The 72089-nt window shown below is 47.0% G+C and overlaps 1 protein-coding gene across 1 annotated transcript; it reads left to right on the top strand.

Annotated features, from left to right (window-relative positions):
- Positions 1-25115: 25115 nt before the first annotated feature.
- Positions 25116-26186, top strand: LOC144798091 (leukotriene B4 receptor 1-like). Its single transcript, XM_078668858.1, has one exon. It carries the CDS (start codon positions 25116-25118, stop codon positions 26184-26186), a length of 1071 nt encoding a protein of 356 aa, XP_078524984.1.
- Positions 26187-72089: the final 45903 nt, after the last annotated feature.

The raw sequence follows: 72089 nt of genomic DNA, 5'->3' as shown, positions 1-72089 counted from the left end.
TGCAGCTCCGGTGCGGAGGATGGAGCGGGACCAAGCACGCAGCCAGGGCCATCTGGCTCACAGGGACTCCCGGGACCGACCAACGTCGCATGTGTGACTCCAGCGACACCTGTCTCTGTGATCTGCACAGTCCTCACCACCACCAGTACCACCAGTACCACCAGTACCACCAGTACCACCACTACCACCACTACCACCAGCACCACGACTCCTGCCGGTGCCACCCAGCATAACCCAGCGCACGACGCTGGTCCATCGGCCTCACACACAAGCAGGGTGAGTGGGCCACAAACACAGGCAACGGGACATCAGCCAATCAGGCGAGCCACACACCGCCGTGCAGAGGAAGGACAGCTACCCCATCCAGTGGCACAGTCCCTACAAGCCCTTGCCAGATGCCAGGCGTCATACGACCGGTCCCAGGCAAACGCTGATCGTGCACACCAGGACTCAGTGGACAACACCAACATCCAGCGCGAAATCTGTGGCATCCTTGGCCAGATGTTGCAGATCATGGGCCAGCAGGCAACGATGTGGAGGGAATGGGTTGGCCGGAACAACCCCCCCCCCTCCACCAAGTGTCGTAGTGCCAACGCCACCGTCACCTCCGCCTCCACCGCCACCTCCGCCTCCCCCGCCACCGTCACCTCCGCCTCCACCGCCGCCACCACCACCTGTGCCTCTGGCGACGGATGTGGCCCATCAACAACCTGCCCTCCCAGCTGACTCTGTTCCACCTCAGAGACGGAGGGGCCGGCCGAGGCAGGAAGTGGCTGAGAGCAGTGTTGGAGCGCCATCCACACGCTCCAAGAGGGGACGACCATGACAATGTCACTGCCTGTGCCAGACATTCACCCAGCTAAGTATCCTGTCCCACAGACAATCATTCCCACTGGTCTGCTGGACTACCCTGACACCCCCCAATGTGGTGTCAGCACGGACATTTCATCTGCCATTACCTTCAACTCCAACTCCCTCCACCCCACTTACTTGTAAATATTCACCAGCACAGAAGCACAACCTGTAAATAAATTGCACTTACTCACACAATGATGTTTTGCCTCCATGTTTATTCACATGATTGCCTTCAGAAACAGACGTAAACAGGTTCAGGGATCATAGTCGTACATGATTATGGCGCTGCGGGAGTGACCTAGAGAAAATCAGAGACAGCAAACACACGCCAGGAAACAGATTCACACACATCACAACACAATGCACAGCAACATTACACAAACGACAACCATCACAAAAGCATGGGATGAGAGCACACACATCATGGAGACTTGTATGTCCAAAGACATGAAGACACACATATGCAACCATCACAAACAACACCCAGCTGATGAACCCCACATCCACACAACACCAGCAAACATACATGAGGCATTGTCAACCGCCACTAGAGGTAGTTACTCACATTCAAGGGAAGTAGCGATCTATGAGCTGGCGCCTCTGGTCCACACCTTCCTCCTCACCACTATCCTCATCAGTCGACATGGGTGGGATGGGAGGCCGAGGAACTTCTTCGTCTTCAGGGTCCAACAGCAGTTCAATGTCATTGCGTACTGCCAGGTTGTGGAGCATGCAGCAGGCAATCACGATCCTGCATACTTTTCCTGGTGAGTAAGGCAGGGCCCCTCCGGTCTTATCGAGGCACCAAAACCTAGACTTTAGCAGTCCAAAGGTACGTTCGATGACTCTCCGTGTCCTTCCATGTGCTTCATTGTACCGCATTTCACCCGCTGTTCTAGGATTACGTAGGGGACTGAGGAGCCAGGGCCGGTTTGGGTAAGCTGAGTCGCCTATGTAGGGGGATGACAGACACAAACATCACAACAAGATATGGTGGGTACCCCATGCAACACAGAGATCACAAGAGTCCCCACTGCACACTCACCAACAAGCCACGCTTGACCGGGTCGCAGATTTGCCATGAGTCGTGGGACAATGCTGCTCCGCATGATGTGGGCGTCATGTGCGGAGCCAGGAAATCTTGCACACACATGGGAGATGATGTTGTTTGCCAGGCACACCACCTGCACGTTCAGTGAATGGAAGTGTTTGCGATTCCTGAACACTTCTTCCCGTGCCCGTGGTGGAATGATAGCGATGTGTGTGCCATCAATTGAGCCCACAACGTGAGGTATGTGGCCCAGTGCATAGAAATCAGCTTTGACAGCTGCCAACTCTTCCGGCCGTGCGAAATGTATGTAGTCATTCTTGTACAGCATCATAGCTGTTAAGACATCCCGAAGAACCGTGCTGAACATGGCCTGTGACATCCCCCCGGCATGTCCAACTGTGTACTGAAATGTGCCAGTAGCAAAGAAATGTAGTACCGCCATGACCTTTGCAGTGGGTGTAATCGACCCAGGATACGTCCTACATGGCTGCAGATGAGGAGACAATTGAGCCACAAGCTCCAGCAACCGACGTCGATCCAGCCGGAATTTCCGAATCACCTCCTCGTCAACCATATCCTCCAGCACAGTGTATGGCCGATGCACATTTGGAGCCCTCCTGTGTGAGAGAGAGATGTAACTTAGGTCAACTTACAAACGACGCATACGTGTACAACTCCATCACATGTGAACCTTACTGACAAAACTTCAGTCTTCACCCTAATGTTTAGTAGCCACATCACAGACACACATGCAACTGCATGCACACAAACGATAATTATACACACGCCATGTCATCAAGCACAAATGCCAACACCAATAATGATGTGCATACGGTAATTACATGCATGGTGACACAACGTCCAAAACACATACACGGAATGCATGTGTACCACCACCACTGTAGTCACCTCGCCAGAACAAGACACTGACAACAGATGCATAATTTGGCCATACAGCCGTGATGTACTGTGTAGTTGTGAAGATGTAAGAACGTCTGTAGGGTCACACCCGACGTCAACACGTACAAATGCACATCTGTTGCCCATTGTGTGCCGACCGATGGGCATTGTATGGACACACATGCTATATTGTGTGACATATGACCTTTCCCTATCACGCTCACATCCCTCATGACGCAACTGCACACAACACATCACGGTGCAGCGTCTGACAAGATAACATAATTGGCGCCGCCATGGCGGTGCTCAACTTCCGCTACTTCCCAAAGGCCATACGCGGCCAGCGTCCCTCTTCCCATTGGCTGCATGTGCAGGGACCGTCACGGGCACACATCGGCAACCGCACGTGCAAGCCTCAGGCACGGATGCTTCAGTTGCAACAATGTTCTATCACTGGCGCCTCCATGGCGGTGCACGTACTCAGCGGGGGAGGTGCAGGCCTATACACCCTGTAGATGTACTCAATGGACATGCCAGTTCATGACCCCCCTTACAGTCACCTTGCATCATCCACCGTACACCGGCCGGAGCGGCCGGGCCTAGGACGGCCGTGCCCGGCCATGTACACAACCGCCGTGCCCGGCCATGAACACAACCGCCGTGCCCGGCCATGTACACAACTGCCGTGCCCGGCCATGTACACAACCGCCGTGCCCGGCCATGAACACAACCGCCGTGCCCGGCCATGTACACAACCGCCGTGCCCGGCCATGTACACAACCGCCGTGGCCGGACATGTACACAACCGCCGTGCCCGGCCATGAACACAACCGCCGTGCCCGGCCATGAACACAACCGCCGTGCCAGGCCATATACACAACCGCCGGGCCTGGCACGGCGGTTGTGTACATGGCCTGGCACGGCGGTTGTGTACATGGCCGGCCACGGCGGTTGTGTACATGGCCGGGCACGGCGGTTGTGTTCATGGCCGGGCACGGCGGTTGTGTACATGGCCGGGCACGGCCGTCCTAGGCCCGGCCGCTCCGGCCGGTGTACGGTGGATGATGCAAGGTGACTGTAAGGGGGGTCATGAACTGGCATGTCCATTGAGTACATCTACAGGGTGTATAGGTCTGCACCTCCCCCGCTGAGTACGTGCACCGCCATGGAGGCGCCAGTGATAGAACATTGTTGCAACTGAAGCATCCGTGCCTGAGGCTTGCACGTGCGGTTGCCGATGTGTGCCCGTGACGGTCCCTGCACATGCAGCCAATGGGAAGAGGGCCGCTGGCCGCATATGGCCAATCGCAAGTAGCGGAAGCAGTGCACCGCAACAACAGGGCCAGTCATTGGCCCATTTCACGATCACGCTTCCAGGGCTGACCAATTGCTGGCGACGTATGCCACTGACACGTGCTGAGGGCCCTATATATGTGTGTTGGCCAAAATGACACTTCCTACCCTGGGGACCAGTGCTGCCTGTTCACCTCGACCTGCTGCTGCTGCTGAGCTGACCACCGACTGCTGCCTGTGACCATCACCTCGACCTGCTGCTGCTGCTGAGCTGACCACCGACTGCTGCTCTAGTGCCATACTCCGTGATCTTGCCATGTCGAGAGGCAAAGAGATCCGGTCTCGACCCTTCACCGCCGCAGAGCTTGATGTCCTCGTGGACGGTGTACTCCGCAACTATGGACGCCTCTACGGCGCACCAGGACGGGTGGTAAGTGCAGTGTGGGACATGTTGGTGTGCATGAGGGGGCCAAATAATCAGGCCTATTTCTATCTTAGCTGTGTAGTGTGGGCTAGACATATGTTCCTGATTGTGCATGGCTGCTGACAGTTACGTCTTGCCCCTATGTGTGTGACAGGCCACCTGTCCACTGACTTAAACCCTTTTGTCTCCCATCATGGTAGGTCAAGCTGCACCTTCGCAAGGACCTGTGGAGGAGCATAGCACGGGAAGTACGGGCATTGGGGGTGTGCAACAGACGACATACACACTGCCACAAACGCTGGGACGACATTTCCAGGCTGAGCAAGAATGTAGCGGAAGTAACACTGGGCCTGATTCCAAGGACGCCCCGTCTGGCCCGACGCTCCATGACCCCTCTCATGCACCGTATCATTGCAGTGACGCATCCTGAACTGGCCGAACGTCTGAGTGCCGATCAACAGCAAACTAGCGGTGAGCATACTGTCTGTGTAGGAAACCTGTGAGTGCTATGCATGTATTGGTGCACAGACACAGTATTGAGTTCCGTGTTGCGTATGTATGTCTGTGATGCCATTTTGGTCCCATTGGGTGGTTCTCATTTGACATCCAGGTCCGCCATGTTGACACGCCACTTGCTTAGTAGTTGAGTGTTGAAGCACATCCCCTAGTGGTCCATGGCCCCATGGCAGGAAATGTGAGGATGACTGGTAGAGGTGGGCCGTGTGCAGGATGAGGGCTACAAAATCTTTGTCAGCTATGTAATTTGGCAATCCTGGTCCTTCTGTACGTCAGTCTGCCCATGACTCACACATCTTTTATGTGCATTTCAGCTATGACAGAGGACACTCAGCCACAGACGGTGGAGAGTAGTCGAGGAAATGAGTCCGGCTCAGACTTCGCACACACGCAGACTGACACAGAGGAGGCCAGCGCCGGAGAGGGGGACAGGACCGTCCCTGAGGACTCGCATGCGGAGACACCATCGTCCTCCTCGTCGGACACTCTTGGTGAGCCTGCACTGTTGTCACAGACTGGGAGTGGGCACTCATCACCTTCTGTCGGAAGACAGCACACAGGGCCCACACTTCCGCCAACTGCACCATGTACTGTTCGTGGCCGGAGGAGTAGGGGGAGCAGAGTGGCGTTCGGTGCAGGCACCGCTGCCCCTGCCACGGTGAGCCAAAATGCACTGTGTGCTGAGGCCGTTGATCTGCTGCGACAGCTGTGTGTGGGGCAGACCAATATGACAAATGCTTTCCAGGACCATGATAGGAAGTTGGGGCAGGTGGTGGCATTCATGGAAGGGATGCATGGCGATCTTGCAGGTCTACACAGGACAGTGCAGTCATTGGCAAGCAGTGTGTCGTCTGCAATAGTACAGTCGCATGAACAGGGTGCTACTTCTGTTTCCCCATCTACACCACTGGATGTCTCAGGGGGTAGTGATTATTCTGAGCAGGACTCAAATACAGGTTATTGCACTAGAAGCAGCGTCAGACAGCACGTCAGGGCACGCAGGGCACAGACCCCATCCCCTAGATCAGCTAAATCTGTTCACGTAGACGACGTCAGATACACTGGAGTACACACACAGGATCCACAAGTGTTGTTGGGGGACATGCCTTCAGGAGCTACACAGGCATTCAACACAAAAGGTACTCCTAAGGCAAGGGATACTCACATGTCCATGGACTGTACCTTGGACAAGGCCAGTCAGAAGACAAAGGCACCTACTAAGAGCAGGGAGACTCCCAAGGGCAGGCCCACAGCAGAGGAAAGGGACACTCCCAAGGACAGTGACAAGACAAAGGCACCTACTAAGAGCAGGGAGACTCCCAAGGGCAGGCCCACAGCAGAGGAAAGGGACACTCCCAAGGACAGTGACAAGACAAAGGCACCTCCTAGGAGCAGGGAGACTCCCAAGGGCAGGCCCACAGCAGAGGAAAGGGACACTCCCAAGGACAGTGACAAGACAAAGGCACCTACTAAGAGCAGGGAGACTCCCAAGGGCAGGCCCACAGCAGAGGAAAGGGACACTCCCAAGGACAGTGACAAGACAAAGGCACCTCCTAGGAGCAGGGAGACTCCCAAGGGCAGGCCCACAGCAGAGGAAAGGGACACTCCCAAGGACAGTGACAAGACAAAGGCACCTCCCAGGAGCAGGGAGACTCCCAAGGGCAGGCCCACAGCAGAGGAAAGGGACACTCCCAAGGACAGTGACAAGACAAAGGCACCTCCTAGGAGCAGGGAGACTCCCAAGGGCAGGCCCACAGCAGAGGAAAGGGACACTCCCAAGGACAGTGACAAGACAAAGGCACCTACTAAGAGCAGGGAGACTCCCAAGGGCAGGCCCACAGCAGAGGAAAGGGACACTCCCAAGGACAGTGACAAGACAAAGGCACCTCCTAGGAGCAGGGAGACTCCCAAGGGCAGGCCCACAGCAGAGGAAAGGGACACTCCCAAGGACAGTGACAAGACAAAGGCACCTCCTAGGAGCAGGGAGACTCCCAAGGGCAGGCCCACAGCAGAGCAAGGTCCATCTCCCAAGGGCAGGGACACACACAGAGAGCAGGTGTCTACTGGAGACAGGTGCACCACAGACGACAAGTCTGCTGGCAGGAACAGGGCGGCGACCAGGGCACAGGCTACATCCAGAGACAACACTCCACCTAAGGATAAGGCACATCCTACGGACAAGGCATCTAGCATGGACAATGGCGCAATCAAGGACAGGCATACTTCACCCCTGGCTGCACTGAGGCTGATGTTTTCTACTGAACGCCAAACAGATGTCTCCGCGGCGGAGTCCCCCCATACCTCCACTCCCATCCAGGCCAGTCAGAAGCAGAGGAGGGTGTCCCCTGTAGTTGCATCCCCCATTACACATGATTCCGAGTCCAGGCGGCAGGCACAGAGCAAACGACAAGCAGGCTCCAGCACGTCCCCAGAAACCAGATCCCCGGCTGCAGATGCTCCACCTATGGTGGGTGGTGATTCTTTGGAGTCCCCACCACTTGGCAGTCCTGTCCTGTCCAGGGTGCACTCACACATCCCTAAGAAACGCAGACACACACCATTGACACCTGCCAACCCCGATTTGGCTCTAGGTCAGCTATCCCCAGCTCCCAGGCCCACCCTGCCTCCTGGCCCATACAGCCCTGTGGCTCATCATTTCAGTTGTCCCAGTGGCGCTGGTGCAGTTGACTCTCATGTATCAGATGGTGGCACAGTGTCAGTTGTGACCTCTCCTGTTGCAGGTCCTGGCAGTGTATCTGGGTCTATGGCTCACGTGTCAGTTAGAAGATCTGTGGCTGTGTTGCACACTCCTGTTTCTGGTGCTGGCAGTCTGTCTGGGTCAGTGGCTCACGTGTCAGTGACTACATCTGTGGCTGTGTCTCACACTCCTGTTGCTGGTGCTGCCAGTGTGTCTGGGTCCGTGGCCCATGTGTGTGTCACTCGGGCTGTGGCTGTGTCTCACACTCCTGTTGCTGGTGCTGCCAGTGTGTCTGGGTCCGTGGCCCATGTGTGTGTCACTCGGGCTGTGGCTGTGTCTCACACTCCTGTTGCTGGTGCTGCCAGTGTGTCTGGGTCCGTGGCCCATGTGTGTGTCACTCGGGCTGTGGCTGTGTCTCACACTCCTGTTGCTGGTGCTGCCAGTGTGTCTGGGTCCGTGGCCCATGTGTGTGTCACTCGGGCTGTGGCTGTGTCTCACACTCCTGTTGCTGGTGCTGCCAGTGTGTCCGAGGCAGGTAGTTCACGCAGTCCCCCTGATTCTGTGATGTGAGGTGCTGAACACTTCACTCAAATGTTATTTCACATGGTGTGTCCATTGAGAACTGCGTGGCACTCTTGTGGTTCCTGTGACGGGTTGGTAGGGACACGTACTTGTGCAGCCTCTGACGTACCTGTTCTGTACTGCACAATGCCCTGTTGATGCTCTGATACTGCATTCTGCCCTCTCGTTTACTGCCTATGATGTACCTGCTCTGTTTGGCACAATGCCCTGTTGATGCTCCGATACTGCATTCTGCCCTCTCGTTTACTGCCTATGATGTACCTGCTCTGTACTCTACAATGCCCTGTTGATGCTCTGATACTGCATTCTGCCCTCTCGTTACCTGCCTATGATGTACCTGCTCTGTACTGCACAATGCCCTGTTGAAGCTCCGATACTGCATTCTGCCCTCTCGTTTACTGCCTATGATGTACCTGCTCTGTACTCTACAATGCCCTGTTGATGCTCTGATACTGCATTCTGCCCTCTCGTTCACTGCCTATGATGTACCTGCTCTGTACTCTACAATGCCCTGTTGATGCTCTGATACTGCATTCTGCCCTCTCGTTTACTGCCTATGATGTACCTGCTCTGTACTCTACAATGCCCTGTTGATGCTCTGATACTGCATTCTGCCCTCTCGTTTACTGCCTATGATGTACCTGCTCTGTACTCTACAATGCCCTGTTGATGCTCTGATACTGCATTCTGCACTCTCATGTGCTGCCTTTTATCAACCTGTTCTGTGCAATGGACTGTTGATGCACTTAGCCCCTCTCACGTGCTGCCTCTGATGGACCTGTTCTGTGCAATGGACTGTTGATGCACTTAGCCCCTCTCACGTGCTGCCTCTGATGGACCTGTTCTGTGCAATGGACTGTTGGTGCACTTAGCCCCTCTCACGTGCTGCCTCTGATGGACCTGTTCTGTGCAATGGACTGTTGATGCACTTAGCCCCTCTCACGTGCTGCCTCTGATGGACCTGTTCTGTGCAATGGACTGTTGATGCACTTAGCCCCTCTCACGTGCTGCCTCTGATGGACCTGTTCTGTGCAATGGACTGTTGATGCACTTAGCCCCTCCCACGTGCTGCCTCTGATGGACCTGTTCTGTGCAATGGACTGTTGATGCACTTAGCCCCTCTCACGTGCTGCCTGTGATGGACCTGTTCTGTGCAATGGACTGTTGATGCACTTAGCCCCTCTCACGTGCTGCCTCTGATGGACCTGCTCTGTACTGCACAATGCCCTGTTGATGCTCCGATACTGCATTCTGCCCTCTCGTTTACTGCCTATGATGTACCTGCTCTGTACTCCACAATGCCCTGTTGATGCTCTGATACTGCATTCTGCACTCTCATTTACTGGCTATGATGTACCTGCTCTGTTGGGCACAATGCCCTGTTGATGCTCCGATACTGCATTCTTCCCTCTCGTTTACTGCCTATGATGTACCTGCTCTGTTGGGCACAATGCCCAGTTGATGCTCCGATACTGCATTCTGCCCCCTCGTTTACTGCCTATGATGTACCTGCTCTGTACTCTACAATGCCCTGTTGATGCTCTGATACTGCATACTGCCCTCTCGTTACCTGCCTATGATGTACCTGCTCTCTACTGCACAATGCCCTGTTGAAGCTCTGATACTGCATACTGCCCTCTCGTTACCTGCCTATGATGTACCTGCTCTGTACTGCACAATGCCCTGTTGAAGCTCTGATACTGCATTCTGCCCTCTCGTTAACTGCCAATGATGTAGCTGCTCTGGTGCCCACTTTGCCCATGCTCACGCATACACTGTGATTATACCCCTATTTTGTACAATAAAGGTAGTCTATCAAGTCTCGTGGTCTGTCGTTGTCATTCCTGCTTGCGTACTACAAATGTGTATTCGTATATGCTTCTCATCAGTGGTTTCGGTAACATGACACTCCCCCTCCCTACGTCACGTCCCTTGCTGGTATTCCCCTCCAGACAGCCAATGGTTTGTGCCTTACCTGCGTCGTCGTCCATAGTGGGCCATGACTAGGACGTGGTGGATCGCGAAGAGCATCGGGAAAGCGTGTAGCGCTGGGTCCATGGTGGTGGTCAGCTTGCGGTGGGTATCTCTGCTATGTCACCTATGTTCGCTGTGGGGATTCCGCCGTGTTCAGACAGGTTGTTTTTCCGCTGCGGTTTTATGTGTGTTTTCCGCCATCTTGATTTGGGGGACGGTCTTAGACGTCAGTACGTACGGCGGGGCCTCCGGATGTGTTCCGTCCGCCACGTGGTCGTGTGTAGTTCAGCGGCGGTGCGTGCTTTTCCGTCGCGGACGAAAATTTGACAAGTTTTCCTATCCTGATATGGCGGACGGAGTATCCGCGGCAGGCGGACACGGAAAAGGCTTTTTTCGCCTACTCCAGGGCCGCGGTGGCTCTTCCGTCCGCCATCCTAATGAGCCCCTAAGTGTTTTTGCATTTATCTCTAATCCCTTTTTGTTACAAAACTGGTGAAATGAGTGCAAAAGTGCCTGAAGACCTCTGGGAGTTTGAGAGATTAGTATGGTATCGTCCGCGAATAATAACGCGGATACCCTCTCTCCATTCAGTTTAGGGGAGTCATTATTATCACAGCTAGCCAAGTGAGTAGGGATGTCGTTCACAAACAATGAGAAAAGCGTGGGGGCCAGCACACAGCCCTGACGAACCCCACGCTCAATTGGTATATTCTGTGACAATTCTCCATTGGGTCCCCATCGTACTTTAGCAAAATTCTTCGCATGCAACCGTATTAACTGGTGCAACAAGCATGGAGGTAACCCTAGTGAGTGTAGGCATTCCCAAAGAAGATCTCATGACACCAGATCGAACGCCGCTCTAAGGTCTACAAACGCGACGTAGAGATGCCCCTTTCTAATGAGAACATACTTCCAATAAAGGCAGCAGAATCTAAAGACTTGGTCTACTGTACTTACTCTGTTCCTAATCCCTGCCTGGAACTTAGTAAGTACTGAATTGTCTTCCATCCACAGATTCACTCAGGCTAAAATATGCCTAGAGTAAATTTTTTGCAAAATATCCAATAGGCTAATAGGGCGATAAATAGATGGATCAAACCGATCACCCTTTTTAAAAATTAAAACAATCTCAGCACCCCTCCAGCTATCTGGAAAATCAACCCCAGACGCCAATGTATTGCACAAATAATTTATATAAGGCGCCCAAACGCTTAACTCGTGTTTGTAGAGGTCACCAGGAACTTTGTCTAGGCCAGGTGCCTTGACGTTTTTAACAGCATTAATGGCCGATTCTGTTTCCTCTACACTAAATTCCAGTTTATTTTCACAAGGGGTAAGCCACGGGGCATCTTCACCAGCAACATTAGCAGATTCAGGTTTTTTAAATAGGGTAGTAAAGTAATTAACCCAAGTAAGTTCATCAAGGTATACATCTTTAACTACTCTGCCTACATGGTTCCCATTTGCCACCAGCCTCCAAAACCCGACATTATCCTTAGTCTTGGCTGCTACCAGCAAGTCAGCCCAGCAGGCTTCTTCCCAGTTTGTCCACGCATCCACCTGGGTTTGCTTGTAATCTTTTCTTGCCAACCTAATTTCGACAGTTACCATTAATTTTAGCGTTTTAAGAAATTCATTATGCAAGTCGATAAAGTCAGAAGGGTTTTGTAAATTTCTGCCAGCACTTCACCACGCTCCAATATATGGGACCATTTTAGAGTACGTCTATTATTGCTGACCAGTATTTCATCGCTAGCACCGGTTTGGACATCAGTTATATTTATCAGTGCCAACCCCGTTAAACAAATATGGGGCGAATATTAGGTCCAATGGGCGGTGATCGCTCTCAGATCTGTCTTTGACCTCTAGGTCAATCATATGTTGCCAAATATCCAAAGAAACAATTATAAAGTCAAGATTACTTTTTGAATTGTTCCTTACAAAAGTCGGTGTTTTTAGTAGATCAGCTGGAAGATGGCCATTACATGACCTTAGGCCGTATTCCACAGACAACTTCATTATTTGGACAGCTAGGGCTGAACAATGCACTGGATCCATATTATCCAGCAAGGGAATGTTGTTCGCTCTATCTTCCTCATCAAATACATCAGCCAGACCTATGATTGGCTCATAGCTGCAATTCAGATACCCGGCTATTATTACAGATTGTTTATCTTCCACTCTATTTAGGAAAGTATCCAGTTTTCCCAGAGTCACTGACTCTTTTGATAATGGTGAGGGTCTATTATATACATTGATTAAATATAGTACCTTCCCATCGCATGTGTTAACTTTTAGAGCCAGTATATCCATTGAATCAGTGTCAATTACTTCAACCTGGATTTTCAAGGTTACTTTAACCCAAATAATAAGCCCCCCCGAGGGCCTACCTCTTGCAGAGGGTGTAGCATTTATCCCAAAAGTCTTATAGCCAACTCTATGAGGGGTGCTAAGTGCCCATGTTTCCTGTAGGAAGCAAACTGAACTTGATTCGATATAATTGGACCAGTCAGGATCACTCACATTTTTAGTTAGTCCAGCTATGTTCCAAGATATCAATTTCATATTTGAAATAGAGCTGGTGCAGTTATACATTTCCTCCTGGATTAAAGGGTCGTCCATCAGACATATAGTTTCTAAACATGTCGCACCATTAGGCTGTTACCAACTGGTATGATAGGACACTCGCCTATGCTGTAATCACATGGCACGGGTACTGGGCGTACCTCTGGGCCCCCTAGCAGCATTCGTCTGTCCAAATCTTGGACAGCACATAGAACTGCGCCTCCCTGGGCATAATCAACCCCCTGCTCACCCCCACCAAAATTCAAATCAAAACTGGAGACTCCTGCTTTTTCCAATATACTACAGGGGTTGGGATTAACTTGGACGCAATTGCCCACTTCGTCCGTTTCTACTCGTAAATCTTGAGTGGTCATCGACTTTGCATTATTTAGATATTTGATATATTTTAAAAAACACTGATTTATGGGTTTTGATGCACCAAAGCCCAGCGGGTCAGTGTGTGTGCTGCAGAAACCTTAACAAACCTTGGGGTATTTTACCAAGCAATAGCGATAATTATCGCTATTGCTTGGTTAGAGACAAACATTTACCGCTAAGCTGCAGAGATTTGTATCGCAAATAAACCTTGGTATTACCAAGGTTTATCGCAAATGCGATAAAAATCGGCCGCAATGCATGAATATCGCTGAAAAGTCAGCGATATTCATGCATTACCGAGCTAATGCACTTAGCCATGTTATCCACCTCCCATTGGATAACATGGCTAAGAACTGCTCAGTGTGTAAGTAGTAAAGGGGTGGGCCCTTGAAAACTCGGGGACCTGGGTCCATGAGACAGTACAAAGAAGAATGGGTTCGAGTTATGGTTTAACTAATACATGGAATCAGTTCTGTATTATATCATACAGACATACACCACAATGTTTATTTGCACCAATTGAAAATAATTTGTTAAGGAAGAAAATAATATTCAAATTTCAAATTGCATTTATTTATGCAAAGTTGTTATTTCTGTACTTTTTACAACAAGTTATGTCTCGTATATACAAAAACAATACTTCAATGTAATTGTGAAATCATTACATTCGGAGTGCTCTCTGTGAGGAGGGGAAGGGAAGTGCAAAAATTGTGAGGGACTGGGTAAAGGTGGTGTGACTTTTCAAAAACATCACGTTAAAATCAAAGAAACGCCTTTACAATCGAACTAGTGAAGAGGTTCCCAATTTACATCACACATAGGTTAGATTAATTTTTCTTTTGGGTCCTATGGTGTGTTCGTTTGGCGTAGTCTACGTTTCGACCCCCATGTACGCTAAAGGGTTATTCATGCCTCATGTTGGGGTCTTCGCTCAGGACAGTGAATAGAGAGCCTATAAGATAATGCGAAGGCTAAGATTAGATTGCTGTGGTGAATTGTCTTTATAATCAAATAGAGAAATAGAAGTTACATACATCAGTGGACGGTCGCCATCTGTGCCGTCAAAAAGTGGGTCTGGGTGTGCTCCTGTAAGTTCTGGAATACATAAGTTGAGGAAGAAGTCTCAGAGGGCTCGGTGAGGCTGTGGGGCCAGACTCTACCAAGTACAGATATATCAATTTAAATACAGGGGAGGACTTACTTGGACAGTATTCCTCGTAGCAGGGTAAACTTCACCGTGTCAAAATGTGGTTTAAAGGATCGCTCCTTGCGTTCAAAAGCGCGGTCTGCGCCGTTCTGGGAAAATTAACAAAAAACGCCATTAAGTACTGAGCGGGACGGAAGGTTGTGTTACAGTTCCGTAAGGGTAGAATGGGTACGCTAGTCGTAGCCCAGCATACGGTTCATAGTCAAGGTCTGCTTGGTCTTGGTCACAAAGTCCTACCTCCTCGTGGTTAGGCTGCAGCCGTCCGTACTCCTAGCTGTCTAGATGCATCAGTCGATGCTCGCGGTGCAGCCGCTGGGTGCTGGTAGTGGAAAAAGGGGCTCGTCACTATAGGACCAATCACGGTCGGGTACTGTAGAACGCCCTGTCAACGCGCGACGCGTGAATGAGGGAGCGTCTACCAACGAACCAGGCTACCGGCTAAGGGAGTGGGTGCAAATGGTGATAGCACTAGTTATTCGAAGGCGAATTGTTCGCATTTGTAAGGATAGTGTGGTCTAAAGAGTGATTCTGGGTTGTTGCTGAATCGACCATAGGTTAACACGTAGTAAAAATCACAAAGTACAATATCCGTGTCGGACCACATATACAGTAAACTTTTTGACAAACTAACATAATGCATACAGATGTTATTCTCATTCAAATAATGGCATGAACATTTATGGAAGACATATAGTGAATCTATATATTAAGGACTGAGGAAATACGGGAATTCATAATCAAAGACCACATACTGTAATGAATTAGGTGTTTGGGAGACAATCATGGATACAGAATGTTTATTCAGGGTTTATACCAGCCATTTGGGCAAAGTTAGCATCTAGTACATTAAGCCCTCTGGTGATGGTTTTGAATTTGTGCATCCATTTACATTCCCTGATATTTAGAATAGAGGTCAAATTGCCTCCACGTGGTCCCAGGGAGATCTTTTCAAGTACTAACCATCTGATGAATTCCGGGGTGTGGTTTTTGTCTTTAAAGTGGTCCACTAGTGGTGCCCCCGCTGTCGAGCAACGAATCCTGCTGCAGTGCTGGAATATTCGATTTTTCACCTTTTGTTGTTTTTGTCCGACGTACATCAGGTCACATGGGCACAGAATCGCATAGATCACTCCACTCGTGTTGCAGTTTGTGAAAGACTTCAGATCTGCCGTGAGATTGTTATAAACTATTTGTTTAGTTTCCCAACATGTGGGACATGCTTTGCACATCGTGCATCTAAAATGGCCTACAACCTCTGGTAGATTCCATAGTCTTTGAATCGTCGGTGCCTGCGGCGTATCCAGCAAAGATCGTACCACGTGATCCCTTACACTTTTCGCCTTTTTAAAGGCATGCATCGGTGGCTCAGGGCTCTCTAGAACATCCGCAACCAGATTCCAATGTTTATTGACAATTCTACGTATATCATTACTTTTTGTGCAAAACGTTGTTACACAGATCATGCGTTCATGTGATGTTGTACGTGTCTTCGGAGCCAGTAGAGTTGATCTATCTTGGAACCACGCTCTTTTTCGAGATCTTTTTACGAGGCGCTTTGGATATCCTCTGTCTATCAAGCGATTGATGAGGTCTTAGGATTCTTTAAAGAAATCTTCTTTAAGAGAACAATTTCTCCGGATGCGGAGAAATTGACCGAAGGGTAAATTGTCCCGTAGTCCTCTTGTGTGATGACTTGTGTATCTCAAGAGGGAGTTTCTTTCGTAGGGTTTCCTGAAAAGGGTGGTGTAGAGGTATCCTTCCCTCTCTTTTATGCTGATATCGAGAAAATCGATGGACTCTTTATTCATATGCATTGTGAACTTTATGTCGTCCGATTGATTGTTCAGCCATTCCATGAAGGCATGGAGGTTGTCTACTTCGCCTGTCCAGATCATGAGGACGTCATCGATATAACGATGCCAGGTGGAAATCATATCTCGATATGGATTGTCTTGTGATAAAATACAATGATGTTCATATTCTGACATGTATAGGATTGCCAGGTCCGGGGCGAAGGCAGCGCCCATGGCGACTCCTTTACTTTGAATGTAGATTTTTTTTCTGAAACATAAAGAAATTTTGGGTCATTGCGATCTCCAATAAGTCAACAATGAATTCGGTTGGGACCCCTACCGGTTGTTCACGTCTGTGGAGGACTCTTTTCATACACTCTAATGCCGGTCTCTGAGGTATGCTGGTGTATAAGGAGACAATATCCATTGTCATCAGGATTTGACTGTTTTTGTTGAATGGTATCTGATCTATTAAGTTGATAACTTGCATGGTATCCCTCAGATATGTCGGGGTTGCTTCAGCTAACGGTTTCAGGAATACATCGACATATTTGCAAAGTGGTTCTTAGAGTGATCCGCATCCGGATATGATCGGGTGTCCTGCTGGTTTGACTGGATTTTTATGTACTTTGGGTAGTACAAATATTGTTGGTATCCTAGCTTGTTCCATGTTAAGGTATTGGAATTCCTTCTACGTCAGGAATCCCATCTCTAGGGCTTTGTTGGTAATGGCCATGATATCTGTCCGTGTCTCCTGCGTAGGGTCTTGTGCTACTGGTTTGTAGCTGATGCCGTCCATTAGTTGGGAGTAGATTTCTGTCTTATAGTCCTTCACATCCAGCATGACTATGGATCCCCCTTTATCAGCCGGTTTGATCACCACTGACTTATTGTTCTTAAGTGATTCCAACGCTGTCCTCTCTCCCGCACTGATGTTGTGTTTCACATAAGATCTCTTTTCAATTGTTTGGAGAACATCCCTCAATACCACACTTTCATACGTCAATATTTTGTGAGAGACTAATGCCATGGTAGGCATGAAGGTGGAGGGGGGTCGTAGGTTGGTGAAAGCCATCATGGCAGTTGATGGTTTATTGGTAAAAAAGTTTTTCAACCTCAATTTTCTGAAGAACCTGGTAAGTTCAGATTGTATATTGAATCTGTTGTGATTGGATTTAGGTACAAACGATAACCCTTTGCAGAGTATACTGTTCTCCTCTTGCGTGAGTGTATGGTTTGACAGATTAATTATCGGGCTAGAAATAGGCATAGGCCTAGGCATAGTCCTATGGGGTCCCTCGGTTACCATCTGTAGGTCTTCCTCCTGGTGCTCCTCTCCCCGAGGTCTTCCGGTTGGAACCGGACCTGTTTGGTACTCTGGCCTTGCTGTCTCCCACCATCCCAATTCTGTTGGTTCTGACCTCGATTGGGGCGGTTGTTCCAAGATCCTCCTCTGCCTCTCCCCCTCGGTGGTCTCCACTGGGTGTCCCCTAAAAAAGGAGATTGTGGTTCGCTCATGTGTTGGTGGGGTGGTTGGTACCATTGCTCTTGCTGTTGGTAATTTCCGCCTGATGCGGTCTGTTCGTTCTCACTTTCTCCACTATATGAGGAATACGAGAAGTTGGTGAATCATCGTGTTCCTCTGTAACCTCCTCTCCCTCTTTTGAAGAAGCGACCCTGGTGGTCCTGCCTGTAGTAATCTGGCTGTAGGTAGGGGTAGGTCCTTTTCCTATCGTAATACTGAATGTCTTTAGCTAGTTTGTCCAGTTTCTTAGTTTGTGTTTCCACATCAAAGTCTTTTAAGGTTTTCTTCAGTCTATCCAAAGTATCTTTTGCATCAGCAAAGGCCGAATGACTGGCAATTTCCGCCTTGAGATCTTCTATTTCCTTCGTCAGCTGTTCAACCTGATCTTTAGCTGTCTCCACCCCCAGCACCATCCAGTGCCGTGAGCAGTTATTTGCCACGAAGCTGAAGCCTTCTTTAAATTTCGGGTTGTCAACAAATATGGCAGGTTCGTTGCGGACTTGGAGTCCAGTGGGGATGATGTTGGTTCGCAGGTACCCTGTTAATAGATGTCCATGTAGTTTGGTTCTTACCAATTTTTTCTCTAGACGTTCAAGTTTGTTTATTTTTTCATTTAAGGAGTGATCTACACTGGCGCTGTTACTGGTAAGGAAAGCAGTCCCCGTCTCTCCCCCGATCAAGTTCTTTATCAAATCCTCCGTATACGAGAGGGTCTCAAGTTCCATACTGATGTATCCCTCTCTGTACACAAAATAGAATTAATCAAATATTTATACAAATTTGAATTTAAAAGGAGAAAACCCTCGCAAGAGATCTCTTGCTCTGAGAGTGTAAGTAGTAAAGGGGTGGGCCCTTGAAAACTCGGGACCTGGGTCCATGAGACAGTACAAAGAAGAATGGGTCCGAGTTATGGTTTAACTAATACATGGAATCAGTTCTGTATTATATCATACAGACATACACCACAATGTTTATTTGCACCAATTGAAAATAATTTGTTAAGGAAGAAAATAATATTCGAATTTCAAATTGCATTTATTTATGCAAAGTTGTTATTTCTGTACTTTTTACAACAAGTTATGTCTCGTATATTCAAAAACAATACTTCAATGTAATTGTGAAATCATTACATTCGGAGTGCTCTCTGTGAGGAGGGGAAGAGAAGTGCAAAAGTTGTGAGGGACTGGGTAAAGGTGGTGTGACTTTTCAAAAACATCACGTTAAAATCAAAGAAACGCCTTTACAATCGAATTAGTGAAGAGGTTCCCAATTTACATCACACATAGGTTAGATTAATTTTTCTTTTGGGTCCTATGGTGTTTTCGTTTGGCGTAGTCTACGTTTCGACCCCCATGTACGCTAAAGGGTTATTCATGCCTCATGTTGGGGTCTTCGTCAGGACAGTGAATAGAGAGCCTATAAGATAATGCGAAGGCTAAGGTTAGATTGCTGTGGTGAATTGTCTTTATAATCAAATAGAGAAATAAAAGTTACATACATCAGTGGACGTTCGCCATCTGTGCCGTCAAAAAGTGGGTCTGGGTGTGCTCCTGTAAGTTCTGGAATACATAAGTTGAGGAAGAAGTCTCAGAGGGCTCGGTGAGGCTGTGGGGCCAGACTCTACCAAGTACAGATATATCAATTTAAATACAGGGGAGGACTTACTTGGACAGTATTCCTCGTAGCAGGGTAAACTTCACCGTGTCAAAATGTGGTTTAAAGGATCGCTCCTTGCGTTCAAAAGCGCGGTCTGCGCCGTTCTGGGAAAATTAACAAAAAACGCCATTAAGTACTGAGCGGGACGGAAGGTTGTGTTACAGTTCCGTAAGGGTAGAATGGGTACGCTAGTCGTAGCCCAGCATACGGTTCATAGTCAAGGTCTGCTTGGTCTTGGTCACAAAGTCCTACCTCCTCGTGGTTAGGCTGCAGCCGTCCGTACTCCTAGCTGTCTAGATGCATCAGTCGATGCTCGTGGTGCAGCCGCTGGGTGCTGGTAGTGGAAAAAGGGGCTCGTCACTATAGGACCAATCACGGTCGGGTACTGTAGAACGCCCTGTCAACGCGCGACGCGTAAATGAGGGAGCGTCTACCAACGAACCAGGCTACCGGCTAAGGGAGTGGGTGCAAATGGTGATAGCACTAGTTATTCGAAGGCAAATTGTTCGCATTTGTAAGGATAGTGGGGTCTAAAGAGTGATTCTGGGTTGTTGCTGAATCGACCATAGGTTAACACGTAGTAAAAATCACAAAGTACAATATCCGTGTCGGACCACATATACAGTAAACCTTTTGACAAACTAACATAATGCATACAGATGTTATTCTCATTCAAATAATGGCATGAACATTTATGGAAGACATATAGTGAATCTATATATTAAGGACTGAGGAAATACGGGAATTCATAATCAAAGACCACATACTGTAATGAATTAGGTGTTTGGGAGACAATCATGGATACAGAATGTTTATTCAGGGTTTATACCAGCCATTTGGGCAAAGTTAGCATCTAGTTCATTAAGCCCTCTGGTGATGGTTTTGAATTGGTGCATCCATTTGCATTCCCTGATATTTAGAATAGAGGTCAAATTGCCTCCACGTGGTCCCAGGGAGATCTTTTCAAATACTAACCATCTGATGGATTCTGGGGTGTGGTTTTTGTCTTTAAAGTGGTCCACTAGTGGTGCCCCCGCTGTCGAGCAACGAATCCTGCTGCAGTGCTGGAATATTCGATTTTTCACCTTTTGTTGTGTTTGTCCGACGTACATCAGGTCACATGGGCACAGAATCGCATAGATCACTCCACTCGTGTTGCAGTTTGTGAAAGACTTCAGATCTGCCGTGAGATTGTTATAAACTATTTGTTTAGTTTCCCAACATGTGGGACATGGTTTGCACATCGTGCATCTGAAATGGCCTACCACCTCTGGTAGATTCCATAGTCTTTGAATCGTCGGTGCCTGCGGCGTATCCAGCAAAGATCGTACCACTTGATCCCTTACGCTTTTCGCCTTTCTAAAGGCATGCATCGGTGGCTCAGGGCTCTCTAGAACATCCGCAACCAGATTCCAATGTTTATTGACAATTCTACGAATATCATTACTTTTTGTGCAAAACGTCGTTACACAGATCATGCGTTCATGTGATGTTGTACGTGTCTTCGGTGCCAGTAGAGTTGATCTATCTTGGAACCACGCTCTTTTTCGAGATCTTTTTACGAGGCGCTTTGGATATCCTCTGTCTATCAAGCGATTGATGAGGTCTTCGGATTCTTTAAAGAAATCTTCTTTAAGAGAACAATTTCTCCGGATGCGGAGAAATTGACCGAAGGGTAAATTGTCCCGTAGTCCTCTTGTGTGATGACTTGTGTATCTCAAGAGGGAGTTTCTTTCGGAGGATTTCCTGAAAAGGGTGGTGTAGAGGTATCCTTCCCTCTCTTTTATGCTGATATCGAGAAAATCGATGGACTCTTTATTCATATGCATTGTGAACTTTATGTCGTCCGATTGATTGTTCAGCCATTCCATGAAGGCATGGAGGTTGTCCACTTCGCCTGTCCAGATCATGAGGACATCATCGATATAACAATGCCAGGTGGAAATCATATCTCGATATGGATTGTCTTGTGATAAAATACAATGATGTTCATATTCTGACATGTATAGGATTGCCAGGTCCGGGGCGAAGGCAGCGCCCATGGCGACTCCTTTACTTTGAATGTAGAATTTTTTCTGAAACATAAAGAAATTTTTGGTCATTGCGATCTCCAATAAGTCAACAATGAATTCGGTTGGGACCCCTACCGGTTGTTCACGTCTGTGGAGGACTCTTTTCATACACTCTAATGCCGGTCTCTGAGTTATGCTGGTGTATAAGGAGATAATATCCATTGTCACCAGGATTTGACTGTTTTTGTTGAATGGTATCTGATCTATTAAGTTGATAAATTGCATGGTATCCCTCAGATATGTCGGGGTTGCTTCAGCTAACGGTTTCAGGAATACATCGACATATTTGCAAAGTGGTTCTAAGAGTGATCCGCATCCGGATATGATCGGGCGTCCTGGTGGTTTGACTGGATTTTTATGTACTTTGGGTAGTACATATATTGTTGGTATCCTAGGTTGTTCCACGTTAAGGTATTGGAATTCCTTCTTCGTCAGGAATCCCATCTCTAGGGCTTTGTTGGTAATGGGCGTGATATCTGTCCGTGTCTCCTGCGTAGGGTCTCGTGCTACTGGTTTGTAGCTGATGCCGTCCATTAGTTGGGAGTAGATTTCTGTCTTATAGTTCTCCACATCCAGCATGACTATGGATCCCCCTTTATCAGCCGGTTTGATCACCACTGACTTATTGTTCTTAAGTGATTCCAACGCTGTCCTCTCTCCCGCACTGATGTTGTGTTTCACATAAGATCTCTTTTCAATTGTTTGGAGAACATCCCTCAATACCACACTTTCATACGTCAATATTTTGTGAGAGACTGATGCCATGGTAGGCATGAAGGTGGAGGGGGGTCGTAGGTTGGTGAAAGCCGTCATGGCAGTTGATGGTTTATTGGTAAAAAAAGTTTTTCAACCTCAATTTTCTGAAGAACCTGGTAAGTTCAGATTGTATATTGAATCTGTTGGGATGGGATGTAGGTACAAACGATAACCCTTTGCAGAGTATACTGTTCTCCTCTTGCATGAGTGTATGGTTTGACAGATTAATTATCGGGCTAGAAATAGGCATAGTCCTTGGCATAGTCCTATGGGGTCCCTCGGTTACCATCTGTAGGTCTTCCTCCTGGTGCTCCTCTCCCCGTGGTCTTCCGGTTGGAACCGGACCTGTTTGGTACTCTGGCCTTGCTGTCTCCCACCATCCCAATTCTGTTGGTTCTGACCTCGATTGGGGCGGTTGTTCCAAGATCCTCCTCTGCCTCTCCCCCTCGGTGGTCTCCACTGGGTGTCCCCTAAAAAAGGAGATTGTGGTTCGCTCATGTGTTGGTGGGGTGGTGTGTACCATTGCTCTTGCTGTTGGTGATTTCTGTCTGATGCGGTCTGTTCGTTCTCACTTTCTGCACTATATGAGGAATCCGAGAAGTTGTTGAATCTTCGTGTTCCTCTGTAACCTCCTCTCCCTCTATTGAAGAAGCGACCCTGGTGGTCCTGCCTGTAGTAATCTGGCTGTAGGTAGGGGTAGGTCCTTTTCCTATCGTAATACTGAATGTCTTTAGCTAGTTTGTCCAGTTTCTTAGTTTGTGTTTCCACATCAAAGTCTTTTAAGGTTTTATTCAGTCTATCCAAAGTATCTTTTGCATCAGCAAAGGCCGATGACTGGCAATTTCCGCCTTGAGATCTTCTATTTCCTTCGTCAGCTGTTCAACCTGATCTTTAGCTGTCTCCACCCCCAGCACCATCCAGTGCCGGGAGCAGTTATTTGCCACGAAGCTGAAGCCTTCTTTAAATTTCGGGTTGTCAACAAATATGGCAGGTTTGTTGCGGACTTGGAGTCCAGTGGGGATGATGTTAGATCGCAGGTACCCTGTTAATAGATGTCCATGTAGTTTGGTTCTTACCAATTTTTTCTCTAGGCGTTCAAGTTTGTTTATTTTTTCATTTAAGGAGTGATCTACACTGGCGCTGTTACTGGTAAGGAAAACAGTCCCCGTCTCTCCCCCGATCAAGTTCTTTATATAATCCTCCGTATACGAGAGGGTCTCAAGTTCCATACTGATGTATCCCTCTCTGTACACAAAATAGAATTAATCAAATATTTATACAAATTTGAATTTAAAAGGAGAAAACCCTCGCAAGAGATCTCTTGCTCTGAGAGTGTAAGTAGTAAAGGGGTGGGCCCTTGAAAACTCGGGGACCTGGGTCCATGCGACAGTACAAAGAAGAATGGGTCCGAGTTATGGTTTAACTAATACATGGAATCAGTTCTGTATTATATCATACAGACATACACCACAATGTTTATTTGCACCAATTGAAAATAATTTGTTAAGGAAGAAAATAATTTTCAAATTTCAATTGCATTTATTTATGCAAAGTTGTTATTTCTCTACTTTTTACAACAAGTTATGTCTCGTATATTCAAAAACAATACTTCAATGTAATTGTGAAATCATTACATTCGGAGTGCTCTCTGTGAGGAGGGGAAGGGAAGTGCAAAAGTTGTGAGGGACTGGGTAAAGGTGGTGTGACTTTTCAAAAACATCACGTTAAAATCAAAGAAAAGAAAAATTAATTTAACCTAAGTGTGATGTAAGTTGGGAACCTCTTCACTAATTCGATTGTAAAGGCGTTTCTTTGATTTTAACGTGATGTTTTTGAAAAGTCACACCACCTTTACCCAGTCCCTCACAACTTTTGCACTTCCCTTCCCCTCCTCACAGAGAGCACTCCGAATGTAATGATTTCACAATTACATTGAAGTATTGTTTTTGAATATACGAGACATAACTTGTAAAAAGTACAGAAATAACAACTTTGCATAAATAAATGCAATTTGAAATTTGAATATTATTTTCTTCCTTAACAAATTATTTTCAATTGGTGCAAATAAACATTGTGGTGTATGTCTGTATGATATAATACAGAACTGATTCCATGTATTAGTTAAACCATAACTCGGACCCATTCTTCTTTGTACTAAGAACTGCTCAGGGCAGGTGTTAGCTTTTGGAGATATTCGCGCTTAGCGCGAATATCTCCAAAAGTTGGTAATAGGAGATAGCGATGTTAGCGACTGTTTCCAGTCGCTAACATCCTGGCACGCCCACTTTGCATGTCATTAGTGATAAATATCACTGACATGCAAAGTGGGGCCCAAGATGGTTGCTATCTCCTACTAGCTGTCGCTAACTGGTGTTAGCGACAGCTAGGTAATAGGGTGATAATTTTATCTCCGCTTTCTTGGCTTTTAAAGCCAAAAAAGCGGAGATAAACCCCCTTGGTAATATGCCCCCTGGTCTTACACATCTGCCTCCAGCACAGTCTGGACCACATTTCCTGCTTTGTGGTAACAGAGTGTTAACACATCAGACAGATGTAGCAAACCAGGTTCAACAGTAAATTGAATTGTAAAATATATAGGGAACCTACACTTTTGTCATACATTGGACTTCTTATTTCTCTGCTTCTTTTCTTCTATATCTGGTTAGCCTCTTGTACTCTGATTGTTCCTCCATAAGGTTTTGATCATTTCCACTGTTTCAAAAAGCATTCTGTAGATATATCTAATACATTGTTGAAAGCCTATTGCCAATGACGTGTGTGCTTTCTCGTTTCGATAGGCATTAATGCAAGTCAGGCACAGCTCCTTCCTCAGTTCGACCTGCATTTCCCTTTTGTGGGGAGCTCTGTGCATGTATCGCTTTGGTAACCACTCTGAAGCATCGGTGTCCACAGATCTCCCCGAGAAGACCATGGAAGATGCTGGGAATCATCCAAGTGTGTCCAGTGGCCTTTGGGTTGAGCATGTCCTGGTCCCCAGCCTGTTCCTTGGAGCCTGTTTCCTTGTTGGTGTGCCAGGGAATGCCTTTGTCATTTGGACCATACTCTGGAAGATAAAGGAGCTCACTCTCACCCTCGTGCTCATCCTGAACCTGGCGATAGCCGACTTTGTGGTCTTGATAACGCTGCCACTCTGGATCCACTCCCTTGCAAGTGTATGGCTCTATGGGCTCTTTGCCTGCAAGTTCCTCACCTATGCTATCTACTGCACTATGTACGCCAGCGTGTTCTTACTCACGCTGATGAGCATCCAGCGCTTCACGGTTGTGGTCTATCCGTTCACTGCTAGAGGATGGCAACGGAGGAACACCATGTTTGGAGTAGTGTTGGCCATCTGGGTCCTTGCTCTAGGGTTCTCCTCGCCCGTCTTTCTGTTCCTCTCAATTAGAGAGATCAACGGGACTCTGGCGTGCAACAACTGGGTGTACGCTTCGGACACGCAGAAAATAACCAAGCTACTGGTCCAGCTTCTAATTTCTTTTGTGATCCCTTTCTTGACGCTGATAGTATGCTACACCATGATACTGAGAAGACTCAGGCGCCTTAAATTCAAGGGGAAGAGCAAACCTGGCAAACTGATCGTCAGCATGATCATTGCATTCTTTGTCTGCTGGTTCCCATATCACATGGTGAACGTGTTGATCGTTTCTGCAATACTCCTGAGGTCCTCGAGCCCAGAGACAGCCAGGGCTTTGGAGCACGCTGTGAAGACCGGGGAAAACATCTCTGGCGCTCTAGCCTTCCTAAGCAGCTGCTTGAACCCAATTCTCTATGCATTCGCCGCTCGCAGTTTTCAAGGAGGTCTGAGAGGGACCAACTTTGCCAAACTCTTTGGGCAAATGGACGAGGAGGTTGTGGAAAAAAATGCAAAAGAATCACATATCCCATCTGTTGCTACAGATGTACACCTACAGGACGTGTAGCGTTTCATTATCCTGTGAGTTTTCTGATTTTCTGATCATATTGCTCCTAATGTTACGTTTTTTGTAAAAATGGTTTAAAGATAAGAATTTTGGGAGGGTCCCATGATGGTACATATTTTTCAAGAGGGGGGACTGGTCATATGTATAAGGTGAGTCCTGAAAGTATGCATGTGCAGTTTGTCATAGAATACACACAAGAAGTCAGACTTTTAGAGATCACTGACTGCTCGTAAATGACATCAATATGTTGGATCTGGGACTCAAGTCCCGCTCAGCAGTGCAAGCTTGCCGGTGAGTCTGACTGATTCAGAGAGGCACTCATAATCCATGTAAGAGTAATCCATAGTATTTCTCCTGCAACTGCCAAGAAGAGAGGGTCATTGGAAATTGTGCTGAACAACCCCCCAAAAAAAGAACAAGTATATATATATATATATATATATATATATATATATATATATATATATATATATATATATATACACATATATGTATATATATATATATATTAATATGTATATTTTTATATATATATACACATACATACATACACAAACACACACACACACACACACATACCTGCCCACAGAGAGTGCCAAAGTAGGTATACCAGGCAGAATTATTGTTGTTGATATTAACCCCTTCCCCGCGGGGGTAATTCCCCCATGGTGCGGGGGGGGAGGTTGAGCGCGGAGCCGCGGTGCTCCTGGCGAGACCAGGTCATCATGAGTCACGGTGGAGCTGTGTTCATGACAGCCTGGTCTCGTCACGACCCCGCCCACTGATTAATTTGCCTGCACAGGCGGGGAGTAACCGCGTGTGGGCAGAGCGGCGCCGTTATGACTAAACCAGGTCATGAGCACAGCTCAACTGTGACTCATGACGGCCTGGTCTCGTCATGAGCATGGAAGAGGTTAAATAAACCACTTGATCGCACTGATATCTTGTGGGAGACATGGCATTATAGTTAAAAAATACAACTTAAGCAAAAGCAGAACAAGGAAGAAACTTGATTATAAAGTATAGAGCAAAGTTTTTAATAATTTTTCCGAAAAACAAATATTTATCGGCGGCCCAGAGAGAGGCAGGAAGGCTGCTCCAAAGGTTTGGGGCCTGAGAAGAAAAGACTCGAGCAGAGAGCTTTAGCAAAATGAATACGGCTTTGAACTGCACATTTTTAGCCACCTCCAGTACACATTTTGGAAGGGGGCTGTGGGTCTGTGAGCTCTGAAGAATCCACCCACAAGAGTAGAAAAGTGAAGTCACAGGCTGTTTCCCCTGTTCCCCATGAGTGCATGCAAAAGGCATAGTTATACAAACTCTGAAAGGGTGGTAGGGGATGCACTGACAGTATCTGTGATGGCTACTCCACAACTCAGCCCTTGGAGGAAACTATGACGTGCACCACAAGAACGGATGGAGAATGAGGCAGAGACGTTTTAAGGCATGGGCAAAGTCGGCTCTGGCCCAGGGCCCAGACTTTCACGGGGGGCCCTGACAGAGACAGCTCTGTTCTGCAGAGAGTCTTGCCCTGATTACCTTAAATAGTTCTTCAACATATTGTTTTAAATACAGGTGAGAGTCTAGTACAGACATTTTGCAGATAATATTTGTTTGGGGTTCATGCAACATCCCAAAAAAGTTATTTCAGATCAAAACAGGACCTCTCCAGGGTGTCACTAAGGATATTTGCAGTAATATTAGTGAGCCACTGAAAACACATGTGGAGCCAGAATATTAGATGTAAACACATGTAGAATTTGGACCAGTGTGCCTGTGCACTGTCAGAAAATGATACACAATTGATGGACAGAATGCAGAACAAATCAAAACCTTCACCCCCAGTCAAGAGATTTGGGTTAAATCCATCATTATTTTGCTCACCGTGCCAGCCCAGTTTAGACCTGGCCATATGCAAATCATTCATGACCCTGTGCCTCATGGGAACAGTCCAGCCCGAACTGCCAAACCAGGTCCTCCCTGGATCGAAAACAAGCATCCTAGGACCTGTTTTGGGGTTTTACCCCTCTTCAGCCAGGATTGCTTGATTCAAGTGGCACAGTGAGCCCAGGACCCATGTCTGGGCATACCTGGCGCACTTAGGGTGAGAAAGCAAAAGACACACAATTGATGGACGGAATGCAGAACAAATCAAAACATTCACCTCCAGTCAAGAGATCTGGATTAAATCCATCATTATTTTGCTCACCATGCCACCCCAGTTTCGACCTGGCCATATGCAAATCAGTCATGACCCTGTGCCTCATGGGAACAGCCTCGAAATAATACCTCTGTGATAGTGATATGCTACTACTGGTGGCATAGTGAGCAAAAGAATTGCACAAGTCATGCGGAGCTAGCATTCCCATGTGGGGAGACCTACCCCTCCACCCTGTGTCCCATGCATTATATATAACAACCCCCATGACCCATGGTGGGATACTTGTTGGTTGATTTGATTTATCCTGACAAATACAACAAAATAAAAAAAGACTTTGGCTTGATTTGTCGAAATTCCTGTGGATGAAGATATTTCTCTGGAGGGGCCATTTCTGCACTGTCTCTAAACCCTACATCCACACCCCACTCCCTCCACCGCCCCGTGCCAAGATATTTCTTGCAAGGGAAATACAATGATAGTGGTATTACTGGTCAGGGGAACGTGTGGTGATTCCAGATGCCGCCTAAATATTGCAATCAAGCAAATATGTCATTTGTTGATTGACTGTGCTTAACTCATCTTGAACTGTACTAAAGGCTTGAGCCACTGCCTGTGATGGATTCACAGTGGTTCATGAGAACCACTGTGATATGCAAAGCAAACTGCCAGAACTCGAGGCTGATGTAGTTTCTCCGGAGTGGAGATAATTTGGCTGTCTCACTGAGACAGAGGGCCATATTATCAAGAAAGGGCGATACATTATCGCCGCCTTTATCGGCAGGAAACTGTCGATAAAGCGGCTATAATGGGCTTGATAATAGGCCCTTGTGAATTCCCATAGAAGCCCGGTTCTGGTGTTAACCTGGGCTTCTATGGGTATTCACAAGTGCCTACTATCAAGCCCATTATCGCCGCTTTATCAGCAGTTTCCTGCCGATAAAAGCGGCGATAATGTATCGCCCTTGCTTGATAATATGGCCCAGAGTTCCTTCAGCATGTCAAGTAACACATCTGATGATAATTCTCCCAAGTGGAAAAGAGGGATCGGGGAGAGATTGACAGGGGCGGTCCTGATGGTAATGCAGCTCAGTAGGTCCAGGAAATCACAAGTAACTGCTACAAAGTCAGGTTTCTGTAGTGAGAGCCTCAAACACATTAGAAGCAGACCTATAACAACAATTATTCTATCCAATGCCCAAAATCAAGGGTGTGCTTACCGGGGTGGGGTAGGGGAAGTGCTTAACTAGTCCTCCCGCTGCCAGGATACAGCCAGAGATCTGAAAGGGTAGAGATCAGCAGTCACAAATCAGTGGAGAAATGAGAAATTGTGATTAGCACAGTACTGTGGAGGAACACAGGGAAGAAATAAAATGGTAGATAGAAAAGAGAAGCCATCAGATTGAGGGGCATATTTGCAAGGTCCCTGTGCCACCGGAGTGTCACTTTTTTTTACGCTTCAGTGGCGCACAATGCTGAGCCACATTTACAAGGTCACGGAAGGCCATGCAAAGCCACCCTGCGTGGCTTTTCATGGCCTTGTAAATATGGGCCCCTTTCATGCACTACTATGCATGAAAGGGACGTTCCATGGGTGTTGCTGTGGGTGCTCCCATGTAACAGCCATGGATTATGCTGCATTTCCAGACTTACAAGTTTTTTAAACAAGGGAATACGTCAGATTCGAACATCTCCCCAGGGGAGGCATTAAAGTGGTGCAGCGAGGAGATATACCTTTCTCTGCGTTATTTGCTGTATTTTTGTGTGCTGTTTTCTGCAAAATATATAGAAGGATGAAAATGCACTCAATTATTGTTTTTGGGCAGGAACGTGTCCCTTCCTGCACAAAAGAAATCATCCCTGAAACGCAGGCACCCTTGCACCATGGTGCAAGGGTGCCTATGTTGGCGCTAGGCAGCCTATCGTGTGCCAGCGCAGAGGAAAGCACAGGGATAAGTCGCATTGCTGTAAATACAATGCATTCTGGCACTTTCCTAATGATGCTGCTCAATCCAGCAAGATGACTTGCAGCACCCGCGCTGCGTCAGTTTCTAGTAAGTATGCCTCTGAGTGTGGTGGATGCAAGGACTTATTAGCACTATGTAAAATATATTAGTATTAGGTTATAGAGGACATGAATTTCTAAGAGGTTGTAAAGTGGCAGCTCTGAGGCCCATGATTTTGTAAATAGGTATATCTGATGGGAAATAAAATTGGAAGTGTTTTGACAAAGGCAACTAATTGATACAAGAAAAGAAAGAAAACGGTAGTATGGTGAAGGCTCCACTGAGGTGTTTGACAAATGTGACTCTGTGTTTGATAATTTTCAGATAAGTGTAATGGCAGTGAAACTGTTTATATTTTGAGTTTAAAAACAAGTTCCAAATAGAGAGTTCAATTGATACGCTTGAGTATGACCAAGATTCCAGGAACAGCAAGGAGTATTTGTGCACGTGCCAATTTGGGCAATTCAGGAACTGACATGGAAGACTATGAAGAACAACGTTTGCCCAGTGCTCCTCTGAAATAGTCTACACATGAATCTGTTCTTATCTTATTAGTTGGATGCTGGTGTAATGGCAGAAAAATGGATAGGTCCTCAACTCATAGGATAGGTCCTCAACTCTAGAACAAGTGCTATAAAAGCTCTTGTTCAAGTATTAATTGCTTGAGGAAGGTGGAGACCTAAAATCTATGTCACTTGATGCAGAATGAAAGCTCTACCTTCCAAAACATATATTACATAATATTAAATCCAACCTGCAAATTCATTTTTTTGTGGTGGTGCAGTTGGAAGTATTAGGCGGAAGGGTTTATGAAAACTTTCTTTCATATTTTGGGCTATTCAGCCATGTTGTCAGCTCTCTTTACTACTAAGTAATCTTCCTCCCCATGTTATAGTTGTCTGCCCCATTTTGTCTATGGTGTTTCCCATAGAGCTTTCCTGCTCTTTTCTCCAGTTTAAGATTGTGGAACTAGTTGTCATTGTAGATCATTCTGTTATATCTTGTGTACTCTAATATACATCTTTCCTGGTGCTTTGGTCCTTGCTGTTCAGCCAATGGTAATGTACTGTGCGGGATGTTGGAGTGTTGGTGATGCATTGGAATGCTTGAGTGCCTGTGAGGCGGAGAATGTCACTTGGAGTATGGGCTGAGCAGCATGGAGGCTGCTCCCGGTGGGGCTATCCTAAGGACTGAGCTAAGAATATACTTATCTACAACTAAGACAAATAAATCATCTTCTAAAACTACACCTCGGCTACCTAAACTTCATTACAACTCATTCTCGTCTCCGTCCTCTCCACTAGCACATTGCAGAATAAATAATATTTATTTTCTCCAAAATTCATGTTTTTATTACAAAAACTCAAACACATTTGGGTGTTGAAGTTTAAATCTTGTTGATGTGGAGATTGGTAAAGCAGAATAAAAATAAAAGGGGCAATTTTAGTTTCATAAAAAATAGAATGCAATGAGGCTGAGCAACAAGAGTGCTGGTGGAGAGGACATTGGTACATTTTTTCATTTCATTTTCATGCTATGAATGTACTTGGGGAGTAGATAGTGCAAGTATGCTGAACATCATGAACAAAAATTACCTTTTATGTAGCAATTACGTGACTTGTGGAAATAGGCAATGGATTTCAAAGACCTGGTTAGATATCTACAAAAGGTAATGGAGCCAAAAGGACTTCAGATCTTTGGTCATGTAGGACATCAGCAGAGAAGACATGCTGCACTGGAGTTGTATACCATTTAAAAGACTGAAGCTGAGGAAGAGAGGTACAGTGCAGGTGCAGGGGCACAATCATCTCAAAGAACAATAGTGTTCAGATGGAAATGAGGCAGACTACCTCATATGATGTCGAGAGGCTAGGGGAGTGCTGTCACAGCAAAACCCCATCACCTTTTGGGTGCTTGAGGTAACACCCTAAGTGGCCAACTGTTTGTCCCGACATGGGTTCTGTGGTCTCTGTGCCAATGGAACCAAGCTACACGTGACTGACAAGCCCAATTATGGCAAAACCGGTCTTGGATTGCTTTTGTTCCGGCTAAGAGAGGACCTGGCTTGGCAGTTCGGGCTGGACTGTTCCCACTGGAGCAGGACCAAGAATTATTTACCGAAAGCAAAGTCTAATATGAGGTGACTTGGCAGGCAAAAGAATGATGGTTTGGAAAGTACCCCAAGCGATTGTCGCCATTGCCAGTAGTTAGGCTTATTGAAAGCATTCATGACACCACCTTTTATGTGCTTGGTGACTGGAGCCCAAGGCATCACAGATAATACGATGCACATCACACAGTGATGACTGCAGTGGAGGGTGATGGAGATTAACTTGCTGCATCAACAAATGCATGAAACAAAATGGCAGAGGGAGCAAGTGGAGATGAGAAATTCAGAACTGACATCCACCAGCAGGCTCCTGTTTGTTTGGGCCTTTAACAAGGGCTCCATAACTCCGCTCTTGCATTGTGTGTCACCCGCGTCTCTGCCTTAAGCCACAGGTGGAGGTTTGGTAAAAGGCAGCCTGAGCGCACTCTAAAGTATTAGAAAACAGTGCCGCCATTCACTACCCTGTCTTGACCAGTGGCTCCTACCTGCATGTCCATCTGGAGGTGTTATCCTCACATAAGACCACGTGCTGCAGGCTCAATGTGCTTGTGTTTGCTAGGACCTGCAACAAAATCTCCCCAACTCCACTCTTGCCTTTGTGTCTCCTACTGTGCTTTGTGCCACTCGCGCAGTTTGGGGAACTGTCTCCCTGAGAATGATGGCGCAGATTGCATACACTCACTGACTGACCAACCAGCAGCTCCCACCCCTGCTTCCAATTAGGAGCATGGCTCTAAATAATAGAGTGCAGGTGCAGTACTGGCTTGGATGAGGGAAGTCTAAACAAGAGTGGCCTGGACTCTAATACTCTCACCTTACTTCTAAGGGGGTAAACATCAGTACACAATAAGATTATATCTTCCTCTTTACCAGAACCACAGGCTAGACTGAAACTATGTACAACCATCAACTTACAATGGATCTTCCTTACGGGGAAGAAAAGGTCTTTCTTCAGAAGACAGAGGGTGGTTGCAAAAGAAGCTTGCAGCAAATGCATAAAGCTGAGATGAAATGGACAACTGTTAGTCCATTGTATTCCATTATATTGTACTGTAAAATTTATATATAAGGATTCCTACTGCATATGGGGCGCTGAAGCGCATGCCTGTATGGGTAGCATGCCACGCTGCGTAAGGTGTGTAATTGCAAGGGTGTTGTCTTTGTTTTGATTCTAAGTGGAAAGTGTTTCCATATCATGTGTAATGACCACAGAGGTGAGGTCATCGAGGTGTGGGACACTGCTCAATGGCATTAAGGATGAAGAGGTGTGAGAGATAGACGTGTAATTTATATGGATAGTTAGGAGTATGCTGGTAGCCTTGCTCAGCTCTGCAGGTCCCTATATGGTGTGTTCTCTATGTTACAGTTAATTGTCGTGGTTACTCAATTGGTTCATCCTTTCTGAGGTATTATGGACCCAAGTAGGAATTGATAGAAGCAGAGAAGATCAGAGATCTGCCAAGATAGTCCATATTACGGTCATCCTTTATTTAACCACTCCTTGACATCATCTAATGACATTAAAAGTAAGTGGCTAGCTGGGACCTGCAGTGTTGGACTATGTCAGAGGCCTTTGGTGGCTGTTGGTGCAGAGCAGACCTCTTCAGAAGAACATTCCATGCCTGTCCAGGTGGTGGGTAGAGTGGTTAAATTCCATGGACTGATTAGTGCACTGAATTATAAGTGAGGACTGTAACAAATCATCCCATGTTTGGGGTGAGGGAACCAGGTAGCAACATGCATTACTAGGCAGCCTGTACTGGTTTAAAATCTGCCAAAGAACCACTGACTTTTGAGGTATTAATCAGGAATAGAAGAGGTAGGAATCCGGGAAGGACTGGTCTCACCTCTGCAGTGGCAGCTGGATTTCACTGTGATTGCACACACCGGATGGTTGCTCATCCTTGCATGCCAATGGGATGAATCTCATCTGGAGGTAATATTACTGTTGTGACTTGATTGTCGCCTCTCCTTTCCCTTACTTACATCTTCCCTACTTCTCAGCCAGGATGAGTGTTGGAATGCTTGGTGATTTCGTGGAATGTTTGGGTGCCTGGTGATGTGCTGAGTGTCAGTTGGTGTGTGCAGGCTGAGCAGCAGGGAGGCTGCTCCTGGTGGGGCTATCATCTTTCTATCTACCACCATACTTACCATCTTTATCATCTGTAACTGGACATAATAAACCGCCTTGTTGTAACTAACTACTTGGCTACATCTGGCCTTCTTTTACCTACTACATTTTGGCTACGATTTGAAACATAAACCTGTGTGTATGGAAGATGAACTGCTTTTCTATCTTATTTGGAAACCTGAAACAAAGAGAACCAAACTTGAAGAAAAGAAACGCCCTGGTTAGCCCCAACAGTGTCCTTTACCAACTGGACAGCCTGTTTGGGGCATTTGATCTTTCTTACAGTAAGGGATCTTGTAAGCTATTACATTTTGCTGGATTCCTGCTGTAATACTACACACTTGAATGTGTAATTGGATTGTATACACTGATTATCTGCCTTCTATTAGAAAACTGGTTCTTCATTGTGGCAATCTACTTTTACAGAAGGATGTTATGTATTGTTGCAGGCACTGTGGATGTCGGGTTCTTGTCGTGTTAATTTCTACAGTCTTTGTTTGTGAGACGCTTTTGAGGAGTTTGCAGCAACATTCAGTCACATCGTCAACAAATAATTTTTTTCCGGCATTGGAGACCGTTTGAGCTACATGGGTGAGTGGCTCTTTGACTGTTACCTTATTTGTGTGCCATTTGCCGTTACTCTGCGCGGGATTTGAATCGGCTGCAGCCCGCATGATAATGGCAAGAGAGCACACACCTTACCTTAGTCTGGTGTCCCTTGAAGCTCCTGTGACGTCTTAGCATATCACTGTCATTTTCGAGCTGTTCTGTGACGCTGTGTTGTCCTGCGAGGTTGTGAAAGAACGCACTTGGCGTGAGCCACCCGGTGCGCTCTATCCCTGCGTGCAGCCATCTTGGGTGCCTGAGTTTACTCTTCAGGTTGCTTCGAGAATGAGCTGCAGCACCTGCTGGAAATGCACTTGCCGTGGTAATAGTGTCAGATTTTCCGCATTCCTTATAGTATGCGCACATCGGGACATTCCCTCCTCCCCAGATTCTTTTACCTTACCACCCACTGCGCCCAAGAACTCTCGGAATCAGGATATGTTGTCCACGGCATAGCCTTTTATTCACAACAATGCAAGTGAATCATCATAAACCATTACCAAGGAAAAGAAACCTTCTTGGATATATACGAACTATTCCCAGCATCACACTTTATCTGCATCAACATGTCAACAGCAGTAAGGGAATTAGGTACAACATTGTCTTTACACTTTAACATTTAACTCGGCCATACACTATAACAACTTGGCCATACATTTCGAACCTACACTTTAACTTTTAACTCAGCCGTACACAAGAACTTGGCCTTACATTTGAACTTGGCCATCTAGGCCGCCAATTTCTCCCTGTGCTGCGCACCTTGCGCCGTCAGGCCGCAACGCGCTACAGCCAACGGTTGCATTACTTGACCTCCAGGGCACCGCATACCGCACCGGCCCTCCGGGGTACCTGAACATAGGCATCCTCCCAAAGATTATACTCAGTCCAAACATGGTGGGTTAGGGCAGTAGAGTCCAGGACTACCGTCAGGTCAGTCCCTCCTCCCCGCCTACCCACTGCACTCGTGGAATCTACCCCTTCCAGGGGTCCATCGAATGGCTGCACCTCCATAGTTGTGCATCCCCTTTGTTGTAAACTGTAAGCGCTGCGCCTTCGTGAAGCCTTGGCCTTCTGCCGGGTGGGTGGGTGGTCGACGACGCTCCTGTAGCCAGGCTGTGGCCCGAGGGGCAAAGAGAACGAAACCCTCGGAGCCCAGCCTTAAATACCTATGGTAACTTTTGTTTCTGGTAAGTTTCGTATCCAGACAAGGCCCACCTCCTTCTCTGGTCCAAGGAGGAGGTTCAGCCCCGCGGCGCAACTAAGGGCGCCCCTCCCCGCTACCGGTCTTCGTGTTTATAAAATGGCCATTTTATAAACACGAAGACCGGTAGCGTAGAGAATCCTAATATTCCCATTACGCATACCAACAAGTTTTCAACTTTGCTAACCCAGAACCCAGACTAATAAAGTTTGAATTCTGGATTCTGTGTTATTTTAAACATCACCACTTCCACTATCACTGGACACTACTGCACAACCTTGGATCTAAAAACCTCCGGGTGGAGGCTGCATACCTAAAAAAACCCGATGATTATGCAGATACCCGAGTGCCAAAGCGGAGAAACAAGATATACCGCTTGTTTACGTTGATCAACTCGAGGGCATGAGGGTCCTTTTACCAAGGGACGCACCGAATACCGATTAATCCGGGTTCAGCAGGACAAGTGATCCACCCCCCTCTTGATAATTAATCACTTTAATCACGCTACAAGCGATGTACTTTGATAGTAATGCCAGCTAAGTAACTGTTACCTCCCAGGTGCTCTTTGTTTGAAGGGTTTAACCATACATTTGAATTTTATACTTTAACTTTTAAATTCGGCCGTACCCTAGAACTTGGCCGTACATTTGAACTTGGCCGTCTTGGCCACCAATGTACCACCCTGCTGCGTACATTGTGTCGGCAGGCGTCCACGCGCTACAACCAACAGCTGCACAACTAGGCATCCAGTGCAGGGCCCGACCATTAATGGAAAACATACTTGCTACAGCCTCTTCCCAGGTTCCACCCAAGATTAATCTGGCCCGCCCAAAAGGGAATTTTGCCGAGAAAAAAGTCTGCCTCACCCCCAACTCCTCCACCATCAGGCAGGAGGGAGCACCTGCGCAGCGGATAAATGGCCCCTTAGCAAGGCCATACTGTGCACAGAATTATGTACATGGGGCCTTTATGTCTGAATAATGGGCTTCAGATTAGAGAAAACAGTGCTGTGCACTAAGTTATTACCTATACCGGCACGGACGTTTGAATAAAGGGCTTTGGATCAGCCAAAGTTAGAGCATCTGCCCTCACTGTTGCAAGGAAAGCACAACCCCCGCATAACTGCTCCCAGGAAACATTTGCAAAGAACTAAGAAGGTCCCTTCCCCTATCTGTTATTGTTGGCTGCTTTATGGTGAGCGTTATCCCACCACACAGCAGTTTCTAGCGCCTCACCATAAGAAACTTGTGTTGTTTGTTATGATGTGTGTTATGACCTTAATATTTGAAAACACACCGCATCAGCCAGGGTGCACCTAAAGCCCGTCCAGCGAGCATCTTAGGTGAGGTCGGAAAGTCTATGACCATTGGCATGCCAGCACCCTTTCTCGCCCGCCTGGAGCCCACTAAGCTCAATTGTACCTTACTGAAGCCTGTTGGGAGCCACACCAGGTGTCCCATCTACCAGGTGCACTTGCTCAGACTTTGCAATCTTTTACATACCATAAGGATTTAACGCGCTGAGTGTTTGACAGACCCCTGTTTATGAACCTTTAAGTAAAGGCTTTACAGTTGTGTTAAGTAAAGGCTTAGAGTTTTTGTTTAGAGCCGATGATACTGCACCCAGATCATGCCCAAATCCCTGAACATTGAAGCCCCAGCCTAGTGCTTCGTTCTCAATGTCAACACAACGCCACGGCCACCCCAACCCAGCCCACCACAGTCCACCCGTCACCGACCAGACAACGCTCTCGACGTCGACGACGCTCCTGTAGCCAGGCTGTGGCCCGAGGGGACAAAGATACCGAAACCCTCGGAGCCCAGCCTTAAATACCTCTGGTAACTTTTGTTTCGGGTAAGTTTCGTATCCAGCCAGGCCCACCTCCTTCTCTGGTCCAAGGAGAAGGCTCAGCCCCACGGCGCAACTAAGTTCGCCCCTCCCCTAGTCGTGGGGGGCGCCTGTTCATTCTTCTAATTTTGCTATGATGGAGTGCGCTGTTTCTCCCCGTTTGTTTCCACAGAACCTAACTTAGGACTGTTTCGGTATGTGGACACCCTAACTGGTTTAACCTTATTAAGGCGAACAACGTGAGTACAGTTTATGTGTCTACAGCGCCTGTTTGTCACCATCTACGATGATACAGTAGACATTAGTGCACTGCAGAGGATGGAAATGCTGGGCCATCGGCATTTGCTCTAATGTATGTGGATGTTAGAATCCCGGCGAGGTCTCGATATACTATCTCTGCTATGGGTCGGGTGAGATATCGCTCACGAGTGAAAACAGTGATAACACAGATCTATGATATTGACAACTGTTTAGTGGTTTACTCCTATTATATTGTCTGTACTTATGTTTTTTTCTTTCTACAGTGCCGTGCTGTTGTTTATTTCATTTGCTCATGTCTTTAAGTCACATGATGTACTTGCTTTTCACTGATATATAGTTATATTTCCTACTCATTTTCTGGCCATGTTTTCGAATGTGCTGGTATTCATGTTTTGGAATTTAGTAAGGCTAATCTGTAAGTTGAAATTCAGTGAAGAAATTGTTGACTTCTAACTTGTACTGTACTGCGTTGTATGCAGTAGTACGGTGTGTTAAGGGTTTTGTTCCCTGGTACTACATGGTAATGTTATGTGCTTGGTACTGAGTTATAGTGCTTTTTATCCTTGTGCTGCGTGAAGGGTTGTGTACTCCAAGGTGTTTTGCCAGAGACGCTAAGTCTTGTCAGGTGTACAGCGCAGTTTTTGAGTAAAGGGTTGGTTGCCCTAGAGTTTACTGCGTAGTGAATGCTTAGCCTGGGACATGTTGTCTTGTCAGGTGCACAGCACAGTTTTTGCGCTATAGGGTTGGTTGCCCTAGACTGTGCGGTGTTGTGTGCATTGCCGGAGACGGGAGGTCATGTCAGGTGCATAGTATGCATGGTTTCCTGAGACGTTAGGTCTTGTGAGGTGGACAGGGGAATATTTGTGTCTTGCCTGAGACTTTTAGTGTTGTCATGTTTACAGTATTGTATATGCGTTATAGGGTTCCTCGCCCTAAAGTTTACAGTGTAGTGTGTTTTACCTGAGACATTAGGTCTTGTCAGGTTTAAAGGAGTGAGTATGTGTGTTGCCTGTGATGGTAGTTCATGTCATGAGCACATTATAGTGTGCCTGGTGCTTGCATCTTTTCTCCTGTGAGGAAAGGGGATGGATGAGAGTGATTTCAAGTTAATTCCTGTCATGATTTAATGCATTTTCATACATTAATGTTTTATGTCTTCAGAAATGTTCGAGCAATTCTTTTAATGTTTTATTGCATTTAAAACATCTTTTTAATGTGATGTCTACTATTTGGTGATGCTGACGTTTGTAATGATTTTTGCAACCTTTTAGACTTGTTGTATTTTCAGCTTGTTGATTTCACATTTTTACATTTCTGCATGTGATGCTATTTGCTTTTGGTTTTATCTTGGTTATAAGTGTTACCTTCCTTCTTGGCCTTATTTCTTTCATTTGTTTCTGTAAAGAAAGGGGATGTGTTGTGACTTTATTATCGCCTCTCCTTTGCCTTACTTACATCTTCCCTACTGCTCAGCCAGGATGAGTGTTGGAATGCTTGGTGATGTCATGGAATGTTTGGGTGCCTGGTGATGTGCTGAGTGTCAGTTGGTGTGTGCAGGCTGAGCAGCAGGAAGGCTGCTCCTGGTGGAGCTATCATCTTTCTATCTACCATCATACTTACCATTTTCATCATCTGTAACTGGACATAATAAGCCACCTAGTTGTAACGAACTACTTGGCTACATCTGGACTTCTTTTACCTACTAAAATTACCTGCCTGCAAGCCAAGTTTTATTGGTGTTTAGTTTTATGTGATTATGGCTAAGCAGTTCCTGGTGTCCCTCCATCCAACCTGATGCTCATTTGAACGTTACTGGCATAAGAAATAGCCGTGCACCCACAAGATCTAACTAATGATAAAAAACGGCAGTTCGTTAAGTTCGAAAATATTGAATAAAATGGAAGACAGACATTCGCCACAAGTAACTTCTGCCTTGTTGTACATAAATAAAGAAGAAAGTGCATGGCAGTACTTGATTAATATCATTTGAACCAGTCCAATTAGATCACCGCCGCTGAGGAGTTGCCCTTCAGAATCACTCATGCCTCATCCAATGGGATCACCAAGGTGAATTTGGTACCCTGACCCAACCGAAGGCAATGTGACTCCCCTGTCCTTCTGAGTATTTAGTTTCCTGACAATAGCCTCCCAAGGATTTTTTTCCAAACTTGTCAGCAGACTGATTGGTCAGTAATTAGCCATGTCGCCCAGATCCAGACTTAATTCTACACACTGGCAACCTGCCAGTGACCATGGACAATGTCAGCCTTGAAACTGGCTCTGAATATCCAAGTCAAACCACTTGTGATGGAGGGAGCTAACACTTGTGGTCTCATAACTGGGTGGAGATCATCTGAAGAGCACGAGTGACAGTTGAGAACACATGGGATTACGTGTGAGTCCAGTAGATTTGATGGCACCTCCAACAAGGAATTCAGCCACCTGTCTGTTGGAGGGTAGAGGGTAGGCTCATCCCTGGAAATAGTCTATTTTATGGCAAAATAAATGGTGTTCTTTGTAGCCATAAAGAAGGTAGTAAACTCTTGCAGAAAGCTTAAGAGTAATTGGGAGTACTAAAGAGACAGGGATGGAATAACCCTGGTCTGATAGGCTTGGGGTTTCTTGCTGCAAGCCTGATTAATTTGCTGCTATCTGCACTCTGGCTGAACCATAAGTTTTCCCTAAAAGGTCATGACTACCTTTATATTTACTGACAGAGGGCATTGGATCAGTACTTTCCTATTCCTGACGCAATTGCTGTGATGCACCTAAACTGATGTGCTATGATCTAGGAACCCAGAGTCCACCGAATTTGGTTGTGGTGTATTGCAATATTGCAGGCATAAAGGCCAAGTCTAGGAACCAACATTGGATATCATTTATTTTATACTCAAGAATATGTAATTGAAGGAAACATGTGCGATTAACCAGCCTCACCTGGATTGTAACTGCTGCCCCATGAATATCAAAACCACAATATCGAGGACAGAATTTCCCAAAAATTAAATATTGACAGGTAAGCAAGTCTAGATTTTTTTATACCTAAATACACTTATATTTGTCAAAGCAGCTCATATATCTTTAAGGTACGTAACACTTCCAGGTACGTAGATCTTCAAGGTGCACAAATGTGGCGTTAGGAATAGTAAACCTATGCTTTCCTAAATGCACCAACCATTTGTCCCTTAATGTTTTTGTATCACAATATTGTTGGTTTTGATATTCAGTAATACAACCATCTTCCCACAGGTCTCCAATTGCAGGGAAATATGGATGATCTGCGGGAATCCTGACATAGTGCCTGGCACTCGACCTGGTCTGCCCTAGACAGCTTGAAACAGGGTCCAACAATATTTAAGCTCTGGGTCTAAAGTGTAATGATGGGCTAACCTTATAATAATGGCCATATTCCATGTCTAGCCTATTTTGACTCGCCTTCCAATGATTAAATAAGAAAAAGCACTACCCTTTTGTACTGCCGGCCCCTGGCCGCCACCTCTTCTTCCTCTGTCCTCCTGTTTGCAAATGGCAGGAAGCACACAGCCTCCCAGAATACTCTGACCAACCACAACGCTGACTTATCAGCATTTTGATTGGTCTGAGTGCCATGGTCCCGCACTCAGACAGGGGCTGGCAGGCTGTGCATGTTCTCCACCCAGGCTGTAATGCAGCCTGGGTGGAGAACAGACATAGTGCGCATGACTCTTTGTCCAGGTCAAGACGGCTGGCCGGCAAGCCAAAACGCCATGCACACTTTAGATGCTGCCACCACTCCTCCCTCTGTGACGCGGGGAGCGCAGAGCCGCCCCGCCCTCCTGGCTTCAGCTGCAAGCTGAATGCAAAACACAAAATTATATCAATGAACGTTATTATCATTGTATTTTTTGCATTCAGCTTGCAGTTCAAGCAGTGGGGTGACGCTCCTCCGCCTTGGCGGAGAAGCCGCCACTGGATTCAGTGTACTTGTAATAAGGTGGACAGGATATCAGTTACATTTGAGTGGAAGTACCTTTCCGCTAAACTCGAAATCAAGACCTAACGCAGTAATGAAGTAACTGGCATAGATATATCTAGAATGGCAATGAGTGATATGCGAACAAACTGCAAAGCAAATCTATGCTGACAGGTATAAAAAAGCCTTTTAAGGAAGTCATATCTAGAATATTGTGATACTGGCTCATAAAAGGGGCAGCCCATCCCTTCCATACTCTGGCTCAGAGTGTCATCATGTCTGTCCTGTGGAGAAACAGCCTTGCTGCCTTTCAACAAGCAATACTCCATCCTTTTATGAAGGAGGCCTCTGAAGCAGTGACTTCTCCCCATTTTCCTCTAGTAACTGAGTTTGTCAGGGCCCAGGATGAGGAGGAAGCAATGGTCCACTTACTGCTGTCCTGGGTATTGAGGGTCATGATACTGATGCCCTCAACACAAAGCAGCAGAAGGACCTAAAAGTGGTGATGAAGAGAAGACTGTACAAGACGCAGTGCAGCTCAAAGTCACGCTCATCAGTGTGCGACAAAATGGCTGAAGAGATTGCTGTTTCCTGAATCCTTTGGCCTTCTTTACAAGAGTGACTTGAGATTAAACCTGAACGGGGGAGGGGTGGGGCGGTCAAACAATGCAGGGTTTCAGGATATAAACGAATTGCAAGACGAAAGAAAGAGGAACATTTAGAAGATTGTTAGACTGTCCTAACCATTATCTTTTTTTGTTTTTACAAAGGCGCAGCTAGAAAATCTTAGGTGGAGCTATTGTTAACCATCTTGGCAGTATGAAATCTGAGGAATGAAGAAGAGGAGCAGCTGATTCCGAGGACGTCCACCGCTGCAAAAATAGACAAGTAGTGAATCAGAGAGAACAAAGCAAAAGTGAGACCGGCCCCCACATGGTGTGTAGCGAGCAAGCGCAGTGAGCAACCACTACTAGGGGGGGGTTGTCCCCCCAAGAAAAGTTTGGAGACAGAAAGGCAAAAACAAAGCATTTTTTAACACATTTTCTCTCCTAAACCGCACTGATGACATCACCATGTCTGCAACGAATGAGGCATTTCCAATAATTGATCGCGTCATCCATGTACAACTGAGCCAGTTCATAGGTATAATGGATGCTAATACTTATCGAGATTTTTATTCTGGATATCTTCCATTAATAATAATGGTGTGTGTGCTGGGGAAAGACGCCTTTAAATTTGGATGTGGCCCTGCTGGTCAACTCTACTTTCTTATCAAGAAAATACAGGGTCACTACTTTGAACCCAATACAGTTTTTGACAAGGAACATAAATCAGTGAGAAATCATACTTTCTATCACTACGCCTGGATGGGTTTGATCCTGCCCTACTATTATACCGTGAAGAAGTCCTGTAAATGGACGTAACTCGTCGGCTGTCCGTTATGTTGAACGCTGTGTTTTCTCTGGATTATAAGGAAAGGAAAAAGAAAGGAAAAAAGAGACATTGAAGATTTCTTCATTATTTGGTTATGGACAATTGACTTGCTTTGATCAATAGAATTTCTGGGTGGTGCACCTTTGCTTTAAAAAAAAAAAAAGGTATAATGGATGATTCCATCACAATGCCCTTGAGCCAAAGAATAATTAAAGACGCCATCTTTGTGCCATGGTCTCACCTGGGCTGGGTGCTTGTGGTCGCTGCAGGGGTGCAGTGCTGCAGAAGACCACATGCCATGACAATAGGCGCTACTCTTGTTTCCCAGGCATTACCTTGCATTCTGGGACATGTAGTTTTGTTTTTCCAGTTATGGGCCTGGGTCTAGATTTTCATGCACAGTGTTGAGGCTAAAAGGTCATGATGGGGTGAAAGCATCACACACTGGTCAGGAGTAATTTTACAGTCAATTTTTCAAAGCGAATCACAATTTCATCAACCAGTGGTGAGAAAAATGAAGACATTAAATGTTTTTGACACAGTGTTTTGGCCTCCTCATTAGCTACCACTCACTACACCTAGTCTCAGTATGTGTGCCCACATACTTGGGTCTACAGGGTACTGCTGACATGATGCCAGTTACCAAGTGGCTTTTCCTGGTACCATCAACTTTCTTTCCCATCCCCCTCCAGTGTGCCCCTGAACCAGCCGGCATCTCATGGTGATACACACATCAGCCCTTGCATGTGTGAGCACCCCTTAACAGGTGGGTACACCTCTCGCAGCACCCACTCCAAGCATCTTCATTCACAAGGTTTGCTGGCCTGGCAGTGTGTGCGCACAAACCCAATGCCATCTTCTCTTCATCGTGGGGCATGTAGCATGCAGGGTGCCTAGTATGTTAAACCACTGAGACGCACATGACCCCCAGCACCTAATTTGCACAGACTACATACAATCATGGACAGCACCCTGTCTGTGCTAAACATACGCAGGAAAACAGCTTTACACACACAGACGTGGGAGGACACAATACAAGCGTCATCTGTGGTTTGAATTCTCATTATAAACGCTTCACTTTAAAATACCATAACAGAACACCAATATAAATATAAATCCGGACTGCAAGTACCAGAAAGCACTCTGCCTTGCCGAAGTACTATATACAACAATGTGCACTGTACATGCAGTTTTGATTTTAATTTTATAAACACAGGAATTCAAGTTCCATAAAGCAATATCCCATGAGAAGGTATGATATATTATATTCAAGTACTTTTGAGTTTCATTCTGGTTCTGTAAGTACCAGAGTGAAATGTATCAAGCACAAATATGCTACAAAAATACAAACTGTACATGTTGCTTTGATTTTCATTTTATAAATGCAGGAGTACAAGTACCAGAATGAAAAATTCCTCCTACGTGTATTATACAGTACACACCGAGTACATGTTCTGCTGGTTTTCGTTTTACAAATGAAGGACTACAAGTATCAAAATGCGTCCTAGGTCAATTATAGCATAAAACACACTGTACATGTTATTTTCATTTTACAAATGCAGGACTCCAAGTACCAGAATGCAATATTCAATGTACATGCATGATATAAAACAATGCACACTGTTATTTTGATTTTCTTTTTACAAATGCAGGACTGCAGCTACCGGAATGCAATATCGAAGAGACAAGAAGAACACAAGCTGCTTGTGTAGTTTAGATTTTCCTCCTATGAACGCAGGCTACAAGTATCAGCACACAAACTGCGAAACAGGGCAATATAAGTTGTTGAAAAAACAACTGAGGTGGTAAATCGCAACTCTCTAGTCACACACTGACCTGTTAAAAAAGGAGGGATGCTATCTCATTCACTCAGCACTCCCTCATACCCCAGGTAGTGGTGTAACGCAAACCCACCTCCCCCAGCAAAATGAGCTGAGGGGCCACTAAAACTCTCATACCTCACACATATTCTCAGTATGGAGGCTGAACTGGGGGCCCTTAAAGGTGGAACGACACCACCTCAAGGGCCTGCGTTCGGCCCTGGGCTGCAGAGAGACATAAAGGCGTCATGCCAGCGCTGTGCAAATCATTAAAATAAATGAAAACATATACAAAAGCTTTTTTGAATTCCTTAATATGCGTCAAATTTTGCATACATTGCATACATTGAATATATTGATGTGACGCACATCCCTTTATAACTGAACACCTCTTTTCCAAGCAGTCCTTTCATTATGCTCTGAAGGTAGGGCCATGCTGACCTGTTAAAAAGCCAGCATAGCAAATCATGGCAAGCCACAACAATGACACTGTTTGCCTCAACCAGATGCCTGAGCCGGTCTCATCGCCTCCAGCATGGCTTGGGGTGGCATAAACGCTATACTGGATTGCATTTGCATTGCATGCAATTTAAAAGACTGGCATCCAGTCGTAATTAAATAGGCTCACCGGCGGGCCTCTCATTCCCAGTCCTGTCTCTGGCCTCTAAGATGCCTGCCTCAGAGTCGCGCGCACTTTTTAATGCGCAAGCCCAAGTGCGCATGTCATGATGAGCGTCACCAGGCAGCAGAGACCCCACCCTAAGGTAAAACTAACTGTATAACACCGGCGCACAGACGGAGAGGCGGAAACATCTGCGCGCTGTGCGCATCTACGACTATACAAACGTCATCATGGTCAGATCAGGTGGTTTTTAATCAGTGGTCGAAGTGGGGGAAAAAAAGTAGGGAAACTGTGGGCGGAGACTCCGAGGGCGGGGATAACCCAAGGATCGAATCAGTGGGCGTAGTCAGAGGTGTGGCCAGAATGCTCCAAATACCCCAATTTTTAGTATTAGTTTGGCATTTCACCGACCAGTTATAGTTTATTTTGTTATTTAATTCAACCAATGGATATTCTTGATTATTTAAGGTTTAATAGGAGTTATTGTCATTTAAATACATTCACAAAGTGGGATATATTTCCAATCACACAATTTCCTAAATACGCTTAAAAGTGGAATCACAAACCATTTGTCTCCAAGCCATGCAGTTTCTCTCATTAGCACTTCTCCTCTCTTCTTCCACAAGAGCGGTTCAAACATGAATGGCAAAATATCCTAGTTTGCACTTGTTTTCTATATAATTATGGCTCTGACATATTTGCCACATAATACATCATCCACCACATAATCTTACAGGTTTAACTAATCATTTTGTAGCTCAAATGGATAAAAAGTTACTAAAAAACGTGACTTGAGTTGCTGCAAAGTGGAGGGCCCTTTGCAAAGGTTGACTGATCACCGTTCTCACTGCTGCATTTGTATGTTATACTGATACTAATGAGGCAGAATCTTTGCAGAAACTTAACATGTGTAAAATGTCTAAATAATAAAGTATAAGAAAATATATTGCATTACGCTGCAGTCTTTTTTTTTGTTGCATAATTTAGTCAACACTGCAGCATCATTTTGTCCCCCATTGCTGCATAATTCTAGTAGCGCCAGAGCAGGCAGCACATGTTAAAAGTGCTTGTGCATGAAGCAGAGAGACTGTGAAGTTTGCAAACTTAGTTTGGTGTGCATGCAAATCCTGCATTGCCAATCCTTGGTGAGTTGCAGCTACTACTGCTGAAACAAGGACAATGGAGGTACCAATGGGTGAGGCGGACTGGCCTTGATGGCAGGGCCGGCTTTAGTGTTGGTGGTGCCCTGTGCAACAATGTTTGTTGGTGCCCCCAATGATCACCTTCACCTCGTACTCCCTCACTACCACCCATTAACAGTCCCCCTCAAGTCTCCATAACCACACTCTCTCAGATGCATTTAATTTGATTTACAGTGCCACTCATACCAGTGTACCGTGTCAGAGCACTTTACATCACACACACTACAAATCACTGTATAGGAAATGTTACATACGACAAAGGACTAGAAGGTGTAGAAGCCACATTAGAACCATACTAGTAGGCAGTATAGTTTAATAGCTCACTGTTCTATGTTAGGATTTTAACTTATAAACTGCAAGTAACAAAAGGATCTCTCCGACAAAAGCAGTAATCTACTAACCTAGTTAACATTCTGGGATCTACATGTTCTTTGCAGCAGGCACATTAACCCTCTGTGCTACCTTTCCAGGACTCAACCCTTCCACTAGACAAAACTCCGATCTCTCTCTAGGAAGAACATTAATTACCGAAGTTATCATTACATTTTTATTATTGCTGAAAATTGCTGGAGGCAAGGAAGGAGGCAGCAAGTTTTTATACATGCAAACACTACGCACCCACCCGAAATAGGTACCCAGTGTGGTCACACAGTTCGTACCGCCCTAACCTGCTCAAGGTTCATGTGACCTCAGTGACTGGCTCACTGTGGCTCTAGGGTGTGCTGCTTCGTAGGCCTACCCGCAAGACTTGAGATGAACTTCAGTATGGATTGTGGTGGACAGGCCTTCAAGGTTAACCCACAATTGACGCCAGTAGGATACATCTGCTTGTGCTAAGACATCAGGCCTTCTAAGGTCTAGTGGGGCCTTCTAAGGTCTGACATGGGAATATGCTCCCTCAGTAGAGTGGTCTGGTGGACTGGCCATGAAGGCTGAACCCGGTTCCCCAGTTCCAAATTCGACAGCTCTGGCCATAGTGCCACATCCTCTCCCCCACTGAACACCACACTGCCCCACTGAGAGAAACTCGCACTGCCTTCAGCTACAACCTAATTGTGCCGCGCTATAAACACTTGCATGTGGCTCAATTCAAATTATGCACTTGATAAGAGTAATATGCTGCCTAAAAAAAAAGAAGTAAAAGCACACACTCGTAGGGAATGAAAGATTAAGTAAGGCATGTGAAATGTAAGCAGAAACAACGTGGTTACCTTAACGATCTCTCACTCACTGTTCAGAAATCAGCAAGTGGTTTTACCTGAAAAGTTAAGGCCATGACTACAGGGCCCTGAAGGGAACTGTTTCAATGTCCATTCCATTGCTTATATCCTTACAAAACATAAGCAATCTGGTTTAAAAAGACCACATCCATAAACAAAGAGCCATGGTACACATTTTGTTTTCCAATCCACCCATCAACCAGGTATTGCAATACATCCAGGAATGGTGCACTTCCCCACCTGGGGACAAGAATGCTGTTCAAAGAAAGACCAGAAAACAAAAGTAGCGCTTCACTGCAAAGTCTGTAAAGTGAGGCTAATGTGTTTGGATGTGAATAAAACCAACCTGGCCACTTTGCAACCACTCTGTCTTGCTTTATTTAGTTATGTATTTATTTTTCATATTTTAAACCTTTTATTTCTCTCCATCCAGAGGCTGCACTTTGGAATAGAAAAATTTCAAAAAAAGGGCATTTCCTGCAAGTGTTTTTCTTTTTTTGATCCATTTCACAGGGAAGTAACTAAATGAAAGAAGGAAAGAGAGGTTGTGAACTGTTTCTTCAAGTCACAGTTTTCAGTAAGTGAGGAGCAAGACAGAAATAGAGGGAATAATAGGAAGAGAGGGGAGGGGAGGGGGCAGCTGCCAGCACGGAAAACAGAACCGGCCCCCTGTCCTAAAACTGGCCCCCACCCCATCCCGTCTACCGGGGGATTGGCGGGTGCCCGGACTTACCAGTCCAGCCCTGAGAGCAGAGTGTAGTGATGTCAAGTGCAGTGGACCAGAGTACAGTACAGTAGAGTGGTGTAGAATGTAGTGGAATACTGTTGCTTTGAATAGTTTATTATAGAGTGGCACAGACTACAGTCGCGTACAGTAGCTTGGTGTAGAGTACCGTGGGACACACTGAAGTGAGGGAGAGTGAAGTAGGGTATAGCAGAGTCTCTTAAAATAGAGTGGTGCACAATAGAGTGGCGCAGAGTGAAGTAGGGCAGAGTAGAGTAGGTCTGAGTAGAGTGACGTAGTGTAAAAGGTGTAGAGTGAACTGGGATAGAGTAGAGTGGTGCAGAGTACAGTGATATACATTTAAGTGCTGCAGAGTGGAATAGAGTAGAATAGAGTAAGGTGGCATGGAGTGTTTTTGAGTGGGTTTGAGTGGCATAGAGTGAAGTGCGATAGAGTAGAGTGGGGTAGAGTGGAGTAGAGTGGCATAAAGTGGCATGGAGTACAGTGCCTTGAAGTGGTGTAGAGTGTAGTGACAGAGTGGTGCAGAGTAGAGTGGCAGAGTGTCCAGTGGTGTGCAGAAGAGTGGTGCAGAGTAGAGTAACATAGAGTGGTGCAGACTAGAATGGGATACAGTGCAGCGTTGTTGAGTTCAAGTGCTGTGTTGTACAGTACTGTTTGTGATATATATATATATATATATATATATATGTATATATATATATATATATATATATATATATATATATATATATATATATATATATATATATATTACCTACTGGCGGTCGCCAGTAGGTAGTTATAGTTAGGACCTAGTTTCCATAGGAAATCCTCAACATTCTATTTGGATTAACTTTGGCCCTGGTGGATGAATCTTTGCGAAGTTCTCAAAGAAGATGGCTCGGTCCGCTGCGCTCCTTCCCTGAAAGTTTGGGGGGGATTGGTGAAGTGGGGGCTGAGATAAAAGGGGGGTCCCAAAACGTGTTTTCTCCATGTTATTTTCCATAGGACGTTTAGACACGGCTACAGGTCGAACGGCTGAATGGATTTATAAGAAATTTGGCAAAACTGTAGAGTCCGGCTCGCAGATTACGCTTTTTTTGGAATGGTGTAAATCCGTTCAGTAGTTGCTGAGAAAATTAAAGTTAAAGTCAATTATATATCTATACGCGCGCACGGGTGCGCGCACTCAAGCGGCTGCGCGCGAGCGGAATTTTTTTTTTGCTGCGTGACGTCTGTTAACGTTCGATTAGAAGGAAATCAGGAAGTGTTGACTGCCATTTTGTCACTGCGAGTAAATATATTGTTCATTTCAAAGCGTTGGAACATGGAAAGGGGAGAAGGTAGAGATTGTTTTGCTGCGTAGGTTTTCTCAGGGTGTGCAGTAAGGTCCTTAAAGGCGAAAATATATATATTTTTTTTTTTTAAAGTTGCGGGGTGCGCGCACTCGGGCGCGCACACCTATTTACAAGAGTGTGAAAATGGAGATAAATCAGAAGTTTGAGTGCTTTGATATAAGGTGGCTCTGAAAAGAGCCCTTGTGTTAATTGAGTTTTTTCTGCATTTATAAGTAAGTAGCGATGCAGAGCCGGATGTTGCAGAGGAAGATTCTGTTTCTGCCTTCCTTCTTACTTAGTTATGGTTTTTTCACTCCCATTCCAGGCTTTTAGTCTGTGGATGGAAATCCATGAACCTAGAGTCACGTATGAAAATCATACTATTGATGCTTGACTGAGGCCAAGGAGATCAGAGTGCATGTGTGTGTAAGGTGATGTACCTCTGGGGAGATGATGTTACATTTAAACGTAGCCCCTGAGTGCTTAGTTCGGTTCTGTTCTCTGTCACTGTTGTTGATTTAGAGCCCCAAATACAAAGGCTTGTTGTTGCTTGTGAATCCCCAAGTGTATATTTGCTCATACTGATCCATAACGCCCCGGCGTATCCATGTCGTAGGCCGCAAGAGTGGGCGAAACTCAGCTGGCCGAGCAAGACTTGGGGAGGGGGCAGGAGCCAAGAGGAAACAAGGAGGGGTTTTCATCATTTGGGACAAAAAATATTTCTAAACCAATGAAAAGTTTTATTAACAAGTCACATGACCTGTTATGCTTACGTTACGCGCTCCGCGCCGCGCCCCGGATTGCTTCCGGGAAGCTGTGCTTCGCGCCTCGCGCACCGGAGCACTTCCGGGTGCGCTAACGCGGCGTGTCATATGACGCATTATGCAACAACGCGATACGACGTTGGGGCTCCACCGGAACTGATTGAATTGGTAGTCTACAGTGTTTCTGGAAGTTTCAGACTGAAGCTGGCGTCAGCATGAGAGCACCCCGTGGCTACGTCGTGGCCATTCTGCGAGCAATCATGGCAGAAGCTCCCCACCGGAACTCTGCGGGAGTCGGGGGCCCCGGTGACTCTTGTAGAATCTTCAAGGCTGATGGGACGCTTTTGGGAATGGGGCCTATGCCGTAGCAGTCAAGCGTCCGAGTTCCAGGGTTGTCCAGAGCCATCCTTGCAGGCCAGGCCCAAGTCTGTGGAGCCGACCGCCATTTCCTGAGCTCCGTGGCAGCCGCCTGTCGCTGTACCGCAAGAGTGGGTGCAATTCATCCGGATGGCGGGTGAGACGCTGTAATAGCAAGAGCAGGCGTAATTCATCTGGCCGAGCGAGGCAATGTGCCGCAGGAGCGGGCGCAACTCATCTTGTCGAGTGAAGCGCTGGGGTGCAGCTGAGAAACCTCCACCTGGGGAGGTGGGGGAGGCTCGTTCGTGCCGCCTCTCCCTTCCAGTGCACCCCACGCCGTCTCCTGGCGCAGGTATATGTGATGGTTGGACCAGGGCACCGCAGGACGTGTCTTCAGGTCAAACGGATTGTGGGACAAGGTCCAGAATGGAAGAGTCACCAAAAGGCTAAAAGTTCCGCCGGACCCCGGGAGCCGGCCGCCTATGTCGAGTGAAGTGCTGGGGTGCAGCTGAGAAACCTCCACCTGGGGAGGTGGGGGAGGCTCATTCGCGCCGCCTCTCCCTTCCAATGCACCCCACGCCGTCTCCTGGTGCAGGTATATGTGATGGTTGGACCAGGGCACCGCAGGACGTGTCTTTAGGAGTGTAGCTGAGAAACCTCCACCTGGGGAGGTGGGGGAGGCTCGTTCGCGCCACCTCTCCCTTCCAGTGCACCCCACGCCGTCTCCTGGCGCAGGTATATGTGATGGTTGGACCAGGGCACCGCAGGACGTGTCTTTAGGTCAAACCCTCAACTATGGCACCCAACATCCAGGACTTATGCCATTTGTGGAAGGCAGTGACATCGAAGCATCTCAGGGACCAAGCATATCCAGAGTCCTTCCTACAGCCTCTGCGTTCCTTCTTACCTAGTTATGGTTTTTTCACTCCCACTCCAGGCTTTTAGTCTGTGGATGACAAACTATGAACCTACACTCACCTATGAAAATCTTACTATTGATGCTTGACTGAGGACAAGGAGATCAGTGAAGCGCTGGGGTGTAGCTGAGAAACCTCCACCTGGGGAGGTGGGGGAGGCTCGTTCGCGCCGCCTCTCCCTTCCAGTGCACCCCACGCCGTCTCCTGGTGCAGGTATATGTAATGGTTGGACCAGGGCACCGCAGGACGTGTCTTTAGGGGTGCAGCTGAGAAACCTCCACCTGGGGAGGTGGGGGAGGCTCGTTCGCGCCGCCTCTCCCTTCCAGTGCACCCCACGGCGTCTCCTGGCGGAGGTGTATGTGATGGTTGGACCAGGGCACCGCAGGACGTGTCTTTAGGTCAAACCCTCAAGTATGGCACCGAACATCCAGGACTTATGCCATTTGTGGAAGGCAGTGACATCGAAGAATCTCAGGGACCAAGCATATCCAGAGTCCTCCCCGGGGTATTTGCACAACGGTCCTCCACCCCTAGGCCGCCAGCTATGCTACCTTGACAGGAACAGTGTCATGCATTTGGATCGATGTTGCAGCAGGCTGCCATGTAAATAGTTATTTAATGAAACGTTTTACCCTGTTACTTTGTTGGTGTGTTGTATATATTTATAATATTTGTATAGGGTTTGTCGTTATTTTGGGCGGGGTGGGCGGCGGAGCAAATTACTGAAAAAACCATAGGTTATAGACCATATATAGTTAGGAATTAGCATTTACAAAACCTTGAAAATTCACTGAAATAACCATAGGTTATAGACCATATATAGTTAAATATCTCAAGTCCATCTCTGCACTCGATGGAGATACAGGTCGTCGATCAGAAAATGTGCTGGCCACCTCTAATGGTAATAGCGTGGCCAGGGTTTTTGTCGATGCCTCTGCAAATTGCACAGGGTGCACTTGTTTGACATGCCGCACCATGGTATGTATGGAAAAGGAATATTTTTTTGTTGGATTTCCTCTTGAGAGAAACGAGTCACATATCGTGCAGGTTACTTTTGGTGTATTTACTTTCTTTTGATCTTCAGGATAAGTGAAAAATTGCCAGATGAAAGATTCTTTTTTTCTTCTTAAAGGTAGTCGATCATTTTGTTCAGATTCGGAAGATGAATGAGATACGGTAGCCATTTCACCAAAGTCTTCCGAAAAATGTAGGACGTTGTTCTCTCTTGAGAGTAGAAAAAAGATAGTGAGAGAAGTGGGTGGAGTGCTGCGTGTAAATTCCAGAATAGAAACTAGTAAGAACCAATTGGAAGTGTTGTTTTCATGTTGCAGCAGGCTGCCATGTAAATAGTTATTTAATGAAACGTTTTACCCTGTTACTTTGCTGGTGTGTTGTATTTATTTATAATATTTGCATAGGGTTTGTCATTATTTTGGGCGGGGTGGGCGGCGGAGCCGAGCTATCTTGCAGCCATCATGGCGTCGAGCTCGGTTTCTCTCACTAGTTTCATATTTCTCATGAGGGGTTGTTCCTAATGTTTCTATTTTAGCGAGGTCAAAAAGAGATCCTATCAGTGGCCTACTGATTTTGCTCGATTCCTTTTGTTTTTTCTAACGATTTTTAAGTTAAAGTTTGCTAGCACGATACAGCGGCTAGTCCGCATTTTATATATATGTCTTTTTTATTAGGGGTGTCCTCCGGTGGAGTCGGACGATCTACCTCTAATAAACGGTAAGTGTTCCTCTGAAGGAATGCGTCTTGAAAGTGGCTGACTGTAATGTATGATATTTCACTCAGTGACTTTCAGGCCCATGCTGTTTCAAAACTGTGCATGTGCTTGAAGCAGGTGTAGGTATTGACGCAGCATTGTGAATATAGTGCATTGGTGAGCCTTGCTGGAGCTGCATCACAGTTGCGATGCAACTCTAGCAATGTATTACTTTTTCAGCACAGATGTGTTACGCATGTATGGTGTTTTTGTACCATGGTGCGCCACATTTCAAATGTGGCACACCATGGGTAACGGAGCACTAGCATACTGTGGTGCACATTAACTGGTGCATATCTGGGTATGAAGTAGTTAATATAAATCTGCCCCATAGGTTACAAATCCGCGTTTAGTAGACTGTTTGGCCTTTGTAGTTTTATGTTTTTTCTGTTATTCTATGTAGGTATGTAATATTGCAATATTTTTGTCACGAAAAAGAAGCCATGAGTATTGGGTTTGTGAAAGATTGCAAGATTTTTAAAATTAAAAAGCAACAACCATGGCATTGTTTAATATAGTATTGTAAATACTTATCTTTAACAATGATGAGAGAGTAAAAAAAGGTTAACCTGATGTTTTAAAGTTATTCACAGGCTTCTTTAGAGGAAGTATTCTATATGATTGTAGCGTGGGTGTTTCACTTTTTTATAGGTAATAGAATGCATTCTGCAAGCATGTAGTACTCCTCCTGCTACAGCATAAATATTCTTCAGTGCTTATTTTCATTTCGTAAGTGGTATTGAGACCGACACAGAACTTCAATGGATCAGAGGGGCTGTTCCTGTGCATCTGGAGGACTGCCAAGCCGTTGCAGCAGTGGGAGTGAGGCCTCTTACAGGGGCATAGCGCAGCTCCTTTTGATGTTCACAATTGCAGATAACAGGGTAGAGATGTCCGTGGAATTTATGGATGGTTAGTCACACTAGAGTGTGCGCGGCGCCCCTAGCACCTTATTACGGCACACAGGGGAGCCGCGTTGCACAGTTTGAGAATCAGAGACTTAGGAGATAAACCTTCATAATAGGAAGGCTTCTAAGTGATAAAAATCGCCGGTGCTCGGCGTTAAAAATATCACTGCTATCGGTGGAATTTTCCACGGTGTTAGGACTTCAACAGAAATGGGAACACATATCTGATAGAAAATCCTGTAACAATCTCAGTATTTCACATTATCGCGTGAAAAGAAAGTCTTTCGAAAGATGTTGAACGTTGTTCTCTTTTGAGAGTAGAAAAGATAGTGAGAGAAGTGGGTGGAGTGCTCCGTGTAAATTGCAGAATAGAAACTACTAAGAACCAATTGGAAGTTTTGTTTTCAAGTCACATGACTTCACATGCGCGTCTCAGGACGTGTACGCGGTGATAGTATCTGGTCACGTACGCCATTTGGAAGTAGCGGTCTAATTCAGCGAAGTTTCAAAACGTGAAAAGGAGTAAATCCAAACACATCCGGATTGAATATATCTTCTGAGCTCGATTCAAGCATACAATTGTTAAAGTATAAAACCTTTTATATTTTTTTTTAAAAATACCAAGGTGTGTACATTCGGTCACGCACGAAAGTTTAAAAAGACATTCGGCTCCATTTAATGAAAATTTTCATAATAATAAAAAAGAAGCCTAGGTTTAGTGTCTTTGACGTAGTATAAGTTCTTTGATGGGTCTATGAAGAAATTTAATAAGTTGCAATTGCAAAGTTTTCACGAAATATATAGGCGGGTGCGCGCACACGGTCGCGCACGAACGAAAGCCAAAAAAGCGGAGATAAACCCCCTTTATAATATGCTCCTGGAGCTCTTTTTTGGTAGAATGAGTTAGTTCTGAAAAGAACTTTTTTTTAAAAATTTTTTAAACAAGTGTTATATTGTTTTTGATTTTTTAAACTTGCAACAACATTTTTATGTGTGACACAGGATCAAAATGAAATGAAGAAATTTATCTTTTCTCGGGGCATTTATGACTCTCAATTTTTAGTTTAGTAAGAATGAGGCTCTGCTCTCCGTACAGAAGAATTTCTCCACACTCGTTGCATTTCATGTGCACCTTTGCAAGATATGGTCTCAAGTCCATCACAGCACTCGATGGAGATACAGGTCGTCCACCAGAAGATGTGCTGGCCACCTCTGATGGTAATAGCGTGGCCAGGGCTCTTGTCGATGCCTGTGCAAATTCCACAGGGTGCACTTGTTTGACATGCCGCACCATGGTATGTATGGAAAAGGAATATTTTTTTCTTGGATTTCCTCTTGAGAGAACCGAATTGCATATCGTGCAGGTAACTTTTGGCGCATTTACTTTCTTTTGTTCTTCAGGATAAGTGAAAAATTGCCAAATAAAAGATTCCTTTTTTCTTTTTAAAGGTAGTCGCTCATTTTCTTCAGATTCGGAAGATGAATGCGGGGCGGCAGCCATTTCAGCAAAGTCTTCCGAAGGGTGTTGAACGTTGTTCTCTTTTGAGAGTAGAAAAGATAGTGAGAGAAGTGGGTGGAGTGCTCCGTGTAAATTGCAGAATAGAAACTACTAAGAACCAATTGGAAGTGTTGTTTTCAAGTCACATGACTTCACATGCGCGTCTCAGGACGTGTACGCGGTGATAGTATCTGGTCACGTACGCCATTTGGAAGTAGCGGTCTAATTCAGCGAAGTTTCAAAACGTGAAAAGGAGTAAATCCAAACATATCCGGATTTAATATATCTTCTGAGCTCGATTCAAGCATACAATTGTTAAAGTATAAAACCTTTTATATTTTTTTTTAAAATACCAAGGTGTGTACATTCGGTCACACACGAAAGTTTAAAAAGACATTCGGCTCCATTTAATGAAAATTTTCATAATATTAAAAAAGAAGCCTAGGTTTAGTCTCTTTGACGTATTATAAGTTCTTTGATGGGTCTATGAAGAAATTCAATAAGTTCAGATTGCAAAGTTTTCACGAAATATATAGGCGGGTGCGCGCAGTCGGTCGCGCACGAAAGCCTGGAAATGCGCTATCCATTTTATTGAGAACTGTTGCAGAGAGTGCGCACACCGGGTCGTGCACGAAAGTTTAGAAAGGCTATTTTTATTTACAGACAAATTTTAATGCGTTGAAAAAAAGGCAAGGTACAGACTTTCTAATTCTGTATCGCTTTACAAGGAGTCTCTATGCAACTTGAACAGTGAAGAAAACGGCTTGTTTCCGAAAAAAATATTGCCAGAACTTTATTGACAAAAGTATAGGTTGTATACACGAGATATTTCTGAATTAGCATTTTAAAAACCAATGACATTCACTGAAAAAACCATAGGTTTTACACACGTTATAGTTAGGAAGTAGCATTTACAAAACCTATGAAATTCACTGAAAAAAACAGTTCTTTGATGGGTCTATGAAGAAATTTAATAAGTTGCAATTGCAAAGTTTTCACAAAATATATAGGCGGGTGCGCGCACACGGTCGCGCACGAACGAAAGCCAAAAAAGCGGAGATAAACCCCCTTTATAATATGCTCCTGGAGCTCTTTTTGGTAGAATGAGTTAGTTCTGAAAAGAACTTTTTTTTTTTTTTAAAACAAGAGTTATGTTGTTTTTGATTTTTTAAACTTGCAACAACATTTTCATGTGTGACACAGGATCAAAATGAAATGAAGAAATTTATCTTTTCTCGGGGCATTTATGACTCTCAATTTTTAGTTTAGTAAGAATGAGGCTCTGCTCTCCGTACAGAAGAATTTCTCCACACTCGTTGCATTTCATGTGCACCTTTGCAAGATATGGTCTCAAGTCCATCACAGCACTCGATGGAGATACAGGTCGTCCACCAGAAGATGTGCTAGCCACCTCTGATGGTAATAGCGTAGCCAGGGCTCTTGTCGATGCCTGTGCAAATTCCACAGGGTGCACTTGTTTGACATGCCGCACCATGGTATGTATGGAAAAGGAATATTTTTTTCTTGGATTTCCTCTTGAGAGAACCAAATTGCATATCGTGCAGGTAACTTTTGGCGCATTTACTTTCTTTTGTTCTTCAGGATAAGTGAAAAATTGCCAAATAAAAGATTCCTTTTTTCTTTTTAACGGTAGTCGCTCATTTTCTTCAGATTCGGAAGATGAATGCGGGGCGGCAGCCATTTCAGCAAAGTCTTCCGAAGGGTGTTGAACGTTGTTCTCTTTTGAGAGTAGAAAAGATAGTGAGAGAAGTGGGTGGAGTGCTCCGTGTAAATTGCAGAATAGAAACTACTAAGAACCAATTGGAAGTGTTGTTTTCAAGTCACATGACTTCACATGCGCGTCTCAGGACGTGTACGCGGTGATAGTATCTGGTCATGTACGCCATTTGGAAGTAGCGGTCTAATTCAGCGAAGTTTCAAAACGTGAAAAGGAGTAAATCCAAACATATCCGGATTTAATATATCTTCTGAGCTCGATTCAAGCATACAATTGTTAAAGTATAAAACCTTTTATATATTTTTTTAAAATACCAAGGTGTGTACATTGGGTCACACACGAAAGTTTAAAAAGACATTCGGCTCCATTTAATGAAAATTTTCATAATATTAAAAAAGAAGCCTAGGTTTAGTCTCATTGACGTATTATAAGTTCTTTGATGGGTCTATGAAGAAATTCAATAAGTTCAGATTGCAAAGTTTTCACGAAATATATAGGCGGGTGCGCGCAGTCGGTCGCGCACGAAAGCCTGGAAATGCGCTATTCATTTTATTGAGAACTGTTGCCGAGAGTGCGCACACCGGGTCGTGCACGAAAGTTTAGAAAGGCTATTTTTATTTACAGACAAATTTTAATGCGTTAAAAAAAGGCAAGGTACAGACTTTCTAATTCTGTATCGCTTTACAAGGAGTCTCTATGCAACTTGAACAGTGAAGAAAACGGCTTGTTTCCGAAAAAAATATTGCCAGAACTTTATTGACAAAAGTATAGGTTGTATACACGAGATATTTCTGAATTAGCATTTTAAAAACCAATGAAATTCACTGAAAAAACCATAGGTTTTACACACGTTTTAGTTAGGAAGTAGCATTTACAAAACCTATGAAATTCACTGAAAAAACCATAGGTTTGACACCAGTTATAGTTAGCTGGAAATTTTACTGATATAAAACCAATGAAATTCCACGTTATAGTTAGTTGGACTCACTATAACTTGCGCGTGTAATGCACTGCTGATGACGTCACATATTACATCACTCATGACATCACTGATGACACCATCCTTGTGACACAGTGACAGACCTCCTTTCACTGTAATCTAACCCTTGAAACGCATATTCAAAAATAGAAACTAAAATTTTCAAAAAAAAGGAGATACCCATACCAGTTACAACAACCAATTCAATAATTCCACCATCTATATACACATGCACTAATTCACCAACAGTTCTATATAGTCACTCATACATATATTCACTAATCATATGTAGTGATACACCTACACATCCTGTTACACACCGACAGTCATCCAAAAGTTATTCACACACATACTCACACATGCAAATAAACTATTGTGCATAAACAGCTATACACACACTACCACTTTACTTCTAAGGAAACTTACACATACTTACTCTCTTAAAAAATCACCTATAGAAACACATACTAATTTAAACAGGAACTCTTACAATCCCTCACTCTCACATATAGTCACTTATATACATCAATATTCACATATACTACATTAAAACATATGTAGTTACTGATAAAGACACTAATAAGACAGTCATTCACTCACTAACACAGACATATGCACACTAATCCACACATACAGTCCTGCACATATGCTGTCTTCAAAACACATACAAACAGAGACTCAGTCATTCTTGCATCTATGTAGTAAGTAATACCCCCACCAAACCATGCAAACACTCATACTGATACTAAGAAAAACATCTAATAACCTATATACATACACATGTACCTACTCATCAACCCATGCAGCCACTTATACACAAAGTGAAACACTAATACATATATTTAAATATTTAAGCATTACTCAGTAATATATGTATTCACTAAGATATTCAATAATATATACATATATAACACATATTTATTTTTCAGAAAGACACACATTCACTGGATGGTGTCATCAGTGATGTCATGAGTGATGTAATATGTGACGTCATCAGCAGTGCATTACACGCGCAAGTTATAGTGAGTCCAACTAACTATAACGTGGAATTTCATTGGTTTTATATCAGTAAAATTTCCAGCTAACTATAACTGGTGTCAAACCTATGGTTTTTTCAGTGAATTTCATAGGTTTTGTAAATGCTACCTCCTAACTATAACGTGTGTAAAACCTATGGTTTTTTCAGTGAATATATATATATATATATATATATATATATATATATATATATATATGTGCGCTCGCGTGTAAGGACACGGTCACACTCGCGGGGAGAAACTTGAACTCGCCTTTCTTGCCACAGCGTGCTTGAATAGCTGAGGAGCTCAAGAGAAAGTGATTCAATCCCATTTCGCCGTGGAATTCCTGACGCGTTTCGAAGGCTCCCGCCTTCTCTTCAGAGGATTTGGCGAACTGATGATGGGAATGCAGGTACCAGCCCTGATACTGATCATGGCACACCCCTGATGGGCAGTCCAAATGTCCCAGTGCCTGCTGGGACTGGTAGTCCTGTTTAGTCTTGGCGCCCCATGTGTGGATCGAGGCGGACGAGTGGTCTCCCCTCGCCAACCAAGCGACCTCACGATATCGGAGTAGCAGACGGATGTATGCCCGTCAAACTAGCAAGCTGGATGCTTGCCCTAGTCGGCTCCTACCTTGAGGCTGCTTGGCGGTGCTCAGCGTGTATGCAGGGGCTCTGCTCGCTCGTTACCACGTTACTATATATATATATATATATATATATTTTTTTTTTATTTCCATAGGCACAGTGGTACTACATAGATAAGTTCATATTTTTTAAAACCATATTAAAGAATAAAAATACTTTCCCCTAACTCTAGACACTTTTGTAAATGATTAGTTCCAATACCTGGAGTGGGGGGGGGGGCTGCATACTTAAGAAATAAAATGATAAATAATTACATTTTAAATTTACATTATATGAGAAACAAGATAGTGGACAGTGTCTGTGAACAAAAAGAGGGTGTAATAGACGGAAGTAGAGCAAGGTCTCTGGATGATTAGAAGGCAAAATTTAGGTGAGGAATTTGTCCATTAGGAAGGTTTTGCCATCTTTTTTGAAGCAAGACAGTGAAGGGATTCTTCTGAAGGCGGGCGGGTGTGAGTTCCAAATTCTTGGAGGGCCCCATAGAAGTCCCAATTGTAAGTTTTCTTTTTCCGAAAACGTGCAGGTTGGAGCAAGAGGTCTCTGGTGGACCGGGGGTTTCTGATTCCTAGGATATCATAAGTTTCTGGGCAAGATATGCAGGGGAGTTTGAGTATAATGCCTTGTGTATGATACATGCCAATTTGAAGTGGATTCTGGCCTACAGAGGAAGCCAGTTCAGAGCTTTCAGATGTGGTGAAATGTGGTTGAATTTACTTCAGCCTGTTAGTAGTCACGCAGCCGCGCTGAGGCAGGCTTTTAAAGGTGCCAGGGAGCTCTTGGGTAGACCCGAGAGGGTCGAGCAGCCATATTCGAGTCTAGAGATGACTAGTGACTGGACTGCCATTTGTAGGTCGGGAGTATCAAGGAAAGGTTTCAGTTTAGTGTTTGGGTGCCTGGTTATGTGCTGAGTGTCAGTTGGTGTGTGCAGGCTGATCAGCATGGAGGCTGCTCCTGGTGGGCCTATCATCTTTCTATCTACCATCATACTTACCATCTTCATTATCTGTAACTGGACATAATAAACTACCTTGTTGTAACTAGCTACTTGGCTACATCTGGACTTCTTTTACCTACTAAAATTACCTGCCTGCAAGCCCAGTTTCTCTGGTGTTGGGTTTTATGTGATTATGGCTAAGCAATTCCTGGTGTCCCTCCATCCAACCTGATGCTCATTTGAACGTTACTGGCATAAGAAATAGCCGTGCACCCACAAGATCTAACTAATGCTAAAAAAAGCCATTTTTTAAGTTCATAAATATTGAATAAAATGGACTTGGCCTTTTCCCCCTAAAATTTTTCGCTTTTGACCCCCTTATCTAGATTGTCTCCCCCATGGGATTAAACCTGTATAGGCCATGAGTGGTGTGAGACCCCTTGTGAAAAATGTAATTACATGACATAATGTGAGCACTTGTAAAATCCCCCATTTTAAAACTGCACCTGATTGAAATGTATTGTATTTAAAATGGATGCCATGGCCCTGGGTTTTGCCACTGGACTGACATAGGTCAGCGGACTAGATAATATTACCCAGCTACCCCTAGTTTTGGAGGGAAAGCCTGGCACCCAGGGTGCTCAACCCCTCCCCTTGAGCCAGTGTGAACCAGTTATCCCCAACATTCCGGAAGGTGCTGGCTCTGTGAGGGAGGAGGGTATAAATAGGGAGAAGTGTCACCAGAGAGTCAGTCAGCGCTGGGACAAAGAAGAGAGGGGACCTGCTGTGAGGTGCTACCGCCACATGGACCTGTGAGCTGGGCCCTGCACCCCTAGAACCCCCCCCCCTCTGCTGTCCCCATGGGCCCCTGACAAGGGAGGGCCCCTATCCAGGTCACTGACGCTGTTTGACCGGGTATCGCGCCAGCGCTGTGTGAAGAAGCGCCCAGGAGGTGAGGAGTGTGCCCCTGAGGAACTGCTGTGGGACTGTCTGCCCCTTTGAAGCACCATGGGGAAGATCGTGCCCACAAAAGAAATGCTGCTGGCTGAGGTGCTGTGAGGCCCTGTGAAAGCGCTGGGCCCTGGGACTGTTGTGGCCCCCTAGTGCTGTAAAGCCTATCTGACAAGCGCTATAACTGCGAAGCGCTAAGGAAGTGCTAGATTCCTGCCCCCTCTGCGTAGTCTGAGGAAGGAGCTGAGGTTGTGGGCAGAGGGAGGAGCAGTGCGCTGTGAATAGCGCCGTTTTCGCTGTTTTCTGAGGAGACTGGCAGCCTGTGAATAGCGCTGTTGTGGAGGCGCGCTTTGGCCGATATAAATAATTAATTAAAAAGGGAGCCTACCCCTTGTCGCAGCCGGAGATCACCGTCGCAGCCCGGGTGCTGAGGAGACTGTGAGGGGACTTTATAACAAGAAAGGGAGCCTACCCCTTGTCCTGTCCTCGCGCTGTGTGGCAGCGCCGAAAATCACCGCCGCAGCCCGGCGCTGTCTTGAGGAGATTCCCCCCCCTTGCTGGGGTGTGCAACATTGCGGCAGCCCCCGATGCCAGGAGGGGGCCGCCGAAGCAGAGAGAGGGCCGCGCTAGGCCCTGAAGCCGTTCCGGCCCGTAACACGTGACGAGGGGGCCAGGCTGCGTCATCGGCCCGCCCCCGCCGCGCACGGATTGGCCTGCGCGGCCATGACCTCTGAAGGCCGCGCAGGGATTGGTGGTTGGCCGGGAAGGCCCGGAGAAGCTGCATTCAAGCCCCGGGTCCCCGTGAGGTAGGAGGGGGACCCGGGTGAAGAGTCGTTGCGGGGCCCCGTGATCGCGAGAGGGGAGCCCCGATTGAGATTGACCGGAGCAGGAGCCTACCCTGCCGGTCTATGCCCTGAGTGTGGGGCCGGGGCACACTGTCGGTGCCAGCCCCGCCTCCCCAAGCAAAGCAGGGCACCACGAGAGCAGCGCGTCGCCTGCAGGGCTCCGTGTGGTGGAGGAGCCCTGCCATCATGCACAGGAGCCGGCCGGAGGAAGTCTGTATTCCTGCGGGGCTCCCAGCCAGTGAGGAGAGCCCCGCACACCGGCACAGTGGAGTCCTGGGCCCCCGTGAGAAAGGTGGGGCCCGGCTGTCATTGTGAGAGAGAGGAGGGGGCATCGAGGCACATTGCCGGTGCCTGCCCCCCTTCACGGAAAAGAGCCCTGCAGGGGAAGAGGACCCCCGGAGTAGCCCGGTGAGTGGGGCTTTAATTAAACTGTGTGGGGAGTGAAGAGGGCAACGGGGCACAGGGTCGGTGCTCGCCCCCCCCCCCCAGGAGACATTGTAATTGAGCTAGTGGGCCCTAATTATACACCGGAGCCCCCGGGAGAAGTACTAGCAGGATTGCCAGGCCTCTGAGCTGGGCCACAACATTAGTAATCCCTGCCTGGGGTGACCAGGTGAATGCCAGCTAGTGTAGGGCTTGGGATTTGTGTTAGTGTGGCAAGGCAGTGCTTTCGCTGAATTTCGCACCCAGTGTGTCAGTGTGTTTATGGCCTAAGGGCACACCCCCATATAGGTTGGCTTGAGTGAGCCGGGAGGGAACAGATGCCTAGGGAGCCTTCATTAGATGAGGCACCAGTGGGGAGGATATACCTGCCAATGCTCTATAATGTGTATGCCTAATGTTCATGAAGAGAGTTGGCTGTTGTGTACACCCTGATGTCTTATGCTTATAGGGATGCCAACGTTCTGCCTGATGTTGATACCCCAAGGTTGTTGGTAGAGGGAGTCTAGCTATTTCCTTACAGGTGTCCCTGCCCATGTTATGCCGTGATGCCCTAATATTTTCTTTCCCTAACAGGGGTTGGGTTGGTGCTAATGTGCATGATGATTAACTATGCTAATGTAGAACTTTTGCAATTACAGCCTTCCCTGTAGGATGAGAGCCTGAGTTGGCCCCGCCAGATTGGCTCCAGGGCTAATGTTTATTTAACCATCCTTTTTCCTTGCAGCATGGACTTATGGACTCATCCCTTTTGTCCCATGTAAATAATTCCCCATGATGTATTTGGCTCTGGCGCCAGTTGGCGCCTTGTTGTGATTACCAGTGTATTTTTCCTTTTTACCTTGCAGGTTGGAGATAACACTAAACTTATTCTTTTCCAACCAAAGGTGGTGTCGTGACTCTTTTGTAGTGTGATTGGTGTGTCGTCTGTGGGTACTGCGTGAATGCTTCACATGTCCTCGAAGTTTGGCCTGCCCGCTTGATGCCATGCTACCCCCTTTGAGACTTGGGCAACCCCCATTTCCAACATTTGGTGGCAAGCGGTGGGATAGGACTTGTGTTTGCGCAGTACCACAGCGGCCACGGGTTACACTGCAAATAGAGCTTTGGATGTAATCCGAGCCTTGTTGTGGGGATTATTGCTGTTTGGCTGAATATTGTTTTTTGATTGCTTCCTCCTGAAGAGTATTCTGAATTGTCCCCTTGTTCCACTGGGAGGGTGTGTCCCGGGTGTACCTCGCCAGGATGGGGTTGATTTACCAGGAAGTGGAACTGATGGAGTACACCGAACAGGAGGTGATAGACTTCCTCCTGGAGAGAGGGATACCCCCAGTAGGAAACATCAGGAGAAATTTGTTTCTCTATGAGGCCCTCAAGAGGGGAGAGCCCTTAGAGATTGATGGGGACTTGTCTGACTACCCCCCCGAAGTTTTGAAGGGTCAGTGGGTTAGAGACCAGAGAGAGGGCTCCCCATCCAGAACCCTGGGAGGTAATTGCTCCGATGAGGAGGAGGAAGAGTCTAGCAGGGCAGAGACGCCAGTAGCTGTGGAGGACACCGAAGATAGGGAGTCTCGCACTGGGTCCAGTCCCGGGGGCACTGCCCCATCCCTTTCCCTATCCCCAGAGGAATGGGTAGATAGGAGAGAAGTAAGGGAGCATCAGCTGGCGCTGGCAAAGCTCAGGCATGCCGAGGGCTTAGCGCAGCTGAGGGTAGAAGAGCAGCGACTAGAGACTGAAAAAGTCCTAGCGCTGGAGAGGATGGCGGAGGCGGAGAGGGCCTTCGCCAGGGAGAGATCAGCTCAGGTGGGTAGGTTGTCCCCTGAGAGTGGTTTTAGGAGTCTGGGTTCACCGAAAAGGGTGGGATCCAGTGGTGGCAGCGAGTGTAGGTCCAGTACAAGGAGTCCCACTCCCGAAGCCCAAGAGACTGTGCCTGATTCCCCGGAAGAGGAGGACGGGTTAGTGTTTAGGGGCAGGGGAAAGCTGTTCCATCAGTCCTGGGGAGAGTTCGAGGAGGAGTGTTGGACTGTACTGGAGTATTGGGTGGTGAGGAGAGCAGTGGAGGATTGGGAAGGGCTGTGCCATGCCGTTATCCGGGAGCACATGCTGAGGAGTTGTTTCCCAAGACTGCGTCACCATCTGTTGCGGTGCGGGTTCTCAGACCCCAGAGAACTTGCACGGGAGACAGACCTCTGGGTAAGTGCCAGAGCGTCTGGGAAGGCTGAGGGGAGTGATCCTGAAGGGAGTGAGACGGGGAGGTGTCCCGAGGTGCCCCAGCTGTGGTCACCGGGCCTGGAGTGTTCTTTAAGAGAACCCCAGGTTGGGAGACTAGGCTGTCCCGATGTGTCATCCAGAGGAAGGGATCCCCTCATGTCAGGAGGATCCGGAGCATCAATAATTGGAGCTCCAGTGGTTCGGGGGTCTGACCAGTCACAGGGTTTAGATCCTGGACTGGGGTTCCAGGTTAAGGGGTTGCCTGACCTGGAGGGTGGGGTACCTGTAATTCAGGTCCCTACCAATTTGACTCCCAGGGGTACTACTCCCAGTGGGAGGGTGCGGAACTCTGGGAGGGGGTGCAGAGGGAGGAAGGTCTCTTCTCTGTCACCAGCTCAGCCACAGGGCGCAGATCCTGGGTTGGGTGGCCAGGGACAGGGGTTGCCTGCCCTGGTGGGAGGGACCTCTGTAACCAGAGTCCCCCCGGAAGTGACTTCCAGGGGTCCCTTGCTACTTGCTGTTTTGCTCTCAGGATCCACGTCGTGCACCCTGCTCTGGTGTGTCTGCTGGGCGGAGGCGGCTTCCGTGAACAACTCGCCGGACCCGCTCCGCGGGTCCCGCAGCGCGCCTGAGGCAGAGGAGGCGGTTGGGCACAGGCTGCTGAGAGTGCTGGGAGGAGCGCGAGAGAGGCGTTGGGACCAGCGGGGTTGCGAGTGCCAAGCAGGGACTCCAGTATCCAGGAGCCCCTGCGCGCCCAATCAGTGACACCTGGGCTGCTCTCCCCGCTGGCCACGCCCCCCCGCCGAGGAAGTGAAAATCGGCATCCTCCCTCACCCACCTGGGACCCTTGCTACTTGCTGTTTTGCTCTCAGGATCCACGTCGTGCACCCTGCTCTGGTGTGTCTGCTGGGCGGAGGCGGCTTCCGTGAACAACTCGCCGGACCCGCTCCGCGGGTCCCGCAGCGCGCCTGAGGCAGAGGAGGCGGTTGGGCACAGGCTGCTGAGAGTGCTGGGAGGAGCGCGAGAGAGGCGTTGGGACCAGCGGGGTTGCGAGTGCCAAGCAGGGACTCCAGTATCCAGGAGCCCCTGCGCGCCCAATCAGTGACACCTGGGCTGCTCTCCCCGCTGGCCACGCCCCCCCGCCGAGGAAGTGAAAATCGGCATCCTCCCTCACCCACCTGGGACCCTTGCTACTTGCTGTTTTGCTCTCAGGATCCACGTCGTGCACCCTGCTCTGGTGTGTCTGCTGGGCGGAGGCGGCTTCCGTGAACAACTCGCCGGACCCGCTCCGCGGGTCCCGCAGCGCGCCTGAGGCAGAGGAGGCGGTTGGGCACAGGCTGCTGAGAGTGCTGGGAGGAGCGCGAGAGAGGCGTTGGGACCAGCGGGGTTGCGAGTGCCAAGCAGGGACTCCAGTATCCAGGAGCCCCTGCGCGCCCAATCAGTGACACCTGGGCTGCTCTCCCCGCTGGCCACGCCCCCCCGCCGAGGAAGTGAAAATCGGCATCCTCCCTCACCCACCTGGGACCCTTGCTACTTGCTGTTTTGCTCTCAGGATCCACGTCGTGCACCCTGCTCTGGTGTGTCTGCTGGGCGGAGGCGGCTTCCGTGAACAACTCGCCGGACCCGCTCCGCGGGTCCCGCAGCGCGCCTGAGGCAGAGGAGGCGGTTGGGCACAGGCTGCTGAGAGTGCTGGGAGGAGCGCGAGAGAGGCGTTGGGACCAGCGGGGTTGCGAGTGCCAAGCAGGGACTCCAGTATCCAGGAGCCCCTGCGCGCCCAATCAGTGACACCTGGGCTGCTCTCCCCGCTGGCCACGCCCCCCCGCCGAGGAAGTGAAAATCGGCATCCTCCCTCACCCACCTGGGACCCTTGCTACTTGCTGTTTTGCTCTCAGGATCCACGTCGTGCACCCTGCTCTGGTGTGTCTGCTGGGCGGAGGCGGCTTCCGTGAACAACTCGCCGGACCCGCTCCGCGGGTCCCGCAGCGCGCCTGAGGCAGAGGAGGCGGTTGGGCACAGGCTGCTGAGAGTGCTGGGAGGAGCGCGAGAGAGGCGTTGGGACCAGCGGGGTTGCGAGTGCCAAGCAGGGACTCCAGTATCCAGGAGCCCCTGCGCGCCCAATCAGTGACACCTGGGCTGCTCTCCCCGCTGGCCACGCCCCCCCGCCGAGGAAGTGAAAATCGGCATCCTCCCTCACCCACCTGGGACCCTTGCTACTTGCTGTTTTGCTCTCAGGATCCACGTCGTGCACCCTGCTCTGGTGTGTCTGCTGGGCGGAGGCGGCTTCCGTGAACAACTCGCCGGACCCGCTCCGCGGGTCCCGCAGCGCGCCTGAGGCAGAGGAGGCGGTTGGGCACAGGCTGCTGAGAGTGCTGGGAGGAGCGCGAGAGAGGCGTTGGGACCAGCGGGGTTGCGAGTGCCAAGCAGGGACTCCAGTATCCAGGAGCCCCTGCGCGCCCAATCAGTGACACCTGGGCTGCTCTCCCCGCTGGCCACGCCCCCCTGCCTATTAGCCAACCAACAAACAGGTCCTGTGTACTTTGGCCTGCGTAGTAGCCGCTACGCGGGAGCGTGCGGGAGCGCGCCGGGAGAAGCCCGGGACAAGGGCGGGACCGTCTGTGACCGTCCGGGGCCGTAGGAGGCCGGGCTGGGCCACGTCCCTTGCCCCTCAAAGGCGGTGCATCACACGGCCTGGGTGAGGCCCTGTACCGATCCTCAAACCATGTCTACCCGCTCTGGCAAACTCATCAGGAGTGAAGGCGAGAGAGGATCTACTGCTGGGAGCCCTGTGATTGGAACAATGGACCGCTTCATTACCAGGGTAGCAGCGGTGATAGAAAAGGAGATAGCGATGTCCGAGCGGCGCTTATCTGAGATCTATCTCCCCTCAAGACGATCATCATTGGGGGCTGCTGCCCAGTCGCTCACACCGACTAGTGAGAAGGCTCACTCTGTTCCCCTACCCGGTGCTTCAGGTGTTACTATAGACACTATAGATACGCCCCAGTTGGAGGAAATAGGGCAAAATATAACTAGGTTGGAAAATCTGGCTACGTCCATCCCCTCTGTTTCTGTAGAAGATGGTGACCTTAATTCCCTGTATCCAACTGTAATATTTAAATCCTTTAGTGATGCTATTAGTGTCCCTTCTTCACCAGAATCTCCTACCCCCACGCTAGTCACATCAGACGGGGTCCCAGAAGGTGCTTCTGTCAACATCCAATCTCCCGAAACTAGGCAGGACAATAGTCCTAAAAGTAAAAAGGCAAGAAAACGTAAAAAGGGTAGGCTTGTTAGGCAGGCCGCACTTTACCAAAGAGTAAGAAGGCATACTGGACAAGGTATGAGAATCACAAAGGCTGGGCTGTTAGAGAGTGAGGGCGGCATAGAAGGGCTTGCTGTGGACTCCCCTACGGGGACTTGCACAGATGTCAATATTACTAACGTTCCTGCCCTTGTTGACCCTGTAACGCTTGAAAATATCCTAGAGAAGGTAAATAGTCTCCTGAGGCCTCTTTTAGCCCAGGTTAAGGGCCTGGGGGTGAGGATTGACAAATTAGAGCAATCAACCCTTGACGGATTCCACTCACTCAAAACTACAATTAAGCAAATAGTTAGAGTGGGTGAAAACCGGGACATTGGTGCAAAGGGGAAGGAACCACCTCCTCAGAGAGACCCTAAGCCCCTAAACTGTTCAAAGAAGGTTGATCCTAATAATATAATAACTTCATCTTCTAAAACTTCTCCTCCTCCCAAAGTAGGGCTAAACCGTAAGGACTCTCCAGCATGCTCTGTGCATGTCGCAAGTAAACCCAACCCTATCCCACAAAAGCAGCCACTGACAACCAGAGGCATAGTGGAAGATCCACAAGTGGCTGGTACATGTAATAAAACTCAAGGCCCAGTGATAGGGAAAACTCCCAGATCTAGGGTTAAGTCTACAGTCCCGGCTCCCACTCCATTGGTCCCCAGAAATTCTGTGCGTCGGATCCCGCCTGTAAACCTCCCGCCAGACTGTCAACCTTTTGTTGCTGTGATGGTAAATGTCCCCCCTCTAAAGGAAGGCCAGATGGAAAATCACCAATCACTTAAGAACAAGTGTATCCACTGGCTGAAGGCATATAAGCCTATTCCCTTGGACGTAGATGGGATTATTTTAAGCGTTCGTAGAGTTGGGTGGGTAGGGCAGGGGAGAAAAACACAGGAAGGGGACTGTATAATTATAAATTTTCAAGACCCTAGAGTAGTGCCCTCCATTTGTTCTCCTATTAAAAACATGGGGGTTCCAGGGATTAAAGTGGTAGACTTATCTTATTTTTACCCTAGGCAAGTTGTAAAACTAACTGGAGAAAGCCAAATCTCCCCTGGGCTGGGACACATTGGGGAGGTTTCCTGGGCAGGGAAAATGGGAGGCACGAGGGCTAATCACGTGTGGGCGCCAAGCTCGAACTGACTGGAACTTGGGAGTAGAGCGTACCCAACAGGAGAATTGCCCTCTCAAATCCTTTTGACTAGCGGGACGCTAGCCACTAAAACTAGCATCCATGGCCCCTGCTCCCCTAAGATATCCATGGCGAGGCCCATAGACGAGAATACTCTTGCACCCAGAGACATTCCAGCTGTGACGGACCTGGCTTTTAAGGTTTTCAGCTGGAATGTCGCAGGGATTGCAAGAAAGTTGGCCCAACCGGATTTTGCTGCTTGGGTTGATGAGCACTCTGTGTGTATTTTTCAAGAGACATGGAGTTTGGCCCCGGCCCATAGGGTGGGATTCTCCTCCCATTCTGTCCCCGCTCAAACCTCGGAAACAGGGAGAGGGCGTCCCTTGGGTGGCCTCCTTATCTGGGTTGCTGCCTCTCTAGATTGTAGAGTAGAGGAGTTCCCCACAGGTTGCCCGGATATTCAAAACATCACCTTAACAGACCAAAGGGGGAGACTGGTCCTAAATATTTATAATGTTTATGCTCGTGGGACCAAGGGTGGACGGAAGTCTCCTGTAATATCTCTTCTTGAGACCATCCTAAAAAATACTCCTCACAAGATGCGTACATTGGTTGCAGGAGATATGAATTGTACTTTCGAGCCCTTGGGCTCGGACGTAGCCCTTGACCAAGATGAGGAGGACGCTAGAAGGGGGATTCCTGTATTGGAAATTTCTCCGATCAGGAGGTGGTCAGAAGTGGCGCTCCAGCTATATTCCCTGTGTCTCGAATTAAACTTACGGGCAGCAAATGGGAGGACAAATTCGGACAGGGTGGGGGCCCACACTTATAATAGACCAGGGCACACCTCGA

The sequence above is a fragment of the Lissotriton helveticus genome, chromosome 12 (genome assembly GCF_964261635.1).
Source record: "Lissotriton helveticus chromosome 12, aLisHel1.1, whole genome shotgun sequence".
NCBI classification, from domain to species: domain Eukaryota; kingdom Metazoa; phylum Chordata; class Amphibia; order Caudata; family Salamandridae; genus Lissotriton; species Lissotriton helveticus.
The sequence above is the reverse complement of the archived record's forward strand: the minus strand, read 5'-3'. Positions and strand labels throughout refer to the sequence as shown.

Bases quoted from the DNA above. Each gene is read 5' to 3' on its own strand.
- LOC144798091 (XM_078668858.1), top strand. From the start codon at position 25,116: ATGTATCGCTTTGGTAACCACTCTGAAGCATCGGTGTCCACAGATCTC.